General features: G+C 49.2%; 4 protein-coding genes and 1 long non-coding RNA gene across 8 annotated transcripts; 1 reads left to right on the top strand and 4 right to left on the bottom strand.

The window, feature by feature from the left end:
- Window positions 1-25,244: 25,244 nt before the first annotated feature.
- On the bottom strand, window positions 25,245-29,743 carry LOC120702456. 2 transcript variants are annotated; one of them, XR_005686414.1, is made up of 3 exons: window positions 26,328-29,743; window positions 25,647-26,229; window positions 25,245-25,552 (listed from the first exon to the last, which is right to left on the bottom strand). It is a non-coding gene; the product is annotated as an uncharacterized LOC120702456 (long non-coding RNA). The 2 variants fall into 2 exon arrangements; XR_005686413.1 differs by having other exon boundaries at window positions 25,647-29,743.
- A 12,805-nt stretch (window positions 29,744-42,548) lies between these two features.
- LOC120702455 (dehydration-responsive element-binding protein 1C-like) lies at window positions 42,549-43,807 on the top strand. Its single transcript, XM_039986262.1, has one exon. The coding sequence runs from the start codon at window positions 42,778-42,780 to the stop codon at window positions 43,450-43,452; it is 675 nt and encodes a 224-aa protein (XP_039842196.1). The 5' UTR covers window positions 42,549-42,777; the 3' UTR covers window positions 43,453-43,807.
- Window positions 43,808-45,246: 1,439 nt separating this feature from the next.
- On the bottom strand, window positions 45,247-60,327 carry LOC120702453. 2 transcript variants are annotated; one of them, XM_039986257.1, is made up of 17 exons: window positions 60,176-60,327; window positions 59,986-60,088; window positions 59,735-59,909; window positions 59,544-59,649; window positions 59,386-59,465; window positions 57,992-58,024; window positions 57,164-57,296; window positions 55,979-56,090; window positions 55,692-55,775; window positions 55,481-55,545; window positions 54,824-54,880; window positions 54,213-54,284; window positions 53,629-53,874; window positions 46,848-46,960; window positions 46,640-46,732; window positions 46,166-46,355; window positions 45,247-45,676 (listed from the first exon to the last, which is right to left on the bottom strand). In XM_039986257.1, exons 1-16 carry the CDS (start codon window positions 60,230-60,232, stop codon window positions 46,211-46,213), a joined length of 1,674 nt encoding a protein of 557 aa, XP_039842191.1. In that variant the 5' UTR covers window positions 60,233-60,327; the 3' UTR covers window positions 45,247-45,676; window positions 46,166-46,210. The 2 variants fall into 2 exon arrangements, with proteins under 2 accessions (XP_039842191.1, XP_039842192.1); XM_039986258.1 differs by having other exon boundaries at window positions 55,692-55,772.
- Window positions 60,328-60,677: 350 nt separating this feature from the next.
- Window positions 60,678-63,885, bottom strand: LOC120702454 (calcium-dependent protein kinase 17-like). 2 transcript variants are annotated; one of them, XM_039986259.1, is made up of 4 exons: window positions 63,704-63,885; window positions 62,564-63,308; window positions 62,177-62,473; window positions 60,687-61,487 (listed from the first exon to the last, which is right to left on the bottom strand). In XM_039986259.1, exons 2-4 carry the CDS (start codon window positions 63,138-63,140, stop codon window positions 60,844-60,846), a joined length of 1,518 nt encoding a protein of 505 aa, XP_039842193.1. In that variant the 5' UTR covers window positions 63,141-63,308; window positions 63,704-63,885; the 3' UTR covers window positions 60,687-60,843. The 2 variants fall into 2 exon arrangements, with proteins under 2 accessions (XP_039842194.1, XP_039842193.1); XM_039986260.1 differs by lacking the exon at window positions 63,704-63,885 and having other exon boundaries at window positions 60,678-61,487; window positions 62,564-63,583.
- A 964-nt stretch (window positions 63,886-64,849) lies between these two features.
- Window positions 64,850-65,429, bottom strand: LOC120704785 (scarecrow-like protein 3). Its single transcript, XM_039989317.1, has 2 exons — window positions 65,053-65,429; window positions 64,850-65,021 (listed from the first exon to the last, which is right to left on the bottom strand). The coding sequence occupies exons 1-2, from the start codon at window positions 65,427-65,429 to the stop codon at window positions 64,850-64,852; spliced, it is 549 nt and encodes a 182-aa protein (XP_039845251.1).
- Window positions 65,430-70,430: the final 5,001 nt, after the last annotated feature.

The following is a 70,430-nucleotide window of genomic DNA, read 5'->3' as shown; positions in this document are numbered from 1 at the left end:
CACAGAATGGTTTGTCATGGTGTTACAAAGGTGTCTCCATATCATTTGGTATACGGACATGAAGTTGTTCTCCCATGGGAGTTGAAACTTGATTCACGACGTGTCACGTTTCAGAATCAATTGACGGCCGATGAATATTCTGCTCTGATGAAAGATGAATTAGAGGATTTGGCTGGCCATCGGCTGAAGGCTCTCATAAATGTTCAGGCAAATAAAGCCAGAGTTAGCCGATGGTATGATAAAAAAAAAGTAAAAGCCAAAACCTTTGAGCAAGGGGAATTGATTTAGAAGTTGATACTGCCGATAGGAACAAAGAGTTCAAAATTCGGCAAATGGTCGCCAACGTGGGAAGGACCATTCAGGGTAAACAGATGCGTTCCTGGCAATACTTATATTTTAGAGACACTCGAAGGGGAAGAGTATTCTAGAGCTATTAACAGAAAATATTTGAAGAAGTATTACCCTAGCGTTTGGGTGGATGGATAGCCAATTAATTGAGTTATCGGTTGAATTGTTATGGCCGACACGATATGTGTTGCCCTTAGTACAAAAAATCTACATAATCCATATTGTTCAAATTCGGGTCAGAGTTGGTTTTTTGCCACGTCAATTGAGAAATTGCAATGGAAATTGGCAAGAAAAAGGAAATACTTCATTAATAATACTGTTTACAAAAGGGGCCGATCTGAGGATCTGGCCGATACAGCAAAAGGTTGTTTCTAGGAAGATGCTACTCCTAGAAATCTAATCATCGGCAAAGACGTGCCGATGACCGCCTCTATGCTGATATCTTCGGAGATGGCGGCGGCTGCCATCTCCATGTCGTCGGCGAGCTCCCCGAAGGCCCACCAGTCTTCGCTGCCTAACGGGAAGTGGACCGGTTCGATCTGCAGGAGATCATGACCGGTCTCGAACTGGGCCGTGGCGAGGGCTACGGCGTTGCCACGGCGAACCCCATGTCCGGCGACCTCCCGGATGCGGTTGGAGATGTCCTGCAGACGGGTGGCGACGGTGTCGCCGCGCGCGTTCACCGACTCGGTAGCGGTGGCTGCTGAGGCGTGGAGGGTTTGGACCTGCGACTCCAGGACTGAAACAAGATGTCAGAAAAAGAGTCAGAAAAATAAGAGAGAGCAATGCTTCGGAAGGGGCAACTTACAAGCGACCCTGGAGTCGGCGGCGGTGAGCTGGGCCTGGAGGATTGCCCGATCGGATTGCGCCGCCTCCAATTCGGCGGCAAAGAACTGAGACCAGATAGTCTCCTGGGAATAATTCTACCGAGCTTCATCCTTCTCGCGAAGGAGCTGGCGAATGTACTCCTTGGTGCTCTCGGAAACACCAGGAAAAGGGGGTCCCTCCGAGTTGGAGGAACCAGAGGAGGCATCGTCACTTTACAAAAAAGAGGCAAAGAAATTAGAGATCGAAGTTGAACAAAAGCATGGCAATCCGAAAACGGAAGAAAGAGGGGCTTACTCCACGCAGCGACGGATCGCCGGCGGGGCATTGGAGGGACCCTCATCGGGACGCTTGGAGCCTGCCATTGCTACAAGAAGACCTAGGGTTTTTTGTGAAGAAAGAAGAGAGGAGGCTCTGTAGCTAATGGAGACTTGTTGCCGATACAAGGACGGAAGGTGATATTTATGGCCCAGTCTGGGTAAGTGAAAAGACGAAAGGTGAATCGGCGCGTTGGGTTTGTGCGGATGGAAGGTGAAAGGCCAGGGGCAAAAAAGAGTTTTACCCGATCGTATGGGTAAGCCGTATGCACGGGGTACGAGGAATGGCTTTAAATGCTGGTTGGAGTAGTTTCGGAATAAAATAAATTATTCCGAAACTGGGGGTATGTGTTGACACCGTTTTTTGACACGTGTCAAAGAATGTGATTTTTGTGAAGCAAGGTGGCCGATTTGGAAGAAACCAAAAGATGCACAGTATTGAAATCGGTCGATTGAGTTCGTTTGATGGGTCAGAAGAATATGCTTTGAAGATGCTGATCCGCTAGCTTTGGTATCCGGCCGATGGAGAGTTGCCGATGAAGTCAAGGAAGGAGAAGAGGATCCGGACTCTACGAAAATCTTGATGATTCGTTTGTAATATTTTAAGTAGTTTATCTTTTAGATAGTCTTTTATTTAGGGTCAAGTAATATTTGCCATAATCGGTTAGGACTTGATAGCGCTAGGCTATATATATCAGTTGTAAAGGACCGGAAAAACTTGATACACATCCAATACAACAAACTTTACAATTCCTTTGCATTTTTTCGGCGACTTCGCCCTTTCTCTTCTTTTTTCGACGAGTTCTTTCAAGTTGATCAAGGACGCCTCACATTCGAGCGACTTGATTTGCTGGTGAGTTTTCGTTTTACCGAGTATATTTGAGCTTTAGCTACCGGGCGCATCGCTGTGGCTTCGTTCAAATCTATTAAAAAGTTATCGAGTTTATCTAATCTTTGACTTCTGGGCGCATCGCTGTCGTCTCGTATAGATTTATTCACCAATTATCGATATCGGCTAGATTTGTAGGTTTTTCTATGTTTTTTGGCCATTATCACATCTAAAAACATACTAGATCGGTTTTTGTTTTTGGAGTAACACTTTTGTTATCTCAAGAGCCGGTTTAGATCTGTTTTTAGCTTCACATCATCTGAGTTACACATTCGTAGTTTAGATCTTGTCATACATACACGATCGGCTGTTCAAAGCCGGTTTTATCGTTTAGTGTATCGACTGATCCTGCCGATACGTTCGTTTACTACGCGCTTGTATTTAATATTTTTTTATCGTTTATAGTATCGACAAAGCTTGCCGATACGCCCATCTGAGAGATATTCGGAATCCCAGCCGATACGCTCTCGAATTTGACTTTATTTTCTCCCTTGTCAATTTCAGGTCAAATTGACTGGCACACTTGGTTAACTTTCCGTGACTCAGCAAACACTTGACCTCGGATTCCAGTGTGTTGATTTTTGCGTCAACAGAAGATTCATACCATTTGGCAGGGTACATCATATATTCAGGCAAGAAACTACAGTCATCTAAATATGCTTTTCTCTGCACAACACAACGTGCTGGATCAATAGCAAAGAGCATAAAAGCTTGGCATTAACCAGTCATCTAAATATGCTCTGAAGAAAGGAGGTGCAGTCCAAGTAAGGTGCAGACCAGCCGGTACTACATTGTGTTCTCTTATTCAGACATTAATTGCAGATGGAAATGGATCCACAGAGAATGGAAAATTCCAGTTTGCAAGTGCATGTGCCACTACTAATTACTGAATACGCTGAAATGCACAAAGAAGCGCCCTGTGTCAGATAGCATGCTAGTTAATAGCTCATACTCATTGCTTGCTACATGAAAAACCAATTATAGAGCAGAGACAAATGAAGCCAATGACACTGATAGAAGAACTGATGTTTATGTCTTAATTGAGAAATTGGAGTACACGAGATATCTCATTTGCTCTTCGGAATCGGAATCATCTCAAACTTTTGCCTTGGGAGCTAGCTCATAGCAGAACGTAGTTATGGGATGGAAATGAATGTAGGATGACTACCCAGACCAGATTCAGTGCTTGAAATAGTAGCAAAGGATGGATAAGTATGTTGATTATCCAGAAGTTCATTGTTCTCCGGACCCTCTGCATTATGATAGCCTGTAAAAGAAAAGGAAAGAGCAAGACATCAGGCCCAACTCAATAGTGCGACAAACATATATGTTCAATATGAGAAATAGGAATTGTGCTGCAGCACAGCCTGGGCAAAAGATGATGCTCCATGTCAATTTCAGGATCATAATGAAACAGATGAACAGAAAAAGCGCAGGGAAGAGCTCTAATCATGGCCTACCACTCTATATTAACAACGAAGTGTGTGTACCTGAACTCCAGTGAAGTTAATCGTGACACTTATCATTGGCTAGCTCATCATCAGGACACTCGGTCATAGCAGACGAGATGTGAGATGTGAGATGTGCGTGGCACACCCAGGGCCGTACCGGCGAATTCGAGGGCCCTGCGCGAAACAAGGGACTGGGCCCTAGTGGCCTAGTGCAGGATCGTGAATACCAAGCGATAGCAGCCGGCAAGCGCGATGTGCTGTGTGAAAGTACAAATATTAGAAGTCACACGTGTGACTGGCAGTTAAATCATCACAAAAGGTCTAATAACTATTTTTTTTGTTCCAAAATAATTTCTTTTATTGTTGGAACAATTGTTATTGTTTGAGCAACAAATTTTTTTTCCAAAAAAAGTTTGTTCTAGCAACAAAGCATTGAGGGCCTGGTTTATTAGGCTGATTTTAGGTTGAAAATATGAAATCCTGGAGAGATTGTGGTGCTGTGATAGGTCCACTCGAGATCACACACGTGACCCCGAGTAGCACCCATGTAAAAGGAAGTGATAAGTAATACGCCTACAATGATTTATATTTTAGAAGCAATTTGGGCCATATTTTGCCATAAATTGGATCAACAATCAACTAAATTAAAGTATTTATATGACTATATCTAATTTATATCTAATATTTTGGGGCCCTTCAAATTCGGGGGCCTGTGCGGTCGCACGGTCCGCACGTGACTAGATACGGGCCTGGGCACACCATAAATCCCAGCGCCTCCACCACCGCGCCGCGCGTCCGATGGCTTGCTCCACCACCGCACCAGATGATGAGGGTCCCGGCTCCGGCACCAGAGGAGCCGCAGCTGTCGCCCGCGGGGGACGCAGCAACCATGGCTGCCCTCGCACGGCGAGCGCTCTGGAACGGCGCCGACGGCCCCGAATGCCGCGGCGGCGGGAGTGGAAGCTTTGGATATTCATGGTCCCGGCCGTGGGAGCTCGATTCACGTCGGCGGCGGCGGTTCTTGCGGCGATGTCTGCGGTGGCGCGCGCGGCCATGGTGCGGCAGTACGGGCACGGCCCGTCCCCTCTGTATCTTTTTTTTAGGCCTGCTTCAAATCGCGACCGACAGTTGTGGATCGGACGGCCCCAAGCACCCCAGGGGTGGATGGTAAATGAAACACCGTCCACCCGGTCGTAAACCAAATACCGTCCACCCCTGATGCCGCAGCGTCCAGCGGCCATGGACGCCGACCGGGGCGCTGGGCCTGGGAGAGGGCGAGGAACGCGACGACGAGCACTCGCCTGGCGCGCAAAGACGAGAGCGCTTACCGCCGCCGCCGCCGGCTTCAGCTCCGAGCACCGCAACCTCTGTCTGCTCCGCGCCGCGCGGCCGCACGGGCAGTGCCGCTCGACGCTCGTCCGTGCGCCACGCACACGCCGCGGCGCTCATGGAACTGGCGGACATAGGCCAGCCGTCGGCCTGCGTTGCTCGGAGGAGGGGCGGTCCTGGTGCGTCCGTATACGCGGCGTCGGCGTCTCGGCGGCAGCAGCCACCAGGCTCTTAACCTCTTGATTTGATTTGGTCGTAGACCTGCTCTGTTTTCTCTGCCCAAGCTCTGAATTTTTTTCCATTCAAGAAATGCAGAGGGAGAAGGCCATTCTTTTTATCACGTGATACGCACTTAGTATGGGGCTAGGAATCTAGTATCGATGGTATTTCAATGTCACTTTTCAGATAAACTTGAAAAACTGCTCAGGATGACAAGCAGAGAACAACAGATCAAGGTGGTTGTTGTTACATTATGATGTGAGAGCTGAAGTCTAAATTGCACTTTTTTTCCGTTGTGTTGTTACTAGAAAATCTCTATGGAACACAAGAGTCGGTTTTTCAAAACCATGTGCATTTCAAGCTCAAAATTGTAGTGGCTTGTTATCCAAGAAGGATTAATTGTTGCTACAAATATCATTTCGCAACTAGCCATAATATATTAAGAAGCTTTGCTGAAAATAATCATGGCATGTTTTCTAAAATGAAATACAACTTATGGAATCCTGACAGAACTATTTTGATGAAAGAGGAGGGTCAAGCCCATACAGGATTCACAGAGAGTTCGCTGAGAAACGAAAAGCCAAAATGGCCGATGCTAGAGAATTTTGTGAGGCTACTGGTTGTCATGACCTCAATGCATGGAAGCACCGAATACTTCAATCAACTCTGTTTGGATCAACACAATGGCCAATAGATTGTACTTAGGATGACTTACTAGCTTAGCATCTATTTTCAGTTTCCACTAAAATCTCAACTCATACGGCCTAAGATTGTCTGAAGAGCAAATGAAAACCGCCTCAATGCAAATGAAAAGGAAATGACTGGAATGCCTAGAGCAGCATTTGTTAGTAAAATCTTATCTATTCCAAGTTTCTGAAAATGGTGAGGCACCCTATGCGCTACAGCAACAAAGCGTAACTCTGTCGTTGTGGGCTGTGGTGACCAAGATGTGCTTGTCCCTTAAGTGACACACTTAAGAACCTTGGTGCCATCTACCATCGACATTATTTTCCAATCATAGTGATGCAATTTTGTGGTTACTTACAATGTATTGAAAAATAATACAATATAAATGAAGATTACTTGAATCACTGAGTTGTTTATGCCTTATTTTTATCAGGTAGTAATAAAATTCGTTATTTTTATCTTTGTTCAAACTAGTAATTTTTAATGTATAAATTAGTTTTCTGTTTGAGAGAAAAAATCATACAGCTAGGTCTATTATTAACTAGAGAACTCTTCGGTTCTCTTTTCAAACAACCTAGGCTCTAAGAAAATATAGAGTTTACATTATATTTTTATTCTGGAAAAAAAACAGCTAATGTCCGGCAAGAAGGGTCGGTGACAAAATAAAAGGGGGGGGGGGCTGAACCTTAATTCTTTTTTTTCATTCACAAAAGTCAAAGTTCCGGTAAAACCCAAATGACTATGTGCGTGACTAATCATAGCTAGAAATAAAAAATGGAAACAACCTTGTAAGAGAATTATTCAAAAAAACGCCCCTAAATCATGTTTTGCTTACTTGATGATATGTTGGTGAAGCCGATCATGGGAGAACTGAAGCTTGTGGAACTGGATGCGACTAAAGGGCTGGGTGCAGATGTCACCGACCCCCTCATCCAACTGATGAACTTGAAATGTCAATCTAGCCCCTCTTTGCAAATTGTCAGATGAAAAATCATGAAATGGAAGTTTGTGTCAATGTGCTGGATCCGGTCGTGATGCACTGGGTTCTTAGAACTAACTATTCACGACCGAAGCAAGCACATAGAAACTAAATTTCATTTCATACGGGACCGAGCTATGTACGCACACAAAAAATGAGGAACATGCTGGAAGTTTTATGGTACGAAGTGGTGACATTCTGTTGCATTGGATTGAATTTAAAGGATTCGATGGACCCAACATTCCCTGAATAGCCTCTAGACTCACACCGTGAACAAGCAGTCCACACATGGCGCAACTATGATCCGTTCCTGTGTAACTACAGCAAGGCAATGGCGAGCTGAACATGCGCACAACCAATAAAGCACTTGACCAAACATAGTAGGAGATGATCCATGGAGGCAGGGGCAAAGCCAGACGAAGAAGGCACCGGGGTCAGATGCATCAAACGCCGGGGTCGGCCATGTAGAGGAACACTAAACAGTGATTTTCCATTGACTTTAGCAAATTTTATCAGGGTCCGGCGACCCCGATGGCTCCATTGAGCACCGCCCCTGCATGGAGGACAGGCACTCTGACTCACACCGCCATGTGATAGGGGTTCCATCAGCTGGTGACCCCGAGAAATAGGCAATCTCGACCTCGTGCGGAACGCATTTTGCACGAGGGCACCGCTCGAGGCCTGCAGCGGTGCGTTTTGCATGTGGTGGGCGGAATCCCCTGTGGAGACGAAACGACGAGATGGAACGGCACGATCTCGAGTGCGACGGCGTTGGAGGGGGCGGATTGTGAAACACGCAGGGAATGGTGGGGAGATGTGGGCATGAAAATGAAAATTTTCCCCACCTCTGTCCGGTGCCCTCTGATCAAGATCATGTGGCCTCTGTTGCGGTTTCTATAGTTTTCATAGGGGGCTTGGTTTTCATAGAATATGGTGCCTTCTTTGGTACCTTAAATGTGGTGTAATTCTCACAAAGGACAATCTTGCAAAACGAAACTGGCAAAGCAACCAATAGTGTTATCTCTGTCATGAAAAAAAATGATACAACATCTATTCTTTGACTGTCAATTTACACAGATGGCTTGGGCTATGGTGTATGCAGCATGGGGCCTCTTCAAACCTCGCAATATTTCAAATATGTTTGAAAGTTGGCTCAATGGAATACCCAAAAACTACAAATCTCTTGTCCTTGTAAGAGTGCCAGCCTTGTGTTGGTCTATTTGGCTCTGCAGAAATATTGTCGTATTTAAAAATAAACATTCTTCTTTTTTGCAGCTAATATACTCGAGTATACACTGGCTTCGTACTTGGCTATCCTTCAACAACCTACTTTCCCGAATGTGCTTGTTGCGGCATCTCGGTTCTTGGAGTGGGTGGTCAAAGATTTTTTTTATCTCGATACATGGATTGCGGTCTAATCTTAGGATTGACAGTCATTAGTATGTTCTGTTGTGTGCCGTTTTGGCATAGGTCGGGAAAGTTTGAAGTCGTTGTATCATCTCAATGTAACTTCTTGAAATCAATAGAATTTCTCTTTTTCAAAAAAAAGGTTGATAACCAACAGACGGAGCTCACAGTTAATAAAAATAAATACAAATCTTGAAGCATGCTAAAGTTAACTTACACTGAACCTGGCCTAGCATCTGCTCTGTTTGGTGGACCGAATAATCATATCATCACGGTACACAAACAATTGTCAGCTATATGCAGGGTCCTAATGCTAAGCAATAGCAGCAGGTATGTTCAGTTACCTCTAAAATCTCAAACTCACAGCCTAATTGTTATGTTAATAGCGATAGATGGTTGCTCAAATTGGTTGACTGGTTGCAGATTTGTGCAATCTTATTTCCTGTTAGAGGTGAGCAATAGGGACATATAACGAGGCCTTGACCAAAGTTTCCTATAAATCAATAGCATGGTAGGTTGCAGTTGTGAGAGACAATTCATTTTCTAAAAAAAAAAAATACAAAACCACCTTTGAAACCATCCAAAGAGTTAAACTTGTCCGGTTTTTATAGTTGGATGGCTCTCGTTACCCGGTTTTGTAATTGAAGGTGGAAAATCGGACTTCTACGATAATTCGAGAGTGTAAACTAGACTTTTCCTCATATGAAAAGGCAAACGATCTAGACTTTTCCCCATATGAAAAGGCAAATGATCTAGCACAATTTGCAAAGACACATTGAGTGGTTGTCCATTATGCCCAGTCCATGTACAGAGTGCATTTTTTAAGGAAACAAGTGGGGCACGCCCCTACTGTGATTTTCTTACTGCCTCTGTTTTTATTTACATGCTATATTAGGTTTGTCCTAAGTCAAATTTGGCAAACTTTGACCAAAGCTATAGAAATAAATAAAAACATTTACAATACCAAATTTATTTCATTGAATTCACCATGAAGGTATTTGTTGATAGTGCATATGTTGGATAGTATACTTATTGCTATATTTTTTCAATAGACTTGGTCAAAGTTAGTCAAATTTTATTTAGGACAAACATAATACAACATGTAAATAAAAACAGAGAGTAAAATAAAAAGGGAAGAACCAGAATTTAGTTACAAGAGGGAAAAAGAAAAGGAGGAAGGAGAAGTCGAGGAATCCTGAAAATTATACATTCTGCAACCAAGCTTCCACAGCCGAGATTAGATTTTGTTGACACTTTGAGCTCTATGAGGAGGTAAGGAGAATTCATAGATAAATATCAATTGTTGAGCTCTATGAGGAGGTAAGGAGAATTCATAGATAAACTTCCTTTGTTGAGCTTTATGAGGAGGTAAGGAGAATTCATACATAAACTTCCTTTGTTGAGCTCTATGAGGAGGTAAGGAGAATTAATAAATAAACTTCCTATGTTGAGCTCTATGAGGAGGTAAGAAGAATTCATACATAAACTTCCTTTGTTGAGCTATATGAGGAGGTAAGAGAATTCATACATAAACTTCCTTTTGCAATCCTCCACCGTAGGATCTTCATCTTTAAATATATGGTTGTTTCCTATTGCACAGAGTGCATTGCTAGGTTGACTAATCATGTTAAACAATATTCAGTTGCAAGGCATGGAGCATGCAATTGCTGAGATGCTAACAATGGCAGTACCTATTTTCAATTTTCGAGATAGGCAAAGCTGATGTCTGAGCATAGTTTGCAAGTCAAATACACTATAGTGCTGCGAGGAAAATGGACCGTCCGCCTCCCCCACCCCCTCTCCTCCCCGACGCCGTCGCCCCCTCCACCAGCCTCCCGCCGCCGTCCATCTCGGAGCCGGCGGCCACTCCCCTCCCGCCGACGCTCACTCCGAGCCCGGCGGCCACCCCCACCACCTCTCCGGCGTGGAACACACCCTTTTGCGAGCCGACTGGGCGCAGCAAGGCCCAGCGCTGCTGGTGTCGTGACACTCCTCCTTCGGGAAAATCCGGCAGTGCTTCTCAGTTATCCTTCAAGGAGGCGCTGCTGCACGGCATTGCCGCATGCACTACCCCACCGTGCCTGACGCCATCGTCCCTGTCGGACCTTCCTCGGCGTGCAGGGCCACGGATTGTGGTGCGGCCGGAAGCCCGCCGGTCGTCAATCCCGGGGACTGATGCCGACGGATGGGTGACCGCGGTTAGCTGGAAGACGCATTTGGCTGCACGTCGCGCCGAGCGGCGACCTCCTCAGCCCGTTCCAGTCGACCTCCGAGGGAAGTGCTTCAAGTGCTTCTCTTCGCGGCACTGGGCGGCGTTCTGCAAGTCAAGCACTCGGTGCTTCCGCTGCCGTGAGACGGGCCACATGTCCTACATCTGCCCCGCTCGGCGCGCGGCTCTTCCGGCCACCGCCTCCCCCAGGCTGGTGTGGCGGCCGGTGGTGGCTTCGCCGACGGCAGCGGCAGCTACCATGGCGACCCCGGCGGACATTGCGCCGGCGGCGGCAGCTACCATGGCGACCCCTTCAGACACTGCGCCGACGGCGGCAGCTACCCAGGCTAACGGCGACGCCCCTGTGCGGCGCCGTCGGCGCGCTCGCAATCGTCCGCGCCGTGGAAGCCGCGATCAGCCGTCGTTCAATCCTGAAGCCCTGGACGATCACCCCTCCCCTGCTTTGAGCGGCAACGATCACAGGATCACCGATGTCGGCCAGCAACAGAGGCCACGTCGTGTGATTAAGCGCTCAGTTGCCATTGCTCGGTGGGAAGAAGAACTTGCCGGGCGGGCCCTCGTCCGCTCGGTGGTCGCTGACAATCCCGGCGGCCTGGTCAACTCCATCTTACCTGCTGTCGCTCAACGTTTCGAGATCGAGGAACGCTTGCTGTCCCTGTACCCCTTGGGCCCTGCTAGCTTCCTCCTGGTCTCACCTGATGAGCTATCGGCTACCACAATTCTCAACGACGGAAGGCCGCTGATCATCCCGTCTGGGCGTCTGCATGCCATGCGTTGGTCGCGGTTCCTCCTCGCTTCAGCAGGAAATCTCCCCTCTGCTACGGAGATTGAGCTCAGAGGAATCCCAGCGCATGCATGGGATCTGGACACGGCTTCACAACTACTCAGTGATTGCTGCCTTCCTTGCGGCCTTCACCATGGGATGGATGCGCAAAGAGATGTCTTTCGCCTGGTGGCCTGGTGCTCTAACCCGAGGGACATCCCTCCGGGGATTGACCTTGTGATTCCGGAGCCAACATCTGGGGGGGAGACGCACGAGCAACGTACTCTCGTCTACCCTGTCGAAATCTCTACGAAGCGGATCGGGGAGCCATCATCGGCGGACAATCGCCCGCCCCCTCCTCTGCCGGCGGACGATGATCACCAGCGCCGCAGACAGCAACGACAGCACAACTCGACTTCTTCCCCGGCGCCGGCGCCGGCGGCTGTTGGCGATCCTGCTCCTTCGGAAGGGGCCCACCGTATCCCGGTGCATTCACGGCTGGGTCCACCGGCCACCGGGTGCGAGGACTCGGTCCTAGGCGACGTCTCGTGTCCTGTGCATGAGACCGCGCCCAGTCTTCGCGGGATATTAATGTCCCCGAGCCGTTGGGTGCTGCGGACGCTGGGCACGAAGTTGCCGCGGCGGCTGGGCTGCCCATCTTTGACGATCTCGCGGCAACGGACGTCTCGGTATTTTCCCCTGTCACTGAGCGTTTCGCTTCGACTCCGGCGCCCAGTACTGCCCTGCCGGGGCCACAACCGGTGACCGCCACGTTGGATCCTGCTGCTGCGGTGCCACTGCCGGCATTGACGACACCAGCACCGGCGACCACCACTGACGCGGCTGTTGCAGAGGCACCAACCTCCCCTGGCGGAGGCAATGAAGTCCCCCACTACCATTGGCTGCACTGCTGAGGTTGCTGATGGGGTTTTGGCTGCTCCAGCGACCATCGTTTGCAGGGCTGCGCCTGAGCCATCTCTGGCCCCTGCGACAACTCGCGAATTCCAGGCGGCTCCAGCTCCTACAACCACCACGGTGACGGAGGCGGCGGTCCCTGACTCTGCTCCGGCCCCGCCTGAGATCAACACTTGCTCCGCCGGGTGTCCGGCCTCAGAGGACGCACCTCCGGCCCCTGCGACCACCGCGGGTAAGGCTGTTGAGGGGGCGTCTTCGGCCACCATTCCACCCGCGACCACTGTGAGCATGGGGTTATCCCAAAGAGTTCTTCCGGACAACCTGATCGTCTACAGCCGGACGCCACGGAAAGCTGCAGCATCGTCTACCCCGGTGGCCGAGTTTATTAGCAAGGTTTCAAAACCGGTGGAATCTCTCTTGCCTGCCCCGGTTGTCCAGAAGAGAAGACCAAAAACGGCAGGACCTGTCAGCCTACCACGTCGCAGCCGCCAATTGCTAAACTACCTCCTGAAACAGATAGAGCTTCGGCCTCTACTGTCTGCAGAAAACTTGGCCTAACTAATGAGGAAGGACGGTGTTGGAACTAATCCTCTAATCACTCACTCTCACGCCGCACGCAAGGAGGAAGATAGAAAACAAAAGACAGAAGCTTTGGCGACGAACGCCCCGGCCGCCGGACGGCCTGTATGTTGGCTTTTGTATTCAGTTCTGAGGACTCGAACACTGACACCTGAGAGTACAATGGCCTTTTGTAGACCTGGAACGCACACACGCCTGGAGCACGAACTCCATTCTCCCGGCCTTCAAGCTGTGATCCGCGCGATCCGGCATGCCGCCATGCACCAGTTCCAACTGCGTGCACGACTCACCCATGCCTCGCGCCACACGCATGCCATTTGACTCCGTCCCAGCTTCCCAACGGACTTGCCGCACAAGTCAATCGCTAGGACTCGATCAAACCCAAACAAGCTAACTGACTCAACGTGAACACGCGCACACGCGTGATTCACGCAACACACATGACACACGAGATCAGGTAGCACCTAGCACGTACACTCCCTGGACTCCACGTACTCGTCGCACACACGACGGACTTGACGCGACCTCTCAACCTAGACGAGGGACACAAACGCGAGCTCGAACACGCGCGCGACAACTCGACCTGACACACGCCATGCACGGACATGACGTGGTTTATTCCTAACAAACTCCCCCTAAACCACGACACCGCCGTGCATCCCGCCCTACAGGAGCGTCGGCTCGTCGTCGGCGTTGGCGAGCAACACCTCCTCCTTCCTTGGCTTGGGGCACTCCCTCGAGAAGTGGCCACGGACGCCACAGTTGAAGCACTTGCCCTTGCCGGACTTTGACTTGTGCCGCGCCTTCCACTCCTGCTCGGTGAGCAGGAGCCTGTCACCGCCGCCTTGACCACCGATTGGCGCCTGCACGCCGGTGATCTGCGCGCGTCGCCGCGAGCGCTCGTCGAACGCCTTCAAATGCTCGAGCACCTCCTCGAACGCCATCTTCTCGACATCGCAGAACTGCTCGATGCCAGCCACGGCCGGGTACAGCCGATCAGGGACCGTGTCCAGTAGCTTCTTCGCCATGGCGACATCGTCGAGCGTGGACCCGAGACAGGCATACTTTGCGGCCATGCCGCTAATCTTGCCGGCGTAGTCGTCCAGCGACTCCCCGTCCGCCATGCCTAGCTTGTCGAAGTCCCCCTTGAGCGTGGCGAGGCGCGGCGTCTTGACACGATCGGCGCCAACTAACCTCATCTTGAGGCTCTCCCAAACCTCCTTCGTCGTCTTCTTCGTCGACACCTGCATGAGGATGTCCTCGGGTAGCGCTTGTAGTAGCTGCGCCCGCGCCGTCTTGTTCTTGTGCGCGTCCACCACGCCATTGCCTGATGGTGACACAGCCTCCCAGAGGCCTTGCGCGTCGAGGATCGTCTCCACCTTGATCGCCCTCTCAACCTAGATGAGGGACACAAACGCGAGCTCGAACACGCGCGCCATCGACAACTCGACCTGACACACGCCATGCACGGACATGACGTGGTTTATTCCTAACAGACGGATCTCGGATGAAGCGCTTGATCAATATACAAAATTTTATAATCATCTTCTTGGTCAGGATCATCTGACCGCCCTCTCTGCTCTTTTTGGATGGGATGTCCCACCTGAGGATCAGGTTCGTGTTGTAGCCGATCCTGTAATTATTGCTTGAGAGGCATTCTTGCTATGTGGCCAGGTCTCAGTGCTACCTTAATCCAATGGATAGATCCAGTATTCTTATTTGGAATGTACGTGGTCTCAATGACAAGACTAGAAGAGATAACCTTCGGAAAGTGGTTGATGAGTCTCGGCCTGCAGTGGTCTGCCTTCAAGAAACAAAGTTATCACATATTTCGGTACAAGATGTGTCCTCCTTTCTCGGTCAGGAGTTTGTTAATTTTGTGTATCTAACAGCACAGCAAACAAGAGGTGGGTTCCTGGTGGCTTGGCGAGAAGGAACCTTCATGGTGGACCACCACCGAGTCCATCGCCACTCGGTGTCAGTTCTGCTCAGCAGCAATGATGACCCTCCCTGGTGGCTTACGGGAGTTTATGGCCCCCAAAGTGATGCTGAAAAGGTAGCCTTTTTGGATGAACTACGAGAGGTGCGAGCAAGCTGCCCTGGACCACGGATGCTGGCAGGTGATTTCAACATGATTTACTGCTCTGAGGACAAGAACAATGAGAATGTTAATCAAGCAATGATGGGGAGATTTCGTCGTTTTGTGAATGAGATGGAGTTAAAGGAGATCCCTTTGCTCGAAAGACGTTACACGTGGTCAAACGAGAGAGAGTCCCCTACTCTTGTCAAGTTAGATCGAGTACTTTGTACTAATGATTGGGATGACATTTATTCAGAGAACATTCTACAAAGCCATGCCACTGAAATGTCTATCATTGCCCGCTGATCTTGGGACTCAGGGAAGGAATCAGAGGGAAAAAGAGATTTCACTTTGAAAGCTTTTGGACAAAACTCCCAGGGTTTCATGAGACGGTGCAACAATCATGGGACCAGCCTGTTCAGAGCCGCTGCCCCCTAGAAAGAATATCCATTAAACTGAAACGTCTCACAAGAGCTCTGCAATCTTGGAGTCAGAAGCAAACTGGGCATGTAAAAACACAGCTCGCCCTTGCTCATCATGTTCTACATCACCTGGAGATAGCACAAGATCACCGTGCTCTGTCAGGACAAGAGAATTGGCTGCGATGTGAGCTCAAGCGGCACTGCTTAGTGCTTGCCTCTCTCGAGAGAACGATTGCTCGGCTTCGATCACGGGTTCGCTACCTGAAGGATGGGGATGCAAATACGTCCTTTTTCCACAAGCAAGCTAGTTTCCGTAAGCGGAAAAATTTCATCTCCAAACTAATAGATGGTAACCGGGTAGCCACTGCTCAGGAAGATAAACACCAGATCCTCTTCGAGCATTTTGATGGTCTATTGGGAACTGCAAGATCCAGAACTACTACTCTTGACCTGGCTACATTTCACAGAGCAGGAATTGACCTATCAGAACTTGAGGCGCCATTTTCAGAAGAGGAAGCCTGGGCAACTATCAGATCACTCCCGGCTGATCGAGCTCCAGGGCTGGATGGCTTTACTGGGCGTTTCTACAAGTCCTGTTGGTCAATCATCAAAGCTGATTTCATGGCTGCAATCATTACTCTACAGCAAGGCGATACAAGAATGTTAGAGCTGCTGAACTCCGCATATTTAACGTTGATCCCCAAAAAAGCTGATGCGGTTGAAGCCAAGGATTATCGCCCAATTAGTCTTGTGCACAGCTTCGCAAAGTTTGTTACCAAGATGATGGCAAATCGCTTAGCTCCTTATCTGGACAGCTTGGTCGCTACGAATCAAAGTGCATTCATAAGGGGCAGATGCATTCATGATAACTACATGTTGGTGCAGCAGACCATCAAGGTTCTACATCGACGTAAAACCTCAAGCCTGTTTTTGAAACTCGATATTTCCAAGGCCTTCGATTCAGTAGATTGGGCTTTCTTACTAGAGATCTTGTCACAATTGGGTTTTGGAGCTGCATGGCGTAATCTAGTCTCTAATCTCCTACAATCGGCCTCAACTCAAGTTCTTCTAAATGGAGAGCCGGGAGTCTTCATTACTCATCGGCGAGGGCTTCGGCAGGGAGATCCCCTCTCCCCCCATGCTGTTTATCTTGGTCATGGATGTTCTAAATAGTCTGTTTTTGAAAGCTGAAGCGGAAGGCCTGCTCCTACCCCTCCACTCTACTGGTCAATGGTTGTCCTTATACGCAGATTATGTGGCACTCTTTATTAGATCAGAGGAAGAGGATCTTCAGATTACTAAGGAACTCCTGCAAGTATTTGGTGAGGCTTCTGGACTGCAGACTAACTTACAGAAAAGCTGCGTGATTCCAATTCATTGCGATGGGGAAATTATGGAGGTCGTGAACAGCACCCTGCAGTGCACAACAACTAATTTCCCCACCACTTATTGTTAGAAATCTAGGCAATTTTCGGTATATTTTAATTCCAAAATTAAATGTATAAACTAGCAATATTTCTATGACTTTAAGGAGTAAAATAAAACATGTGAACATGTTTATACTTATCACACATATAAGCATAAACAATATAAATAACCAAAGTTTCAGGGAGTACCCTAAAGCGGGGCCGTTGCCGGAGGCATTGGCTGCGCTGTTACCAACTGGAGTAGACATCTACTCGGTTGGCCTCAGTCGAAGTAGTTGAACTAAATCGGTGCAGGAAGAAGTTCGCAGTGCAGTCCCACGAACGGTCACCAAGATGTAGTCGACGTAGTCGTTCGGCCACCAGAATGTAGTCGACGTAGTCGTTCGGCTCGTCCACCAGGAAGTAGTCGTACAATCGGGCAAAGCCTTAGTATTTTTGAGCAGTCACGCTAAAGCGTTACCCAAAAACCTGATTGCCCGCCTATCCCGTGCAGGATCTCAAGGCGAGCAAGGTTTCGGAGGCCTGCTCACGCTAATTCTGTGCGCGCAGAAATTAGCGTTGGGGAACTCAGTTGTTGCAACTGGAGAGGGAGAAGTGAGGAGCCGAGTTGCCTCAGTGCTCTGGTGCAGGATGGATGAGGGGAATGGCACTCCTTATATAGTGACTCAGGTGCTCAGGATCGTTGAACCTGGACACCATCAGAGTCATTTAGGTGATGCGGTTATGGCCATTAATTACAGATTTAATTGCACGTTTAATCGCACGATTAATTGCTGTCAACGGCAAAATAGCCATCACATCGCACCGCGCCACGCCGCGCCGCACCGCACCGCCCGTCCGGCCGGCCGGCCGCGCCGCGCCGCGCCGCACCTCGCCTCGCCTCGCCTCGCCTCGGCCTCGGCCTCGGCCTCGGCCACGGCCACGGCCACGGCCACGGCCCGGCCCGGCCCGGCCCGGCTCGGCGAGGCGAGCGAGCGCGCGCGCGTGTGGTTCACCGTCCTCCTCTTACCGGCTTCACAAGTGGTGTACAAGAAGTCCACCTTTTAAGTCGGTTGAGATCCTCCTCAATTCCCGGTACGGAATTAAACATTGATTCCCTAGCATTAATAGTGGGCTTTAAATTCTTTTAATGCTTTAGAATAAATGGGCCAAGCCCATTACTCCAACAATCCCCACCAAGAAATTTAAGCCACACTAGAAATACCCTCATTCTCTCATTGATATACCAGTATTCGACAGAGACTGTTAAGTTGAACTTCCATCTAGGACAAAGGCTACACTTATTCACAACTGTGCAATGGACTATGCCTTGAATTGCCAGTTTTGTGCAAACAAGTTTGACCAGAGCCCTACACTGGTACTAGGCTGCAAAAGCATCCCCGCGGTTTGGAGCTTATAAGTCATACTCCAGGCCCTTCATGAGTTTCTAGAGAATACCCAATTCTCATAGACCATGACCAGTGGTCAAACTCATATAGGTGTGTTCCTTTTAGATGTTCTGTAGGACAACATCTTTGTTTCAATAAAACAACTCATTTGTTTAAAAGAAACCACCTGGCACACATTAAGGTATAGACCAACCTGCCATACAGATTAGAAGAGAAATGCACCTTATACACGGAATGAGCCCATTTCACAAAGGTTCTCTTCTCACAGTCAGACTTTAGTTTGTTTCACCATCCTAATTCACGGGATCTCCGATCACATAGGACAGGTTTCCACTATAGAATGACTCACGTGGGTCTCAAGCCCAATTCCATAGATGCATTGTCTATCACATTTCGTGAAAGACCCTTTGTAAACTGATCTGCCAGATTTTTAGCCGTCTGAACATAGTCCAGGGCTATAACTCCGGAGTTTCTCAATTTTCTGACAGATTTCAACCGCCTTTTCACATGTCTAGATGACTTCATGTTATCCTTTGAACTATTCACCTTGACAATTACTGTTTGATTGTCACAGTTCATTAGGATTGCCGGTAACGGTTTTTCAACTATCGGCAAGTCCATAAGGAGCTCACGAAGCCACTCAGCCTCAACAGTGGCGGTATCTAATGCTGTGAGTTCTGCTTCCATAGTTGACCTCGTTAAGATGGTCTGCTTGCAAGACTTCCAGGAAACAGCTCCACCACCAAGTGTAAACACATATCCACTTGTGGCCTTTATCTCATCAGCATCAGAAATCCAATTTGAATCACTATACCCTTCTAGTACCCTTGGGTACCCGGTGTAGTGAATTCCATAGTTCATTGTCCCCTTCAGATAGCGCATTACTCTTTCAAGACCCTTCCAATGATCATCTCCCGGGTTTGAAACAAACCGGCTCAGTTTGCTTACAGCAAACGAGATGTCAGGTCTTGTAGCGCTCGCTAAATACATTAATGAACCAATGATCTGAGAATATCTCAGTTGATCACGCATTATCCTTTTGTTCTTTCTAAGAATTAAACTGGCATCATATGGTGTTGAGACAGGTTTATAGTCACTATAACCAAAGCGACTTAACACCTTCTCCACATAGTGAGACTGTGTAAGAATCACCCCACCATTGATCTCTTTTACCAGCTTTATATTAAGGATAACATCAGCTTCTCCCAGATCCTTCATCTCAAAATTTTGAGATAAAAACTCTTTGACTTCCTTAATCACATTAAGGCTAGTGCCAAAGATCAGTATGTCATCCACATACAAGCACAAAATCACTCCTTCAGCCCCACCATAGCGATAGTACACACATCTGTCAGCTTCGTTCACAACAAAGCCGGCAGAGGTCAAAGTTCTATCAAACTTTTCATGCCACTGCTTAGGCGCTTGCTTGAGACCATATAAAGATTTTAACAACTTACAAACCATTCCTTCTTGACCCTTTGATACAAACCCATCCGGCTGATCCATATAGATCTCCTCTTCTAACTCTCCATTGAGGAAAGCCGTCTTAACGTCCATCTGATGAACGAGAAGACCATAAGAGGCTGCCAAGGAAAGTAACACTCGAATTGTGGTCAATCGGGCAACTGGTGAATAAGTGTCAAAGAAATCTTCTCCTTCTTTTTGTGTATAACCCTTGGCCACAAGCCTAACCTTGTACTTTTCAATAGTACCATCTGGCCTAAGCTTTTTCTTGAACACCCACTTGCATCCAACCGGTTTACATCCATAAGGACGTTCAACGACCTCCCAGGTTCCATTAGACATAATAGAATCCATCTCACTCCTTACTGCTTCCTTCCAATAGTCAGCATCAGGAGATGAATATGCCTCTTCAATGGTTCTGGGTGTATCATCTATGAGGTATACAATGAAATCATCACCAAAAGACTTTACAGTCCTTTGTTTCTTGCTCTTTCTCGGAGCATCATTGTTATCCTCCTCAGGATTTTCTACAAGTGTATGTTCATTGTGTTCTATCGGCTCAGCAGAGCCATCATCCTTGATGAACTCTTGCCTAGATGAACTTGTTTCATCTCTCATGGGAAAAATGTTTTCAAAAAATATAGCATCTCTGGACTCCATTATAGTACCAACATGCATGTCAGGTACTCCAGATTTCACTATTAAAAATCTATATCCAACGCTGTGAATAGCATAACCTAGAAAGATACAATCCACAGTTTTAGGTCCAAGCTTACGTTTCTTGGTTATTGGCACACTCACTTTTGCCAAACAACCCCATGTACGTAAGTATGACAGTGTTGGCCTTTTCTTCTCCCATTCCTCGAAAGGAGTTATCTCTTTATTCTTTGTAGGAACACGGTTTAGGACATGACATGCAGTCAATATAGCCTCACCCCACCATTCCTTGGAAAGTCCCGCTGTATCTAACATGGCGTTAACCAAATCCGTTAGAGTGCGGTTCTTTCTTTCGGCAACCCCATTTGACTGAGGTGAATAGGGAGGCGTCCTCTCATGAATAATACCATGTTCCTCGCAGAATAAAGTAAATAAATTTGAGAAATACTCGCCACCACGATCTGACCTAACTCTTTTGATCTTTCTCTCAAGTTGGTTTTCTACTTCAGCTTTATAGATTTTAAAGTAGTGTAAAGCTTCATCTTTTGACTTCAACAAATAGATGTAACAAAATCTAGTACTATCATCAATCAAAGTCATGAAATATTTGTTACCACCTTTTGTCAACACTCCATTCATTTCGCACAAATCGGAATGAATTAATTCTAAGGGTGCCAAGCTCCTTGCCTCCGCGGTCTTATGAGGCTTACGAGTTTGTTTTGATTCAACACATACATGACACTTAGAATTTTTGACAAAAGTGAACTTTGGAATTAAGCTCAAATTAGCTAAGCGCATCATACAACCAAAATTAACGTGACAAAGCCTCGAATGCCAAACATTTGTTTCATCAACGTTAATAACATTGTATGCAATTTTATTACAAACATCTGACAAAGAAAGACGGAACAAACCTCCGCTTTCATAACCTTTTCCAACAAAAGTACCAAAATTAGACAAGATACATTTATTGGACTCAAAGACTAATTTGAAACCATCTCTACACAGTAGAGAGCCGCTGACTAAATTCTTCTTGATGGTGGGGACATGCTGCACGTTCTTCAGCTGCACGGTCTTCCCCGAAGTAAACTTCAGATTTACCGTACCAACACCAAGAACACGCGCATGTGATCCGTTCCCCATCAGCAAGGAGGAAGTCCCGCCGGTCTGGTAAGAAGAGAACAAAGAAGCATCAGCACAAACATGAATATTAGCACCAGTGTCAACCCACCACTCGGGTGAACCAAAGACTGAAAGAACAGTAGGTAATAAATTACCGTACCCCGAAGTTCCTCCAGGCTCGCTAATAACCATGTTGGCGGAGTCGTTGCCTTTGCGGTTCGGACACTTTGCAGCAAAGTGATCCGTACTAGCACACACATAGCAAGCTCCCGTCTTCTTCTTCTTCTTAAAAGTGGTTGTCTTCTTAGTCTTTGGTTGGTTCTGCGGTGGCTTTTTCTTATTCTTATGGGAGTTGTTCTTCTGAACAAGATTGGCACTTGAAGCACCAACAACTCCTTTCCCACGTATGTCCTTTGCTCTCGCCTTCTCCTCAACATCAAGAGTCCCTATGAGTCCATCTATTGTGAACTCCTGTCTCTTATGTTTTAGAGAAGTAGCAAAGTCCCTCCAAGAAGGTGGCAGCTTAGAGATTATACCTCCAGCCACAAACTTATTGGGTAACACACATGGGGACTCTTTGCTGCAATTTTTGAGATCTTTTGCCAGAGTATGTATTTCATGAGCCTGTTCCACTACAGAATGGTCTTCGACCATCCTGTACTCAAGGAACTGCTCCATGATATACAACTCACTCCCGGCGTCAGATACTCCATATTGAGCCTCAAGAGCATCCCACAAAGCTTTGCCAGTTGGCAGCCGGATATAAGAATCCACCAGGTTATCACCGAGAACACTAATGATCAAGCCTCGAAAGAGGATATCAGCCTCATCGAACGCACTCCCTTCCTCTGGAGAGAATTGTTCAGGCTTACCCTCTTTCACATGGATCACTCTCGATAGTGTTAACCACAGTATAAGCCGCTCTTGCCAACGTTTGTAATTTGAACCATCAAAAGGTGATGGTTTGATTGATGCAGCAAAGCTAGATACCGAAAGCCTATTAACACAATCAGGTTTTTGGATTGTTAGAAATCTAGGCAATTTTCGGTATATTTTAATTCCAAAATTAAATGTATAAACTAGCAATATTTCTATGACTTTAAGGAGTAAAATAAAACATGTGAACATGTTTATACTTATCACACATATAAGCATAAACAATATAAATAACCAAAGTTTCAGGGAGTACCCTAAAGCGGGGCCGTTGCCGGAGGCATTGGCTGCGCTGTTACCAACTGGAGTAGACATCTACTCGGTTGGCCTCAGTCGAAGTAGTCGAACTAAATTGGTGCAGGAAGAAGTTCGCAGTGCAGTCCCACGAACGGTCACCAAGATGTAGTCGACGTAGTCGTTCGGCCACCAGAATGTAGTCGACGTAGTCGTTCGGCTCGTCCACCAGGAAGTAGTCGTACAATCGGGCAAAGCCTTAGTATTTTTGAGCAGTCACGCTAAAGCGTTACCCAAAAACCTCTCACGCTAATTCTGTGCGCGCAGAAATTAGCGTTGGGGAACTCAGTTGTTGCAACTGGAGAGGGAGAAGAGAGGAGCCGAGTTGCCTCAGTGCTCTGGTGCAGGATGGATGAGGGGAATGGCACTCCTTATATAGTGACTCAGGTGCTCAGGATCGTTGAACCTGGACACCATCAGAGTCATTTAGGTGATGCGGTTATGGCCATTAATTACAGATTTAATTGCACGTTTAATCGCACGATTAATTGCTGTCAACGGCAAAATAGCCATCACATCGCACCGCGCCGCGCCGCGCCGCGCCGCGCCGCGCCGCACCGCACCGCCCGTCCGGCCACGGCCACGGCCACGGCCACGGCCACGGCCACGGCGAGGCGAGCGAGCGAGCGCGCGCGCGTGTGGTTCACCGTCCTCCTCTTACCGGCTTCACAAGTGGTGTACAAGAAGTCCACCTTTTAAGTCGGTTGAGATCCTCCTCAATTCCCGGTACGGAATTAAACATTGATTCCCTAGCATTAATAGTGGGCTTTAAATTCTTTTAATGCTTTAGAATAAATGGGCCCAGCCCATTACTCCAACACTTATTTGGGATTACCAATCTCGGACAGAAAGCTGCGACGCAGTGACTTGATGATTTGGATTGAGAAGATTGCCAACAGACTTCCTGGTTGGAAGGCTTCTCTGATGAGCTTGGCAGGCCGGGCTGTTTTAGTGAGATTTATTCTAACTGTCATTCCTATTTATCTGCTGGTCGCTATCAAAGTCCCTAAATGGTTCATCCGAGCAGTAGACAAAATTAGGAGGAGTTTCTTGTGGAAGGGAAGGAAGGAGATCAATGGAGGCAGCTGCTTAGTGGCATGGGAAAAGGTCATGAGACCTATCGATCTTGGGGGGCTAGGAATCCATAACCTGGAAATTATGGGTTGGGCCCTGCAAATGCGATGGCTTTGGATTGAGAAAACTAAACCGGACCGTCCATGGGCTAGTCTGGAAATTCCAATATACCCCAACACTACTGCTATGTTTGCCGTGTCAGTTGTGACTACGGTTGGCAATGGTAGGAACACTTTGTTTTGGATTGATCATTGGTTACACGGCTGCAGTATTGAGAATCTGGCACCTAATGTCTTCAAGACCGTACCACCAAGATTAAGAAAATCAAGAACTGTGAGTGATGCTATGATTGAGCTTTCCTGGGTGTCAGACATAAGAGGAGCTCTCAGTTGCAGGGCCTTGCTGAATATTTAGAACTTTGGGATGCCCTCGCTAAGTTTGCTGTAAATGACACGGAAGACCTTCATCACTGGAAGTTTGAAGCCTCAGGAACATTCTCTACTAGATCTGCATATAGAGCTTTTTTTTAAGGAGCCATTGGCTTTGAACCTTGGAAGAGGCTCTGGAAATCCTGGGCACCCAGCAAGTGCAAAACCTTTGTTTGGTTGGCCATTCGCAACCGATGTTGGATTGCTGATCGTTTGCAGAAAAGAGGACTACCTCACCCTGCCCGCTGCCCGCTGTGTGACCAAGAAGAAGAGACAGTCCAACATCTACTCACTACTTGTGTGTTCGCACGGCAATTTTGGTTCAGCGTTCTCCAGCCACTGAACCTAACTCGTTTGGTGCCTAGTCGCACATCTAGCTCTCTTGCAGATTGGTGGAAGAAATCTTGGAAGAAATTACAGAAGCAACTACGGAAGGGATTTAATTCTCCTGTAATCCTTGGAGCCTGGATCATCTGGAAGCACAGGAATGCCTGCATCTTCGATGGAGTAGCACCAAACTTGCAGGGAGCTCTTCAGGCCTTTAAGGATGAGTTTCACTTATGGCAAATCTCTGGTGCCAAAGGGCTTACTACCCTGAGCCTAGAGGGAGTTGCAGTTCCTAGTTAGAGGAGGTCTAGCTGTGGTCAGGTCCCAAATTCTTCTTTGCATGTAATATTTTGTTTGTCTAAAACAGTTGCATCCCTTACTGTAGTTCAAGGTAAGGTGATGTGTTTGTAATTGGACTGTTTCCTCTCTTAATACAAAGATACGCAGCTCTCCTGCGTGTTCGAGAAAAAATTTTCAGTTTTCCTCTAAAATCTCAACCTTGCTCATAGCCTAATTGCTTTAGAATCAAACTGACTGACGGGCCGGCAGCAGGGTTGTACCATCTCGTGTCCTAGTGGAAGTAACTAGTGGAGATGATATATAAAGAGCCAACACCGAATTTTCTTTTAAACCGATATCATAGCTGCCAGAATTCCCTGAGGGATATAATTCATGACCAACGCAGTTCAGTTGCATGACCATCAAGTAAGAAACGGATGATATTTTTAACAGAGTATACTAGGAAGAGTGTAAAGAGATTGCTTGAACCAAGTACCCATATTTTCTCTTAAACTAGCAGTACAACAAGTATGATGCTGCTGTCGTCAACCAGCATGACCTTAAGTAACAACATCATGAAGAGGATGATACAATCACACCCTTGTGAGAATTTAACACATACTACTACTACTACTACTACTACTACAAATGCAATCCGTACGCATATAACGGCTGCAGTCTTGATCCAAAAAGTGCTGATGGGGGGAAACATCGTGTCCCTGTAAGTTAAGCTGAAGTTAACAAAAGGTAATTGAATGATAGAATTAGTGAAGAGAGCAAAAAAGGAGTATATATAGAGAGAGAGCTTTGAACCTGCACTTCGCCAGTGACAATTATCCCAAGCTTTCCTGAAACATTGGAAAACAGAGTTATGGGAAAATACGTCTAGATCATTTTACCTTCCAGAAGGGATCAGGGATTAGGGGTCTTGAGTAGCTCTGTGGAAACGTAACGTGCCAACTTAATCTCTATAGTTTTTACATCTGACACGGTTGTTTGGTTCATGACAAAGCAATTTTCACCCTTCTGCTGCACCTTGTTCCGCACCTGTTCTTGGTTGGAAATGGACTGAGTTTCAAGTAGGTCGGAGCTCAGCTCCTTCAACTGGCAATCACGACAGGACCTTGAAACGGTAGGCCCGCAACGACCAAGAACGTGGCCAATCTTGGTCATGTACATACCGTCTTTATCATCGTTGTCCTGAGTGAATGTATTGAGGTGATCAAACATGGCAGTTTCTGAAGCTAAACATCTGAAACCACACGTCTTGCACTTATTCAGAGGATGATGCAGTGTGGGCGCTGCACCTCCAGGACGATGTTGGCCGGCATTGGACCATGGCAGACTTTACTTGTGTAGAGGAGTTTTCTCCTAGACAACCACCTGTCCACCTGAGCTGAACAAAAAAAAAAAAGGCATGGCCAAGCGCTTGGGAAATTATAGCTAGAACAAAAAAAAAACCTCACTGAACAATTATTCAACAAAAAATCCTACCTCAAGCTATGCTTACTTCACGTTGGTGAACCCGATCTTTCGAGAAGCATGTGAAAACTTGATGCCTTCAAATACACAGCTTGGTGTGTTCTGATGGACTTGACATATCAATCTACCCTCTCTTTACAAACTCCATATGAAATGGAATTTTTTGTCAATGTGCTGGCTCCGTCGTGGTGCACTGGGTTCTTCATTATCATCAACAGTGCATCACGACAGAAGCAAGCACATAGACAGAAACTTCCATTTAATCCTCCGGGGGTGTGCAGGAGACGCGCTAACGAGATTGATGCCAAGTTTATTGGAACAACTGAGCAGCTTATTAGCTAGGGGTAAAAATCGAGCCGTGGATTGGACACGCACTGATGCACACTCGAACATGAGGACTAGAAGTTTTTTTATTATTGCAGACCGATATCTTTTCAGGATGCATTCGAATGAATTTAAAGGACACTCTTATGCACAGAAATTGCCCAGAATAGCCTGCTAGACTCACGGCATGAACGAGCAATCCACAGTTGGCGCCATTGAGACCCGCTCTAATGCGACTATAAAGTCTGTGTCGAGCTGAACGTGCGTGCAACCAGAAGACATAGTCATGCGCTTAGCTAAATATAGCTACAAGCACAAGAAGAAGACGATACACACAAGAATTATTCAGTATAGCCAAAGATAGGGATGTTCCTGGCCATGGCCGAGCAGTCACTCTGACTTTCACATCGTCAAACAACTGTCATTTTGAGCCACACAATGCAACCATGCCACGTCGATGGCACGCACCCGAGTGGCATTGCAGCTGCCTGGTCGGAGCGGCGACCAAGTTCCCCTCCGTTGACCCTATACTACGAAGAGGATTGCTTGATTGGAAAAGCCTATTACTAAAGTACATAATCAATCTCCGGCTATTCAGCATCCCAATGCTAAGCAGTGGCATCTGTTAGAATACCTTCAGGAAGAATGAACAAGAGGGTGAGACAGTAGTCTTGTTGTGTGTATATAAGCATAGTGGGCCTCTTGGGCCTTAACACCCCCCTTCAAACTCAAGGCGGAGGTGGAGGATCGGAAGCATTGAGTTTGAGCAAATGAAGTCGATGTTGCTCTCGAGTTTGTGTTTTAGTGAAAAAATCTGCTACTTGCAGCTCTGATGGCACATACTGAAGAGCAATTTTCTGTTGATGACAATGAGAGCGAGTAAAAGATGCATCAACACCAATATACTTTGTGAGTTCATGCTTCACCGGATCATTAGCAATCTGTATGACTCCGGTATTATCACAAAGGAGAGGTGTGGGGGTATCACAAGAAATACCAAAATCAGCTAACAACCAACGAAGCCATACAATCTCTGAAGTGGTAGTGGCAAGTGCTCGAAGTTCTGCCTCTGTACTTGATCGAGATACAGCTGACTGCTTCTTGGACTTCCAAACAAGAGGAGAAGAACCAAGAAGGATACAATAACCAGTGACTGAACGATGGTCTGTGGGCTCACTCGCTCAAGTGGAGTTCGAGTAAGCATGAAGACGGAGTGGACTATCATAAGCATAAAGCAAACACTGAGATGTTGTCCCCCTTAAGTAACGTAGCACATGAAGCAAGTGTCCAAAGTGAACCGAAGTAGGAGCACTCACAAACTGACTCTAGATATGCACAACATGAGCAATGTCAGGTCGAGTAACAGTTAGATAAACAAGACTCCCAACAATATGCCTATATCGAGAGGGATCCTCCAAGGGGGCACCATCAGTAGGACGAAGCTGCAAGTGAAGATCCATAGGTGTTGTAGCAATCCGACTATCGGAAATGCCAGAGCGAGCAAGAAGATCTTGTATATATTTGGACTGAGAAAGATAATAGCCCTTGGCAGAACGCAAAACCTCAATCCCTAAGAAATAACTGAGAGGACCTAAATCAGACATCTGAAATTGCTCCCCAAGTTGCTTCTTCACATGAGAAATGTGCTCCATATCATCTCCCATAATCAACATATAGAAGAAGTAAAGTGCGTCCATGTGGAGAACGATGAATAAATAAGGCTAGATCATGCTCACTTGGTGAAAAGCCAGCAGTCCGTATCACAGAAACAAAGCGCTCAAACCAAGCACGAGGAGCCTGTTTGAGACCATATAATGCACGACGAAGACGACAAACATATCCTGAAGGTGCATGAACACCTAGTGGGGGTTGCATATACACTTCCTCATGTAAATCACCATGGAGAAAAGCATTCTTAACATCCATATGAGAGATAGTCCAAGAACAAGAAGCAGCCACTGCAATTAGAGTGCGAACAGTGGTCATGTGAGCAACTGGAGCAAATGTCTCATCATAATCAACACCTTGAGTTTGCTGAAAACCCCTGGCAACCAAGCGAGCTTTATATCTCTCAATAGAACCATCTGATTTGGTTTTAATTTTGAATACCCATTTGCATGTGATAGGTACTGCATGAGATGGCAATGGAACAAGATCCCAAGTACATGTGCGCTCAAGTGCAGCAAGTTCCTCAGTCATAGCAGCTTGCCACTCTAGAATATTGGCGGCTTCATGATAACTGGATGGCTCACCAATAACAGCACCAACACGTGGGAACCCCAACTTGTCAGGTGGCTCAATTGTGGTACGATCACGTAGATTGTAGTGCTGACCAACCTGTGGCTCATCAGAAGCATCATGTGACTCAGAAAGAGTATTAGAATCATTAAAAATATCGGGAGTGATCGAGGAAGGAGGAGTAGATGGAGGTTCAGTAGGAGCTTTGGGACGACGGGTGTAAACTTTGGTGATAGGTGGTTTAGAGGGTGGAGGAGGTGGCGGTGGTGGTGATGGAGGATCAACAGGAATAGGTGTGATGGAAGGAGCCGGATCGGGAATAAGGGTATCAGGTGGTGGTGGCGGTAGTAGTGTGGCAGTATCGCTTGATGAAATAGGAGGAAGAAAGAGAAACGATGTGGACTCTGTGGGAGAATCTGAGGGCTGAGTAGAAGGGTTATAAAAGAATGGACAATTCTCAACAAATGTCACATCACGAGAGATACGCTTGCGACGTGAGGAAGGATCATAACAATGGTAACCCTTATGCTCAGGATTGTAACCAAGAAAAACACATTCAACAGACTGTGCAGTCAACTTAGTTCTCTCACGAGGTGCAAGCAAGACATAGCACGTGCACCCAAAAACTCGGAGGTGATCATAGTTAGGAGGTATCCCACAAAGAATCTCACCAGGACATTTTCCAGCAAGTTTAGAAGAAGGTTGTCGATTGATTAGATATACAACTGTAGAAATGGCTTCTCCCCAAAAATGAGAGGGCACAAAAGATGCAATGAGAAGTGTCCGAGCAGTCTTAATGAGATGACGATGTTTGCGTTCAGCGACACCATTCTGAGCATGAGCACCTGAACATGAGAGCTGAGGAAGAGTGCCCTCAGGTGAGAAACTGACAAAAAACTGAAGATAAATATTCTCCTCTAGAATCGGAACGAAAGATTTTAATAGCTGTAGAAAATTGGGTGTGGACCATGCGAGCAAAAGATTGATAAATAGAACACAACTGGGAGCGATGCTTCATGAAATAGATCCAAGTATATCGAGAATAGTCATCAATAAAAATGACATAGTAACTATGACCACCCTTGGATGCAAAAGGCGAAGGGCCCCAAACATCCGAGTGAATAAGATCAAAAGGTCTAGCAGAATGAGAAGTACTACTAGAATATGGGAGTTGTACCTGTTTGCCAAGTTTACAACCCTTACAGTGGAAGCTAGAGTCAATAGGAATGTGTCCAAGATGTCCCTCATGAATCAAGGTGGACAATCGAGACCCACAAAGATGGCCAAGATGATGATGCCACTTCGCAAAAGATGAAGCTGATGATGACACTGCTGATGATACACGAGCAGTGGAAGAAGGAAGACGTAGGGTATCCATAACATAGAGATTAGAAGAATCTCTACGACGATGACCAGTCTCAATCACTTTCCCATTTCGACGGTCCTGAATGAAACAAGATGACTCATCAAATCCAACAAAGCAGTTCATATCAGCTATCTGACCCACTGATAGAAGATTTATAGATAATTGAGGTACACACGAGACATCAGGTATATAAAAATGTGGAGAGTGAAGGGATCCTTGATGAGTAATGTGACAAGATGTACTATCAGCCGTGTGCATAGAAGTACCATCAGTGATAGGCTTACAGGCAACCAACTTAGACTTGTCAGACGTCTCATGAAAAGAAGCCCCTGAATCTAAAACCCAATACGGAGTAGTGACATGTGAGGCAGCAGCTATAGACACAGATCCACTAGTACAGATCTCGCCATCAAGCTCAATATCACTGGCTATAGCATTGGATTGCATCATATTGAAGAATGCTAATACTTACTCAAAACAGAGAATAAAGCTGTGCTGCACAACTGACCAGCCACAAAGGACCTCTGGAGCAGCAGAGATACAGAATACCAGTAGTAGAAAAGAGTGCGATGGGCAACCTGCTTCAATCACGGACAAAACAAGGCAGAAATATCCCTGCAGCAGCAGATCAGAGTAGAGCACCCCCCCCCCCCCCCCCCCCCCCTTTCCGTTCTGCAGAACACCAGCAGAGCAGAGAACCCCCGGTCCTTGTGTAGAACAAGGGCGAGCGCAGAGCAGAGGTGCAACACCAGCAGACAGGCGGCGCGAAGAGGGGCGGGCACAGACGGCGCGCGGACGGGCGGCCGCAACAGGCAGCAGGGAACGAGGCCCAGATGGGCAGCAACGACGGCGTCCACGACGGGCTGACGGGAGAACAGCCGAGGCAGCGTCCGGCCAAACGGATCTGCGACGACCGGAGGTCGGGGATGGCTCTCCGCGAAGAAAATTTTTATTTCCAGAGGTACTTTTAGTTTCCACGCAATATTTGTAATGGGTAAACTACCTGTCTGCATTAAGTTCTTATACATTGATTTCACAGTGAATTCGGAGTTTTTGGTTAGAGTCCATTTGAAAGAATCATTGGCATTGGACAGAACTATATTCAATACTTTCAAGACTAGCTCATGCCACATCCCCAACCTGTCCCCTACCAATCCTCTCCTAAATGAATATTTAGGGGAATAGTGCCAAGAACACTAGCAACTGTTTGGTGTTTCCTTCTTACAATATTGTAAAGAGAGGGATATTGCTGCATCAAAGGCTTGTTACCCAACCACAAATCCTCCCAAAACATCGTTTGTTCACCATTGTTAATCTGAAATTTTCCTCTCTGAAAGAACTGCTCTTTAATCTCCACTTAGATATTTCTTCTTAAGAAGTTGTTGCCAAGTGCCCTCCTCTGTTAACAGGTTAAACAACCATTTGCTCAATAGGCAGGTGTTCTGGGCCTCTAGGTTTGTAATTCCTAGCCCTCCTACACTCTTAGGTGTACTCCTGGAGCAGACTAGCATGACCATCTAGGTAGAAAAATGTGACATGCAACAGAAAGCATAAGGTTCTTACTCTTGGAGCTGCAACTAAGTGGAGCACAACAGTCTGCTCATTTTCAGCTCCAGTGAATAAATTTAGGTGTCTGAAACCATCGCAGTTTGTGAAGTGGATCAACTGAAGCTGCACCAGCACCTGCACACGAACTGTACCTGTTCTAGGGGATGAGGCAGTATGAGCGCGTCGCCTCGAGCTGGTCGCCAACTCGCCACCCCCGCGGCCGGCCGGCTGGCGGCGACACTAGAGGTGGATCAACGGAGAAGTCGAGGGAAGGTTATGAACTCATGATTTGTGGATCGGGCAGATGGGAGCGCGTCGCCAGGCCGGAACGCGGCGGCGGAGCGGCGGACGCAGGGTGTGGGCACGCGGCAGGCTGTAGGCAGAGCCCAAGATTCAGTAGCCTGTGCTCCTCCGCGAGGTCCTGCGGCGGCGGCCGATGGCTCCCCCGTCGGCGACGTCAGCGGAGGCCATCCCCTTGGAGGCTTGGACGGCGCCGCCGGCGGCGCCGGCGCGGCCGCGGCAGCCATCCCCCTCGGCGACATCAGCGCGCGGCGGTCCCGGGCCATGGCGCGCAACGACCAGCCTCCCAATCGGGTTCGGGTCTCCTGCCTTCAATCTTAACCGCAAATTGCAGATCGGACGGCTACCAGGCATCTCGGGGGTGGACGGTAAATGAAATACCGTCCACCCCGTGATCCCGGCGTGGCGGCGTCCAGCGGCCATGGCAGCCGGCAGGAGAGCTGGGAGGGGACGAGGGAAGCGAGGAGAAGCAGCGCATCACCACGAAGACGAGAGCGCATCCCGACCCGCTCCTCATCGGGCAGCCAGTGCCGCTCGGCCCCGCGCTTGCGCGGTACAGTGTCGCAGCAACCACGCTTCCCCTCGCGCGGCGAGCTCTCGGGAGCAGCGCGTCGCCGGAGCCCAACATCTGACGCACGATGGTGGATGGAGAACGCGTAGGAAGTCTGGTCTCATGGAGGTTGGTGAAGCCGAGGTGGTGGCACAGGCGCGCTTGAGGAGTGGGCACGGGAGCCCTCGGCTACTCCGTCCACCACGACGCAGATCGATGCACCACGGCGCGGCGGAGCAGCACTGCTGGCGCGGCGCTTAGTGCCAAATCCGGCAGGGGAGGAAAGCGCTCTCTCCTACCAACTACGGCGCTGCTCTTCCTCCCGTCCGTCGCCCTCTCCAAGCTCCCCGGCAGGTGGCCATGGCCGCTGGACGTCGTGAACTCGTGATCAGGGGTGGACGGTATTTCGTTTACCGTCCACCCCCAGGTACCTGACGTCCGTCCGATCAACATCTTACGGTCAAAAATGATTAAATGAAGCAAGGCCACACCTGATACAGGGGCGAACGGACGGCACTGCAGCGCCATGGCCGCGCCGCGCGCCGCTGACATCGCCCGACGGGGACAGACCGCCGCCGCCGCGAATCAAGCTCTGCGCGCTGGAACTGTGCCCCGCGCAACCAGGCAGCTCCATGTTCTCTTCCTCCAGCTCGGTCTTCGCAGCGCTCTGGCCCTCCTCCCCTCGCCGCCCGCGTCCTCCTGCAGTCCTGCTCGCCATGCATGCCTGCACCGGGCCGCGTTCATCGCTCGCAGCCAGCGTCCGGTGGCACCCTCCGTCGTAATTCTCTTCTGTTGTTCCACCAGTAACCACCACGGGCAGAGATTCAGTGAAACACGGAGCGCATGATCATCGAGTAAGAAGAGCATGCCATTTTCATGAAAGAAAAAGCAAGAATAAGGTGCAGCGATTCAGTGAACTGAGGACCCCAATTTCAGTTGAAGGCGCAGCGAATGTGATGCTAATGCTATTGCTCAAAGGTCAGTCTGTGAATAATGAACCAACTAGTTGCTTGACTAACTGCAGCATGGATGAAATGATACTGTTTTTCAGTGCTTTGAGCACAGTAATGGTGAATCGGATTGATGCTTTGTTTCACTGCTTTTTTAATTTAGGACTGCATAGGTCCTTTTGTTGGAACTTGGAAGGAATGACTGGTAGCAGATCAATCAGGACATCAGGTTGTGTGCAGGTGAAGATCGATTGAAAGGGAAAGAGCCCTTCGGGCCATGAGGAAAATTTTCTATTGTCTATGGATGTGAGAACCGTCCAATTTGATACTATTTTAAACGAACCGCCGGTCGTTATCATCCAGATGAGAGTTAACGCGTGCTTGCCGGAGAGCATACCACGTGTTGTCCCACATCTAGAGACGGGGAGAGGGAAAGGGAGACTGACAGGTGGGCCCGGCGTGAGATTTTTATTTTCTTTCTTTTTTTTTCCTTGGGCTGTGACAATGGACCTCGCCATACCTTAATTTTTTTTCAGTCCTCCTCCACTGACGGAGCGCATGATGATCGAGTAAGAAGAGCATGCCGTTTTCATGAAAGAAAAGCAAGAAAAAGGTGGAGCGATTCAGTGAATTGAGGACAGAAATTTCAGTTTGTTAGTAGCCCAGGTACTGAAGCACCTGCTGGGCCCCGTCGCAGCACCCGTCCGAGAAAGCCCAACCCGTCCGTCGCTGGATGAATGTCTGAGCCAGTCGGCCCATGTAATGAACTATATAAACTGGAGAGCAGAGGGGAGAGAATTAACTTGTAATACACCAACTTATTTCCCAAGTTAATCTGTCCTCTGTTCTTCTACCTTTGCCTTCTTCCGATCCCATCTCCAATTCTCCAATTCCTTCTACCCCCGCTACCAGCTTCCCTCACACAGTTGAAGGCGCAGCGAATGTGATGCTAATGGTATTCTCATAGCTCAGTCTCTGAATAATGAACCAACTAGTTGCTTGACTAACTGCAGCATGGATGAAATGATACTGTTTTTCAGTGCTTGAGCACAGTAGCTTGTAGCAGAAATATGCAGAGTTGCAGACTCGATGCACAGTAGCAAGGTAGCTTGCTCATGTGCAGAAATAGCACAGCCCTGCTAGTCGTACCCACATTTGAAATTTGACATTCAGAATGTTTTATTTTATTTTAATTCTGGTCAGGGATTTTTTTAATGCAGCCACTTTTAATTCCCTTTTTAAATGTTTGGTCGTCTTTTGAAATTAGACTTTTTTCAGGAATCATATTTTCTGATAAGCAAAAGGGCATATAATCCATCGCATTTTCAGTAATCAAAAGAAAAAAGGTTGTGCTGAACTGCTGATCACTGATCATTCGTTCAACAAGAAGAAAGGAGGTCCCATACACTTGGCAGGGGACATCATATATTCAGGTTCAGACAAGAAACTAAGAAAGTATAATATGTCAGGAAGTTTGAAGATCATTTTCTGAATGTCAAGAACAGAGTAGGCATGCCGAACCATGGGCTTTGGTGTGCTTGGGAAAATAATAAGATCTGGGCACAGGTGACCGCGCCGCGCGGCGCCGTGCCACGGTCGTTGTCTCCCACAACGGGCAACGAATCCAGTTAGCCTCGACGAGATCAAAATGAGCTCCATGTCCGACCGCTTCTGTCAGCAGCTTGGAGGACGTACGGCGACGACGGCGCAGTGGCGCAGCCACGCCCCGTGCTGCCTGTGCTGCCGCACGGGTTCTAATTAAGCCTAAATCACAGTGGTACATCAGACTGAAAAATAGCTAAAATGTTAAAAATAGTAAGAAGTTAGCTATTCAGCCCGGAGTTTGATTTGTTTCCGGCTCCACCCCTGGACGGTGGACAAGACAGGATCACCCAATAGGCAATAGCGAAGGCCGGCTGGGCAAGTGGGCGCAGTGAGCATCGCAGCATCGCTGGCGCGCCGCGTTGTGTTTGCCCTTGAGCTGTGCACGGCCAACATGGCATCCTGGCTCAAGCACAGATCTGATCCGGAGCCTGTGCTCCTTCATGCAGGGCCCATGGTGGAGGCAGATGGCTTCTCCGTCGGCGATATCAGCGCCGCCCATCAGCGCGCGGCGGTTCAGGGTCATGGCGCGGCACGTCCGGGTCTTCCCTCTTTCAATCTCTGTCGCAAGATACAGAACGGAAGGCTCCCAGGTATACTGGGGTGGACGGTAAATGAAATGCCCCACGAACGGCGTGCCCGCTGGTGTCGCGTGCGCTCCGCAGTACGCTCGCCGGTGACGCGATGCGGGGGGGGGGGGGGGCGGTGCCGGAAAGGGCGGAAATGATTCAGCTATAGGGATCTTCTCGTCACCGTGTCCATGGCTTCGCGTTCGCTAGTCGCCACCGCCCATGCGCAATCAGACGCGTCAGCGGTGGCAGATGCATTCTCCGTCGGTGACTGTCTGGCGGCGTGGAGTCCATCCCCTCAGCGACATCAGTGCGCAGCACATCCGGCCTCTCAGCTGCAGCCAGGTTTCCGCTCTTTCAATCTCGACCGCAAAATACAGATTGGAGGGCTCCCAACTACCCTGGGGTATAGACGGTAAATGGATTACCAGTCACCCCGTCGGCAAACTAAATACCTGTCCACCCCTTGCCGCGGTGCCCGCAGAGCCGGGACATGGCGGCGGAAGTGGGCTGGTGGCCCGACAGGGGGCTATTAGCAGTCACACATGTGACTAACAGTTAAGGTGTCACACAATTATACTTTTGAAAATCGTATATCCATATCAAAATCTGATTTAGGACTGACATAATTCGATATGTAAATAAAAACAGAGGGAGTAAAATAAAAGGAAAAGAACCAGAGTTTAGGTACAAGCGGGAAAAGAGGAGGAGGAAGGAGAGGTGGAGGAATCCTGAAAATTATACATTTTGTAACCTAGCTTCCATAGTTGGGATAAGATTATGTTGACTTTGTTGAGCTCTATGAGGAGGTAAGGAGAATTCATAGAAAAACTTCCTATGTTGAGCTCTATGAGGAGATAAGGAGAATTCATAGACAAACTTCTTTTGTTGAGCTCTATGAGGAGGTAAGGAGAATTCATACATAAACTTCCTTTGTTGAGCTCTATGAGGAGGTAAGGAGAATTCATACATAAACTTCCTTTTGCAATCCTGCACCGTAGGATCTTCATCTTTAAATATATGGTTGTTTCATGCTGTACACAGTGCATTGCTAGGTTGACTAATCATGTTAATCAATCTTCTGTTGCAAGGCATGGAGCATACTGTTGCAGAGATGCTAACTGTGGTAGCATCCATTTTCAGTTTTCCTCTAAAATCTCAACCTTGCTCGTAGCCTAATTCAAACTGATTGACGATCTGGCAGCAGGGTTGTGCCATCTCGTTTCCTAGTGGAAGTAACCAGTGGAGATGATATATAAAGAGCCAACACCGAATTTTCTTTTAAGCCAATATCAGCTGGCAGAATTCTCGAGGCATATAATTCATGACCAACGTAGTTCAATAGCATGACCATCAAGTAAGAAACGGATGACATTTTTAACAGCGCATACTAGGAATATTATGAAGAAATTGCTTAAACCAAGGACCAAAGTTTTCTTTTAAACTAGCAGTACATCAAGTAAGTATGATGCTGCTATCCTCAACCAGCATGACCTGAAGTAACAACATCATGAAGAGGATGATACAATCACACCATTGTGAGAGTTCTAACTGTAACACCCTAAGTGTTTAAATGCTGAGCAAAAACTTAAACATAGCATCATGCATCAATATAATCAAGAAACAAGTGAAACAAATACATTTTGTTATACGCATACAAACATGTGTATGTATGTGTGCCTATGTGTGCAGATGTGCTTAGCATAGGGTGTCTCGGCAATTTTGTTCATACTCTTGTGGCGTGCCCGGTAAAACATACTAAAATATCCCTCTTGTAATTCTCTACAAATTTGCTACAGAAGTCGTGTTCAAATTCGAAAAATTTCACATGAGATGACAAATAATTCAAATTCTAGCTTTTGTAAATTTTAAGCTATCTTTTAAACTAAATCTCAAATGAACTTTACCTAAAATGAAAGTTATAGGTTTTGAAAAGCTCTTCCATTTTATTTTCGTCAAATTTCAAGTTCAGTATAATTTTTTTTGAGAAAAAAGGCAGAGGCCGCCGGCCAGGTGGCCGGCGATGTCTGACGGCCGAGCCGCGCAAGGTCCCCTCCCCAACATGCCATCGACCGGCTGCGGCCGCACGATCCCTCCCTCTATCCCGAATCGCCCTCGGCCAGCTCGAGCTCGCCAGGGGGCATGCAAACCCGAGCTCCTGCTCTGGCACCCGCCGTCGCCGGCCCCTTGCCGCGCCCTTGTCTCGGCCGATTTCCCTTCGCCGCTAAGCTTCCCCGGCCCCTCCACTCCCTCTCCCCGCTCTCTTGCTCGCCTATAAGCCTTGCAGCCTTCCTGTCTCGTGCCCGAGCGGCCCACGGCGGCTACCATCGCCGCAGCAACTTGCCTCCACGCCGAGCTCCCTCCTCCACCCCAGTCAGTGTTGGGAACCGAACACCATCGGCCCCTTGTTGCCTCCCAGCCCAGCCAAGGCCACCCACCTCGTCGGGGTTCGACAGAACATCGCCGTGCCTCCGCCGGAGCTCCTGCTCCCGCCGCAGTGGTGCGTAGGGGAGCTGGGAGGCACCGAACCAAGAAAGGATGCAGTAGATTGACGGGCGCACGTCGCACGGCCGGAATGCGGCGGCGGAGCGGCGTGCACAGGGTGTGTGCACATGGCAGCAGGAGGCAGGCAGAGCACAGGGATGGTGGGTAGCCCAAGATTCAGTAGCCTGTGATCCTCCGACGAGGTCCTGCGACGGCGGAAAATGGCTTGTCCGTCGGGGACATCAGCGGAGGCGCGGAGACCATCCCCTTGGACGGCGCCGCCCGCGCCGGCGCGGCAGCCATCCCCTCGGCGATATCAGCGCACGGCGGTTCAATCCATGGGCCATGGCGCACAAGGACCAGCCTCCCAATATCGGGTCTCCCCTGCCTTCAATCTCAAACGCAAGTTGACGGCTACCAGGCATCTCGGGGTGGACGGTAAATGAAACAGCGTCCACCCCGTGTTCCCGGCGTGGCGGCGTCCAGCGCCCAGCGGCCATGGCCACCGGCAGGAGAGCTGGGAGGGGGCGAGGGAAGCAGCGACCGACCACGAAGACGAGAGTGCATCCCGGCCCACTTCTCACCGGGCAGGCAGTGCCGTTCGGCCCCGCGCTCCACGGGTGTCGCGGGCTCGCAGCAACCAGTGCACCTTGAGCACGACGGAGCAGCACTGCTGGGGCAGCGACGGCGCCTAGTGCCAATTCCGGCAGGGGAGGAGCACGCTCTCGCCGTACAAGGACGGCGCTTCTCTTCCTCCCGACCGTCGCGCCCTCCGAGCTCCCCGGCGGGTGGCCATGGCGGCTGAACGTCGTGATCAGGACGGCGGCTCGGAGTCCATCCCCCTAGGCGACATCAGCGCGCGGCACGTCCGGCCTCCGCCCTCCAGCCGCAGCCAAGTTTCCGCGCATCAAATCTCCACCGCCAAATACGGATCGGACGGCTCCAGGTACCCGGGGTGGACGGTAAATGAAATACCGTCCACCCCCGGTCGGCAAGCCGAATACCGTCCACCCCTTGCTGCAGTGGCCGCGTCCACCGCCGCCCGCCGCGGAGCCGGGAGACGGCGGCGGAAGTGGGCGGGTGGCGCAGCAACCACGGCTGACCCTCGCACGGCCGCGGCACCTGCAGAAACCGCAGCCTGGTTTCCGGTGGGAGCTCAGTGTGTCTGCCGTCCATCACCAGCAGTGTTGGAATCGGAGGCGACAAGCGACGAAAGAACACGACCAATCAATCAAGCACACGGGACACACGATTTACGTGGAAAACCCTCTCAATGCGTGAGGGAAAAACCACGGGCGCCAGCCAGCAAACACTTTACTATTTTGAGAGTCTGTTACAACGCCGTATGGCGGCTTACAAGAGATGAATGGAGTAAACCCTAATCAAAGATATATGGCGTCGTGGAGCCTGGCCGCGAGACGGCGGCGGAAGTCGACGGCGTGCGCGCCGGTGGCGCAGCGACCATGGGTGACCCTCGCGCGGCCGCCGTGCGCGCGCTGGGAGCCGCGCGGCGCGGAACGCAGCGCGACGCGCGATGCAGCAATAATGCAACGGCCTTTGTGTGCGCGCGTGGCCTCGGTAGCGCCGTGTTGGAAGCTTTCTGTTTTGGCTATGGTGCTGCTGGTTGTTTGGAATAAACCTGACTGATCGTGTGTGTGCGTTGGTGTGTCTGGTAGATGCGTGCATGTGTTGCATGCTTGCATGTAGATTAGCTTGTGCTAATCCATGCGTAGATAGTTAGCGCGTGGGTCGGTCAAGCGGGCTAGCTGTGTGGTGTGTTCGTGCGTCAAGTTCAAGTCATGCAAGAGCGCTGCACGTAGGACAAGGCGAGTTAGTTGGCGGCGGCTGGGAAGGAGCACGTCAAGGCGCTGGAGACCGATTCTCACGGACGGGAGTTTGTTGCTCAGAACGTGAAGAAGGCTGGGTCGCCAGGGAGTGCGCGTACGTGCGCGCCGAGTTCGCCGGAGGGCGTTGCGTCGCCGGGAGGCCTTTTAAATGGCCATGTAATCTCTGTGTAAGAGTCGAGCCGAGTGGAATAAGAGAATCTAACATATAGGCCGTTCGGCGGCCGGGGCGTTCGTCGCCAAATACGTGTGTTCCTCGTGTTCTTGTGATCGTTCGTCGATCCTCGGTTCCAACACGGGTGATGTTGGAGGAGCGGGAAGATGGTGGATTCTCGGGGCCGCAGAGTGGAGTGGAGTGGAGTGGAGTGGCGTCGCGGGCGTCGCCACGTGGTGGAGACGACAGGAAACAGCAGCTATCGGGAGATTCATGGTGGGCGACGGCACGCGGCGGGGAAAGGAAAGGCTTGGAAGCAGAAGGCGGAAGAGACGGTGGGCTTGGTGGGCTCTTGAGAAGCGCCAAGCGAGCGGGCCGTGGTGGTAGCAGGCCGTAGTTTATTTGGATGCTCGTTGTGCCTGCGCTGAGAGCCGCCTGCGAGCGAGCGAGTGGATGAGGGAGACGACCGGCCACGCTCGGCAAACACCCAACCAACATGGATGGGGATGGGAATGGGAATGGGATGCTGATGGTGGATCGTCATCGTCGTCTACCTGAGTACCTCTCCGTCCGCCCTGCGGGCCAATCCTGTATCCACGCGTGCCTCCCCGCGGTCCCCGTCACGACTAGGACGCTGCGGCCACGTCACGTTGGCGTCCCACCTGGACCGGCCCGTGCCACTCCCAGGTACGAGGCAAAGGGGCGGGAGCTCGGGGCGGCAGCACTTGGCAGCCCACCGGGCCCGGCCGGTGGCCAACGGTGACCGACGGCTGCGCTGCGTGCATCTTCGGCCGCAGCCTTGTTCTTGCTGGGCCCAACTCCAACTCCACCCGATGATGGCAGGCAGAATCCAAAGCGGATGCGCCGATGACGAGATGAATGGGTCCGGACCGGACGGCGACAGCTGACGATTGACAGAGGAGAGAGTAGTGGTCGTAGCAGCGGGCGGGCGGGCGGCTCCCATCCCGTGCGCGCGCGCGCGGCTGCTGCAGTGCAGGGGCGCGCCGGCCCACGCACGCCGCAGACGCGTTTCCGCGGGCGGCCAGCCCTTGTCTCCGAGCTGGCATGGGCGCATGGCAGGCAATGGCAGCGGCAACCAACCCGCGACCGCGAGCGCGGCCCGACCGACGGAACAGAACCCACTGCCGCCGCCTCCCTCCCTCCATCACGTGCCCCATGCTTATGCTAGAGCACGCCCGCCCGCCGGCCGCCGCAGTTTCAATCATCACGTCGCACCGGACGCTGATGACTTCCTTCTTCCGTTTCCCCCGCCAGACAAACCAGAGTACTACTCGCGGATCTCGATACCAAATGAGACTATATATATATATATATATATATATATATATATATATATATATATATATATATATATAGTCTCCATTGTCTTGCTCTCTTTGAGTTTTTATTTTTATTTTTTTATATGACAGCTCTCTTGGACAACCTCACTCACACATAATATACACTACTAATAAATACTTCCTTCATTCATAAAAGAACGCAATTACATGATCCGGTGCTGGTCAAACTAGTTCAAATTTATACAAAATAGTATTAGTGGTTATGTCTCCAAATAAACTTATTACCAAAATATATTCTCTAAGTAATCTGATGGTACTTATTTTATACCATGAATGTTATTTCATTTTAGCATAGTACTTACTAGTAAGGACAAAACAAAGAAAATGAAGAAAAAAAAGAAACAGCAGCCACTTATTATTGTACAAAACGCGAACCGGAAAATAGATGATATTTTTCCCTCTCATCATTTATACTCCTTATCCAATGCAATTTAACTGAGTCAAGCCTCCAGCTACCGTTTTCTATGCTGCAAATTGTGCTTAAAAGGTACCCTAAAAACCAGTACTAATTCATCACTTGCACGTTGGAACATATACCGCTTAGACACACATATGACGTAAGGAAAGCGCCGTTATCTGGGTCACTGCTGCAGTTGCCCTGCTCGTTTTCGTTTCACACAGGCAGCATACTCCTGATTCTGAAGGTGTCAGTGAGTCAGTCAAAGTCAAGACGGTAGCAGAAGTAGTCAGTCGTTGAGCTCAGCCGCCCAAAACCAAAAGCCAGCTCCTGTCGCCATCTCCACGTGGCCAGCTGCTCCCCCACTCCCCACCGCAGCTGCATCCTTCCTTCCTTCCACCTCCGTCGCTGCCATGGCGGGCTCCACCCCGATCCCCAGCTGCACTCCTCCTTTACTTACCCCACCTGGCTAAAGAATCTCCCTTCCGATCCGACGACATGCCCACGCCAACGCGGCTTCCCCGCCGTCTCCGCCACCGCCCCCCACGCCCACCTCCACTCCCCGACCAAGTCCAGACGCCGCGCCCGCCCGCAACCAGCCGTCCTCCAGCTCACCTCCATCTCCCGCCACGCGCCCGCTTTAAACTTCTCCCGCTCCTATATAAACCGCGCCACGTTCCCACTCCTCCATCGCCGAGCAAGCAACAGCCACGAACCGAGACCCCATCGCCCGCCACCGAGATCAATTCGAGCTAGACAAGATCACAGGATCGACATGGAGTACGACGAGCAGGAGTCGCCGGAGGCCGCCGCCGGGGAGGAGTACGCCACGGTCATGTCCGCGCCGCCCAAGCGCCCCGCGGGGCGGACCAAGTTCCGGGAGACCCGCCACCCGGTGTACCGCGGCGTGCGGCGGCGCGGCCCCGCGGGGCGCTGGGTCTGCGAGGTCCGGGAGCCCAACAAGAAGTCCCGCATCTGGCTCGGCACCTTCGCCACCGCCGAGGCCGCCGCGCGCGCGCACGACGTCGCCGCGCTCGCGCTCCGGGGCCGCGCGGCCTGCCTCAACTTCGCCGACTCGGCGCGCCTGCTCCGCGTCGACCCGGCCACGCTCGCCACCCCCGAGGACATCCGCCGCGCCGCCATCGAGCTCGCCGAGGGCTCCGCGCAGCAGGACGCCGCGGCGGCGGTCGCCTCCTCGTCGTCCGGGGCCGACGCGGCGGCACCGATGGCGATGGCGATGCACCACCAGCAGGACGCCGCGCCGTACGACTACGCGGCAATGTACGGCAACATGGACTTCGACCAGCCGTACTACTACGACGGGATGGGCGGCGCCGCCGCCATCGGGGGCAACGACTGGCAGGCCGGCTGGCATGTGGACGCGGACGACGACGGTGCAGCCGCCGCGGGCTGCGGCAGCGACATGACGCTGTGGAGCTACTACGACTGAGTGGCATTGGATGGAGCAGCTTCAAGCCGGATAAATTCAGCTGCTACTCTAAAGTCTCAAGCATAGGAGATTGGAAGAGGAGAAGCTGAGTTGATAGGTTTTTTTTTCCGGAGGGATGTTGGATTTAAATTCAAAGTTTGTAAGCGAGAGGAGCGGCAAAGGGCATGCAAAAAATGCACTTTTGCCGTTCTTCTTTTGCGGGAAGGAATAAAGAAAACCAACTCTGCCTAGAGTTAGTATTTTTTGTTTTCAAAGGAAGGAGAAAACAAATAGACTTATTAGTGCTTAACTCAAATTTTCAGCTAGTAGAGTTTATTTTTTTGAAAGAAAAGAGAAAACAAATAGATCTAGCTCATGTTTCTTCGTCTTCTTATTTATTTATTTGATGAAGGAGAGGAAACATATAGATTTAGTTATGCTTCTTTTCCTACGTATTATTTTTTTTCCATTTTCGCCTTTGTATTCTCAAATAGCAGTAGCAGTGTAAACTTCATGGGAGCTGTGAAAAGGAATTAACTACATATGTGAATGCAATTCAGCAATTTTTTTTTACGGAATTTGCCTTGCTTACCTCAAATTTTATGTTTGGACCTGAATCGATCATCCAGTCTTCTTATCACCTGACGGGAACAGTACTTTTCAAAGGGGCTATTATTGCAACGGTATGCCACCCTCTCCTCTCTCCTTTTTCCCATTTTGTTAATTTTTGGGGTGTAAAATTGAAATAATTTATTTTAAAAAATATGTGGTATATTTTGGATAAAGTTGTGGCCTTGTGGGCACTAATTCATCTCACCCCTATATATATAATTTCCTTTTAGAAGCGAAACCGGCTGATTTTTTTTTCTTTTTCTTGTTTCAGCACACCGGAGATGGATAGATGGTGAGAGCCAGATCTAGCTCATGTTTCCTCCAGGACTTGAGCTTCACCCATGCGGCTGGCTGACGAGGTCAGTTCATTGGCTGATGAAATGTGCTACTAGTATACCAGTAGAACTATCATCATATAGATAGATGAGCTGTTGAGCAGCAAGGGTAGTGACGTCGCGCGCCCGTGGCTCGTTGAATCCGTCGAGGGCAAGGGGACAAGATCTTATCGAAGGGCGGCGGGGATCCACGGCGGCGGCCACCCCGGAGCCGGCACAAGTTCCGGTGCGCTCCTCGCACGTGCGAGTTCTTGCGAGCTTTCAGCTTAAGATACTTGATCGGGAATCGAGCGGGTGATTAGCGCGTGCCTAATGAGCGACGGTTGGTGTCAGGCGATGCCTAATTCCGGATTAAAATAGCGGCACGGCACCGGCCCCGGCGACGCGTTTGCGCGGGCGGCGCAGCTCCGGACAAGCTGCCCATCATCCGCCCGGGACAAAACTGCCCGGCTGCTTTCTGCTCGCCCGCAGCTGCAGCCCGGTCAGGATCCATTGAATCTGCACCGAATCAGGGCTGCGCATGTGGCTCTCCAGTCTCCATACAAGCCAAGCTCACCGTCGCAGCCAAGTGGGCGCCCACCCATCCCGGTCCACTTCGCCACTCGCTGACTTTGCATCTGCACATCTGAATGCAAGCAAAATGCAAGTTTCTCAGGTCAACTTTTATACAGCTACAAGCCAACCAGAGCAGAGCCTTCCGAAGCAGAGGAATGATCTTCTGAGCCACTTGCGAGACCAAAAACCAGCTACTACTATCTATATAATAAGCAGGGCTACGAGCACCTCGGTTTCATCACGGGTATGGAGTAGAGCAGCGGAAGTCCTCACAAGAAACGAAAATGAAAAGGACTCTGGAAAGCCATGCTCCTGCCCCTTCTGCACCATGAGTGGGTGGGATCAAACTGAAGGACTGACACCAATTGTGCATCCTCCTCTAAAATGAAGTGTACTTAGTACAGTACAAACGAAGATGGTAATATGGTACTCCGTAAGTGTTAATATGCTACCCTGATACGATAAAGAATAAACCAACTCCAACGCAATGCAAGCATCGTCCTCAGTAGAGGTAAATAAATAATAAAACCCCTATGAATTATGATGTGTTGCCGGAAAAGATATATGGTGGAGGCCTGGAGCTAACGCAAATTTGCCGCCTGATAGCTCTCTCCCGCGCTCAGAGAAGGTCGTCAGACCCCATCAAACTATTACTACAGCCAGGTGCTTCTTTTGGCCATACTCCATCAAGTGCGGATACCAGCATCAGCTTGACAACTCTGCAATTCTAAACTGCTGCAAAACTGTAAAAATCAGAAGCGTCAACAAGTTAGAAAGTATTATTGCAACCATTCATCACTGCAATTGTTGTAAGTTTGATTCACAATCATTAAAAGGATTACTGTACATTCTTTTCATGCGATTTCAGGAATAATTTTGAAGCAAATCAGGCATGAGAACTTCGCAGAGAGTAACACTTGGCAGCTTGTTTTACTATGAATTACAGAAGTTCAAAACAGCCTATTTTTTCCCCTTGGAAGATAGAGATCACCTTGGTAAGACCTATCAACTGAAATGGACAATCCTAGAAAATATGAAAGCATACGCTAGTTACCAACAGCAGCAACAATGAAGCCTTTTAATCCCAAGCAAAGTTGGGGAGCATAGGAAGTATGCTTTGTTATTCTAGGTCGAAAATGACTTTTTACTGCAAAATATGCAGCGAAAAATGATAAAAACAAATTACACTTGTATATTGACTCATGCCTCTGTACTGAAATATTTACACTTACCGGGGCATTATCTTCAACAACTCTAAATTTGTACAGATAGGTTTCTTAGGTCTGCTCATTTGCAGAAAGCTCCAGAAGATACTCTGCCTCCCTCAGGAACAACCTTGTTAACTGCTTTTGCCCTCTTCGGTACACTATACATGAACGATTATTTATTTTCAACTTCCTTTTGCTATTCTCATCCTTTCCACTGAGAAAGTTCCAAGAAAACAACGTCAATAGTTAACAGATTAGGATAAGAGCTTGCATAGAGTTATGATGAAACAAGATGTAGACGACTTCATATCTTTGATATTTGGGGCTATTCACTATTGACCACTTCATACAAAAAACCATGTTCTATCCCAATAGTCATTTTCAATAGTAGCCGGTAGTACATTGCAGGAAATAAGTATATTAAAATACATGCATGTGAATTAAGATACTGAATTTAAAATAACTATCTATTGAGCAAAACCAAAAATTCATCTGCACCTCGCGTAGTCTTCTGAATGAATGGAATCGAACTCCTCAAGCAGTTGCGTGTCAGATGCTTCTGTACCAGAGCCCTCTTCAAGTTCAGCCATTCTTGCAACATGAATGGAGTGATATATGGGTTATTACTTATTCGTGGTGCCATACTAGACACAGCTATATGATCCAAAATACACCAATGGGAAAATAAAAAAGATGAGTTCATTACTTAACCCTAAGAAGATCCACAAGCAAACCCAGTGCCCCTTGATCACCACACACCTCCCAAACAGCACTTTGGATCTCTGCATCAGATGGTTCTCTATCTTCACTAGATCCAACCTTACAAGAGCAAATTCAGCGAAGGCCTAGAATCAATTTGCCAGCATAATACACGATTTGTTGTTTTTTCAAGGCTAGATGCAATGCAATCAGAATAAATTCTTTGAGCTGTTCAATTTTAAACCTACACGCAGGTTGAATAGGCCATGTAGAATTATGTGAATGCTAAGGTTAGACTAGGAAATGAAAATATTGCTGCAAAACTTGAGATCACAACTGCTTCATCAAGATTTTCTGGAACACAATTCATCAAGATTATTTACTGCATGCATAATGAATAAAGCTCCTATTCATGAATGTGGACTTCATGACACAAAATAAGGATCATGGACGTGCTGCCAAAAATTAGTTCCTCCAAACAAACGACATGAAAGGATCATCCATGGTGCGGCCAAAAACAGTAGATATATGCAACAAACTATGGAGTTATGTGCAGCATCAGTGCTAGTTAGTTTTTCAGATTTTTGGAACCTAAGGATTCCAAGTTTACGAGCCATAGGATGATGCCTGCTAACAAGACATGCCCAAATAATACATAGGTTCTGCCATTTTGGCACAACAGATAGCTATGAAAAGGTACCTATATGCACAGATAATACGGGCCTATACAGTATACAGTTATCAACAGGTCAATCAGAAGGTTGATTAGTGAAGGAAAAGTAAGCACTCATATTTGCATCAGCAGCAATTTACAGTATACAGTTATTTTTTAAGAGAAAATATAGTACACAGCAATCGACAGATCAATCAGTAGGTTTCTAACAATGTTATAGAATTCATAAATAGTAAAGGAAAAGGAAGCACTGAGCATTGCATCTGCAGCAAACGTAGCATGATGCCTCAAGAATAAAGTCTGAATCTAAATACCAACGTGATTGTTGGTGTATACTGAGCCCATGTGTATAGAGACCCATCTAGAGGCCCATGTATAGGAATTATATATACCCACCCTTTTAGGGTTGGAGGAATACATCCATTATTCCCTCCTACATGGTATCATTAACCTAGGGTTAGCCCCTCTCCTCTCCTCTCCTCTCTCCCAGCCGCCGGCAGCCATGGCCGGCCACCGGGGCCCCCTCCTCTCTCCTCCTTCCCTCCCCTCACCTCCTCCTCTGCTGCCGCGGCCGGGCCGGCTGCCGGCTCCCCTGCAGCCGCCGCCGCCTGGTTGGACCCTGGCGCCCTGGTCGTGCAGCCCGCTGCCGCCGCCGATGCGGGCACGGGGGCCGCGGCTGCAGCCGCCGCCCTGTAGCTGCCCGCGCTTGGGCCGCGCGCGCCGCCGCCCGTGCAGCCCGCCCTGCAGGGACCGCTGCAGCCGCGCGCGCCTGGGCCGCCGCTTGTCGCGGATCCGCCTGTGCAGAGCCCCCTGGCCGCCGCCGCCACCGATCTGGTTGCCCTGCAGGCCGCGGGCGTCGATCCGACTGCCCTGCAGGCCGCGATGCAGGCCGCGGGCACCGATCCAGCTGCCGCGGCCGCCGCCGCCGCTGCAGCGCACCGCGCTGCTGTCGCAGCGGGCAAGCAGCCTGCAGCCCGCTGCCGTCGCCGCCGCCGCCGATCCCGCATGGCCTGGCCTCGGGATGTCGCCGGCGGATGCGCCGCTCTCCGCTGCTGCCCTCCACGGGCAGCAGGCCGACGCCACTCTCGCCGCGGCCCTCCTCGCCGCCAAGTCGGAGGCTTCGGCGGCCTAGGAGCGGGTCCGCGTGGCTGCTCTCGCTTGGGAGCGCGAGCGCGCCGCGGCCGACGCCTCCGCTCTCCGGGTCGCCGAGGCAGAGCGCTTCCTCCGCGTCTCCTCCGGCCAGCTGCTCGTCGACCCCGAGCCCGACGCCTCTTCCTCCCACCAGGCCCCGCCCGCTGGATCTGGAGCCCGGTACGACCCGACCGACCTCATGGTCGCCCAGCTCTACCTCCAGGCCGCCGGCGTCCAGAACATCAGGGCCCTGGTCACCGTCCTCCTCGACTCGACGTCCTTCTCCTACGGACGCTGGCGGGACCAGGTCCTGCTCGCCCTCCGCCGCTACGCCCTCGACGACCACGTCCTCCTCGACACGCCGATCGAGGCGCAGGACGTGGCGTGGCTGCGCCTCGACAGCGTCGCCATGTCCTGGATCTTCAGGACCATCTCCCTAGATCTTCAGGACCTCGTCAGGACCCACGGCGGCACCGCACGACAGGCCTGAGTGGCGCTCGAGGGGCAGTTCCTCGGCAACGCCGAATACCGCGCCCTCCAGCTCGACGCCACCTTCCGCACCTTCGTGCAGGGGGACCTCTCCGTTGGTGAGTACTGCCGACGGATGAAGGGCATGGCCGATGCTCTTCACAACCTCGGGGATCCGGTGTCCGATCGGGTCTTGGTGCTCAATGTCCTGCGGGGTCTGAGCAGCACCTATGACCACCTGAAGAGCTGGATCGCCCGCCAGAGGCCATTCCCCTCCTTCCTGCAGGTCCGGGATGACCTCACCCTCGAGGAGATCACCAGGGGTCTCGCGCCCGGATCGCCCTCGTCCACCTCCACCGCGCTCGTCGCTGCTCCACCGGCTTCGTCCGCCGCTCCTGCCACCTCTCTTCTTGGTGCTGCTCCCGCCGGGCAGACCGGAGGTGGGGGGGGCGTGGACGTTGTTGGCGAGGGGGACGTGGTGGTGGTGGCCCTGCTCCTGGGGGTACCGGTACCGGTGGGGGCCGTCGGGGCGTGCCGACTCCTCCGGCTCCGGCTCCGGCTCCTGCCCCTGCCCCTGGAGGGACGCCCTGGCCATCCTTCAGCAACCCATGGTCAGGGCGCATCTCGATGTGGCCGTTCCAGGGTCCGGGAGGGGGGCCTCGTCCTCAGCTCCCACTGGCGGCCATGTTCACCGGTGCTGCTCCCCTTTCCGCGCCGTCCTGGACCCCGCCCACTCAGCCCAGCTAGCAGCCGACTTGGCCAGGGGGGTGGGACCAGGCCGCTCTGGCGCAGTCCTCCAGTACCATGGGACTGACGCCGCCGGTCAACGCCGAGTGGATCGCCGACTCGGGTGCCTCGTTCCACACCACTCCTGATGCCGGTATCCTCTCTTCTGTCCGACCCCCACACCCCTCTTGTCCTTCCTCTATCATGGTTGGTGATGGGTCTTGCCTTCCTGTCACCGCCGTGGGTTCTGCTCCTCGTCTTCCTAATGTTCTTGTTGCTCCTCAAATGATTCAAAACCTTCTTTCCATTCGCCAGTTTACTGCTGACAACTCATATTCTATCGAATTTGACTCATCTGGTCTTACTGTGAAGGATTCGGCTTCCCGGCGTCCGCTCCTCCGATGTGATAGCCCGGGCCCCTTTACACTCTTCGGCTTCCTGTTTCCGCTGTCTCGCCTTCGATTTCTTCGTCTACTGCTTTTGCCGTGACACCTTCTTCCACCACCTGGCACCGCCGGCTTGGTCACCCCGGCCGCGATGTTTTGGCTCAGCTCAGCCGTAGTACCGATGTTCCATGTACTAGGGCTCTTGCTGAGCACCTCTGTCACGTGTGCTAGTTAGGTCGTCATGTTAGGCTTCCGTTTTCTTCTTCTTCTTCGCATGTTGTGCATGCTTTTGATCTGATTCACTGTGACCTGTGGACATCTCCTGTACTCAGCATGTCTGGCTATAAATATTATCTGGTCATTATTGATGATTTTTCTCATTACTCTTAGACTTTCCCTTTACGCGCCAAGTCTGAGACCTTCCCCACTCTCCTCCACTTCTTTGCCTGGGTGTCCACTCAATTCGGCCTCACCGTTAAGGTCGTCCAGTGTGACAACGGGCGGGAGTTCGATAACTCCACCTCCCGTTCCTTCTTCCTCTCTCGGGGTGTTCAGCTGCGTATGTCTTGTCCGTATACCTCTCCTCAGAACGGCAAGGCTGAGCGGATGATTCGCACGATGAACGACGTCGTGCGCACCTTTCTGATCCAGGCTTCTCTGCCCCCGCGCTTCTGGGCTGAGAGCCTCCACACCGCCACCTAACTGCTGAACCGCCTTTCGTCCACTGCTTCTCCTGCCCCCACTCCACACCACGCTCTCTTCGGTACCCCTCCTCGCTACGACCACATTCGGGTCTTCGGGTGTGCGTGTTACCATAACACCTCCGCCACCGCTTCTCACAAGCTGGCGCCCCGCTCGACTCGTGTGTTCCTCGAGTACTCCCATGACCACAAGGGGTACCGATGCTTTGACCTCACCTCTCGCCGCATTCTGATCTCCCGACACGTCGTCTTTGACAAGTCGGATTTCCCCTACCCCACCTCCTCCACACCTTCTCCTGGCCCCGAGCTGGAGTCTCTGTTTCCGACTGACCCGGTGGTTCAGCACCGTTACCTGTCTGTCCTTTTCCTGCAGGTTTTCCCGGCACACCGGCACTGTTTCCGATGATCCCTGCTGCGCCGAGCGCGGCCCCGGTGCCCGAGGTCGCGCCACGCGCGGCGCCCGGACCTCCGGTCGTGCCGCGCGCGGAACCGGTGTCTCCCGCTGCTCCACGTGCGGCCCTGGTGCCTTCCCCTGCACCTGCGCGGTACGCTCAGCCAGTGCAAGTGTACCGGCGTCGCTCGGCACTGACCCCGGCGCCGCAGCGGTACGCTGAGCCGGTGCAGGTGTACCGACGTCGACATCGGCACCGCCTCCTGCTCCGGAGGCTCCTGCGACGCCAACACCGGAGCCGTCGCCGCCGCCGACTCCTCCGGCTCCCCTCTCGAGCCGAGCCGGAGGTGTACCACCCGCCAGTCATCCATCAGGATCCTCGGCATATACATCCCATGGTGACTCGGCGGATGACGTCTCAGGCCGCGACTCTCTCCGCCACCGAGGGAGAGACGCGGGTCTCTCCGGTACCCTCCTCTGTCCGCGACGTCTTGACGGATCCTCACTGGCGTCGCGCGATGGAAGAGAAGTACGCGGCTCTTCTTGCCAACCAGACGTGGGACCTCGTGCCGCGTCCGTCTGGTTGCAATGTGGTGACTGGCAAGTGGATCTGGACGCATAAGCGTCGGGCTGATGGCACACTGGAGCGCTACAAGGCTCGCTAGGTTCTCCGGGGGTTCACTCAGCGGCCTGGTGTGGACTATGAGGAGACCTTCAGCCCAGTCGTGAAGCCCGCTACGGTGTCCACGGTCCTCTCGCTTGTGCTCTCGCGCTCTTGGCATGTGCACCAGCTGGACATGAAGAATGCGTTTCTTCACGGCACTCTGTTAGAGACTGTCTATTGCTCTCAGCCAGCGGAATTTGTGGACTCGAGTCGACCGGATATGGTCTGCCGGCTCAACAAGTCTCTCTATGGACTGAAGCAGGCTCCTCGGGCTTGGTACTCTCGGTTCACCACGTTCTTACTGACATTGGGGTTCACCGAGGCCAAGTCTGACACATCTCTCTTCGTCTACCGCCGTGGGGATGAGGCTGCATATCTGCTGCTCTATGTCGATGACATTGTGCTCACAGCCTGCAGTCAGCAGTTGGTTCAGAGTGTCATCTCCTCTCTGCAGCAGGAGTTCGCTATGAAGGATCTTGGTCAGCTCCACCACTTCTTGGGCGTCCCTGTTGAGCCTCGCCCATCTGGTATTCTCCTTCACCAGCGGCAGTACGCATTTGATATCCTGGAGCGGGCTAGGATGACTGATTGGAAAGCCTGCTCCACTCCTGTCGACACTCAGGCGAAGCTGTCTGCTGATCTGGGTGATCCGGTGGCTGATCCTACTGACTACCGGAGTCTGGCCGGCGCTTTGCAGTACCTCACCTTCACCAGGCCGGATCTCACCTACGCTGTCCAGCAGGTCTGTCTCCATATGCATGATCCCCGGGAGGCACACCTTGCTGCGCTGAAGCCTCCTCCGCTACGTCCGTGGCACAATGGACCTCGGCCTGGTGCTTCACCGCTCGTCCTCTGCTGAGCCGGTGGTCTACACCGACGCTGACTGGGCTGGCTGCCCGGACACTCGTCGCTCCACCTCCGGCTACGCCGTCTTCCTGGGCGGCAACCTGGTCTCCTGGTCGTCCAAGCGGCAGCCGGTTGTCTCCCGCTGCAGTGCTGAGGCGGAGTACCAGGCTGTCGCTAACGGCGTGGCGGAGGCGTCCTGGCTACGACAGCTCTTGGCGGAGCTCCACAGCCCGCTCGCCAAAGAGCACGCTCGTCTACTGCGACAACGTCAGCGCCGTGTATCTCTCCACCAACCCCGTCCAGCATCAGCGGACGAAGCATGTGGAGATTGACCTGCACTTCGTACGCGACAGAGTCGCTATCGGCGATGTTCGGGTACTCCATGTCCCGACTACCTCCCAGTTTGCTGACATCTTCACCAAGAGACTGCCCTCCTCGACCTTCTCGGAGTTTCGCTCCAGCCTCAACGTAGCCGGTGGCTAGTTGTGGCTGCGGGGGGTATTAGCCCTTTATACTCTCTTTGTACTCTCTTCTTGTCCAGTCTTGAACACCGCTGCGTCGGTTGTTCAGACTGCGGGGGGTGTTGGCTTTCTTGTTGTCCAGTCTTGAACACCGCTGTGTCGGTAGTTCAGACTGCGGGGGGGTGTTGGTGTTTATTGAGCCCATGTGTATAGAGGCCCATGTATAGGAATTATATATACCCACCCTTCTATGGTTGGAGGAATACATCCATTATTCCCTCCTACAGTGATAATCTTAAGAGTCAACTCTTGGCTCAAAATACAGAGTGAAAAGCACTAACCTCTCCAAGTAAAGAAGCGACCTGTTCAAGCTCATGATCTTGCATGGCAATCGTACGTAGAGTACTCATAAAATCCTGAGAGAAAACAATTTTGTGGAGATATGATGGAACTTTGCGTTGACCGCTCCAACTATAACTAGAAATAGGACTAATATTTTTCTTGTTATCCTTATCTTCATTGGAACGAATACCAAAAAATCCATTATCAAGCAAACTTCTGGGTAGGAGACATCTCAATGCACCCTTCTGCAAATATGGAATGCAAACTAAGTGAAATTCATGATGGTAAGAGGGCTTCAACTGGTAAGTGCAGTCATCATGATCTTGAGGCATCCTGAAAAGGGATAATTTTTGAAATCGTGTACAAATTAACAATCAAAAGCAGAAAACATACCATGCCTCGATCTATACGAAAGGGCACAGGTTTTTTTCTTTCAGACATGCAAGGTAATTAATAAGAACAAACTACTTATTACTACTAGGCAATTCCAAATACCCTGGTGTCTATGGGTAAGCAGCACCAAAATATCATAATAGAAGCAATGCATAAATAGGGGAGAAGAAGGCTAGTCACTTGGCAGTACCAGTATCTCTAGTAGTCTCATCTTAATATCAGCAGACTGGATCTGTCTAAGAGCTTCCACAGGATAATGAACCTGCACTTACATCAAGACATCAAGTAGACCAGAGCTTGCTTTATTAGATACATCTTATGTATTTATGCCACAAGTGGGACAATACTGAGTGTGAACTATCTGATCCTGTAAACACACGAAGCCTTTCAAACAGCCTATCGAATAGTCATAAAGTTTCTAATTAATTTATACAAAGGATGAGACAAAGACCTGCCATTGTATGAAATTTCAATTCCTAGCTCTACTGACTCTGGAATGAATGAGAAAAACACTGTTAGTGCATCATTTCATCTTTTCCTTTAAACCTTCAACTGATATAGTGAGTTGGTACCACATAAAGTTAAGCCAAACTCAAACTCCCTCCCTCCCTCTCTTGAAAAGTTACCAAACATTTACTTGGTTAGTTTAATAGTCACAATGTTCACATTGCCACTACACAAATGTCCTCCCACAAAAGAGCCCTGACCTTCATTTATTAATCACAAAAGATAAATTGTAAACATGCCCTATAAAATTATAAACTTTTAGCCCATACATCATTGTGAGTGTTACCAGCTTACCATGAGATAATCATCAGGGTTGTTGTCAATCACAAATCCATAAAGGTACAGTAGTTCCTGTAAGTATACAAAATACAACTTTCATCAGTAAGGATACACTAGTTGTTGAACTGTTAAACATGAATGTGCATAAACTTTTCATTTATATAAGCATGATTAATGTGAAATCCAGAGTAGTAGTTTAGCATTTGCACTAGAAGTAAATGCATAAAAAAACTAAGGATCTGTGAATCCATGTACCAATCGAATTAAATAACCAGAGCCCAGTGATTAAAAAAAAAGTAGAGCCACAGAATCTACAAGAAGTGCATTACCAGTCATTTGAGGTTTTATCCCTTTTTGGTTAATTTGTCCAAATTGTAACTAAGGTCCAAGGATACAGCTCAAAAGAAATTTCTTGTAAGGGGTCCTTATAGTTCCATAAGAGACAATCAGAAATGTATCACGGTTGTGTGTACTAAAATTTTAAAAAAAAAGTGTGATAGAGAGCATAAATAAGAATGTGCAGGACAAATAGACCAATCCATTTTTTTTTTGACTCGGACCAATCCAATTCATACAATGGCAAGTATCATAAAATGGAGAAGTAGTAAAGAAGAACAAAGAATCGTGATAAACTAATAACACTAGATCTACACATATTTATGTGAGTAGTACCTCATTTCCTTTGTTGCCATAATTTATGTAGATCTCTGCTCCAGCCTCAACAGAACTTTTGTCAGCTTGAGAAAGAAATGAATACATACAATTAATCACAATAGGATCATTATGTTTTACAAAAAAAAAATCAGCTTAAAGGAAAGACACGTGATTCTTCATCATCATTTAGAGAATACATGAAAAGAAAAGTTTGGATCATAAAAGTTACCAAGCATAAGGTACATTGAAGCAGGAACTCCGGTAGCATTTCCCACAGAATCAACTTCCCATGTTGCCAGTGCCTTTACATCTACTGTATACAATCAAACTAGCTTAGAATTGGGGAAAACCGATGCTAGCCTGACAGATAAATATTTACTTTATTTATAGTTTATATAACTCCTTGCAAATACACCCACAGGCATTTCTTATTGAAAAACAGACATACGAATGCTCTGCCTACTAAACGATCTTTGTTAGAGTACATACTTGAAGAATTCTGTTTAGAACTCTTACTATGATTGCAGAAATCAATTCCTGGAACAAGGCCCTCAACCCAAATCGACTCCGTGTTACTTGATCTAGAATTTTCATCAGCAGTACTATCCTTAGCTGTGACGTCAGTTTCCTGACAAAAACAAGCAAAAGTTTTGGTAGAACATTGCATAACAGAGTCTCAAGAAGTTTCTTGAACTCTTGCTATATTATTAGGAAAAGGATGCAAAAACAATTGAGCATATAGGTACAAGTACAATTATGATATTCCTCCAAAATGGCTTCAGACTCAAATCATGACACAATGTTGAATTCAATTTCAAAACACTGCCCCAATCCTGAGGCACATTTGATGGTGGTCATAGTAGATTTGCCTACATATACAAGTGCCAAAGCCATTTTAGCCATAACTTCCAAAATTGATGTTATTCTTACTTCATCAATAAATTTAGTTTCAATGATATACGATCGTCTAATCAAACCTAGTCGCTATGGCACCGATAAGGTCCTAATCGGAAGATTAGTCAGGCGAAAAGTCCGACTAATCGTAGTTTTACCTAGTCACCTTAGTACCAACTAGGATGACTAATCATGATTAATCACGATTAGTCGGATGACTGTATGGTTTAAAAAATGTTGTTCCTAAATACAAGTCATTCTACAATTTCAAGGTAACTGCTTCCTTACATATAGCTTCCTGATAATTGTTCAGTGCCCCTTAACTTTTAGTATTTCGTGATTATTTCCAAGATGATTTGCTATTATGGACTAGAGGAAGATACTATCCCTACTAAATTAGTGAAAGCGTTGAATGAGAGTAACATAATCTTCTGCAGATGTGAGTCGCTTTCAAAAAAAAATGCCATGCATATAGCTGTATAATAGTAGAATGAAATCTATTTAGAAGCCAACTTCAGCAACATCGTTATTTAGTTTTTCTCTTGCACTTTCATTACATTCTACTACTTTTCCATCATTTATCTGTGAAATTTGAGTTACTTTCTTAAAAAGAATAATTAAAAACAATATATACTTGACACAGCAACAAAAAAGAATTTGATCCCTCAGATGTAATTCCAAAATAAGAGATAGCATAAGTTGCAGTCAATTTGCAGATTAATCCTGATAACAGATTGAATCGGATCAAAAGTAAAATACACATATCAAATAAATGACAAATGCTAGGTTGGAAAGATTGAAATTGACCTGGTGGGCGGGGAGACCAGAATCACAAACATCATCGTCGGTTCTGGTGTGCTGATCGCCACATAAACCAGGAAAAACATAAGAACGAGGCAACGGTATGTTCAGTGCTCGAGTCCAGAAGATTGAGTTTGCCCTGTCAATGAATCATAATGCTGACAGAATGAAAAGGAACTGGAGACAGGAAAACTGGGATGTCTATGTGGCATTTTCGGATTTTCCTTAGCTTTTGATTCTGTACATTTGTGGAAAGAACTAGTCCTTGACACCTTCACATTTTTTCTTTTTCTTTTTTGATAATCCTTCACATTTTTCAAGTACACAGATGACAGAGTCCCTAGCTCTGTGCTAAATGTCAAAACATATTAAACTTTTTCGCATGACTAATATGGTAATAACTCATTTGGCTTGGCTGACTCACTTATGAAAGTTGCTATATAGACCATCCAATTGCATGGCAGATTTCAAAATACAGCAGTATTTCCCTGCAGCACTACTAATTCTGGTGCAAATACGCTCCAATTTGCTATACTATTGTAACAGATGATACCTAACTAATCTACACTGTCATAAAACATAATATCAACAGAAGACCCTTCCGCTTTTTCTCTTGATTACTGTATTTGGGGATTTTGTCTTTGTCAGATTTATGTAGGTATGTCCAGCCATCAGAGTGAGGAGGTTCTCTAATCCCACGTATTGTTTACAACATTATTATTAATACAGGGCTGTCCACAATCCACATATTGGCATGATCAATCAAGATGGCAAAATGATACAAGTTTATATTATGTCGTTTCCACTTTTAGTGCAAACAATAATTATACATACCAAAGGAAGTCCTCAAACACCACCTCAGTTGAGCTGCAGAACAGTTTTGATGGCGTTAGTACTAAACAAACCAGAAAGTTTCAAGAAAGGAGTACGTTTTTCAGCAAACATGCTACAGCAATGCAATGAGCCTTAGTTTGGGAGAAAAGGCCAGGAAGCACCAATTTACTTGATGAGAGGGAGTAAAATAAAGACAGAATGATCTAAAACCTTTTTTTTCTTTTTGCTTCATCATAATATAATATGTCATCCCAAGCGATGAAATATTTATAGTTTTGGGGAAAGAGAGCCAAATGACACTTAATTGAGTAGAATAGTAGATGGCAGAAGGAAATTAAGTTAATATTTATTTGCTTATAATCATGGTGCAACCTTCTGTCAGTTTTCAGGTTTCTAACAACTTAATTTAAAGAGATAAAGATAATGACCAGGCACCTAATAAATAGATACCCATGCACCAAATAAACCAAACAACTGACAATATTTTAGAAAGACCTAACTCATATTTTGATGCCATGCAGAACTAGGAGAAACAGCTTGGCAGATAGGACCTAGCACCTATTCCTTGGCTGCATACAACAGGCCAGTATTTGAGCATAAGAAGCAATGCATCGTACAGAGTAAGAAGAATCACCAGCATTATTGCACCACAGTCAGAGCGAAATTCAAAAGGCATGAGGGCATACATAAGTATGTCATTAGTTGAGTGATGCTTAATCGGTGAATTGATGGGTCTTAAGTGCATTCTTAATCAATAACCATAAAATCATGAGAGTTGCAATAGCCAATAGGATCATTAACATACATACAAATAGCCTTTACAAAAGATATGTTAGTGCAATGAGGACTAGATGAGGTAGGTAATCCCAGCAATTCAGGTCGAGATGTACAAAAATTTATATGTTTCTATAAAAGTTGGGAACCCTTTTTTCGGGCAAAAAAAGGGGGGCAGCTGAAAAAGGCTATTCAGGTCAAAATAGACTCTAAAAGTCAATAAACTATAATAGTAACCATAAACCCCAGTAGAAACGAGTTTCAAACACCTTATAAACTAAAATACATGCCTCATAAACAAGGTATAAACTTTCCATAATTGCGAACTTTGTGATTCAACATTCATCCACTGTGAATATAATCACGATAAGTATTCCCATGAATCAATTCCAAACACCGTAGATGAACATGAGACTCCTGACATTACACAAAAGCGAGCAATGCTCCCAGAAAACACTAGTCATGCAATGTTGTTGCAGGAATCTTGTCTGTAAAATAGGTAGGATACGGTACAATGCCGTGCATTGAGGACCCACAGAATATGATTTAGGGCATGCCCATATTAAGGTTTTGCTTGCTGAAGAAATATGAGAACAAAATGACGCAGACTCACTACGAACCTTGCTGAATCATCGACATGTAAAAGCTCCTCAACGAGACCTTTAACCTTCTCATCAAATAAGGACTGCATTGACTTCCTCTGAAATAATAATTTTCTCTTAATAACCACCCAATATCCCCAAGTAAATTCTAGAAGCACCGGTGGGCACAGACGAACCTGAATCACCGTAGCCCGGTACAGAGTCGTCCCTTCCAGTTCGGCAAGCTCCTCCTCGCTGAACCAAAGGGAGCTCCCGAAGGTGGTTGGAAGCATATCCAAATACCTACAGACGCAGTGACCCAGCACTTGAACCACGGCTCAGACAACTCAGATGCGAAGGCGCGGGGGGATGCTAATTGCGGCCTTACGGCTTCCAGAGCGAGCCAGGGCGCCGCCGCTCGGCCATGAGGAAGAGCATGACGAGGAGGCGGTCGTCGACGCCTCCCTCCTCGTAGAGCGCGCGGCACCGCGGGCCGACGAGCTGGTCCTGCAGCACCCGCATCGGCGTGATGGCGAGGTCGAGCGGCACCACCAAAACCACCCCTGCACCGGCGCAGCCGCGCGCACGTCAGCGGTCGGATGAGGGCCGGGAGGGGAGAGGAGGGGAAGGGTGTGCTACCATCTCTGGCGCCCGGCTCCGGGGCGGCCGTGGAGAAGACGCCGAAGCCCTTGCCGGCGCCGCACGCGCGGATCGTGCAGCCGCGGAGGTCGGCGCCGTTGGCCTGCGGATGCGAGGGGTCGGGGTTTAGGACTTTAGGGCTTTGGGAGCAGAGGAGCTGGAGGAGAGAGGGGAAGGGAGAGGGGGCCACCTGCAGCCATTGGAGGAAGGATTCGAGCTTGGCCTCGTCGGCGGCTGCTGCTGCCATGGCGGTTTGCGGTGTTCGATGAATTGCGCGAGGAAAGCGGGAGGAGCGTCGCCGCGCGCCCGAAAACGAACCCGTTTTATCGTTTTCCCGTGTACTAGTACGAGTTTCAAATGGACGGGCAACAGATATTTAATCACTTAAAATCCTGTTTTGCATATCTTTTCAAATCAGCTTTTCTCTCGCAGCAAATAAGCACCAATTACCGGCCAAAGCCAGCCGGACATGGCCAAAGCCAGCCGGACATGTTAGTAAATATGTTCTTGTTCGTAAATATACTATATATAAACTGCTTGAATCTTATGAATCTGAGGAATTCTTGTTCGCATGGTGCCTAGCATATCGACAAAATACGCTCCGTTGTCACTGGCTCGTGTGTACAAATCATGGATTTAGTGTTCGACGAAAAGCGCCCACCACCAACACATCTCACTCAGCATGCAGGAACTGAGGAACATCACTAGTTAATCTACTGCTTTACTATAATAACATCATATATATCGGGTCCAGGTTACATTCTCTACCTTCGACTGACACTTTAATCTCAACACTCAGCTTTGCATAGCGTTACAGGTAAAGGCGGCCGACAAACTATCGAGCGAACGAAATGCTAGCTAGCACACGAGCGAAGCCCGGAGCGAGTGCGTCGTCGACAGGTTCGTGCACGACGCCCACCGTATGACGGACTCCGCCACCGCCACGTCCAGGGGCTCCCGCTCGCCGGCGCCGATCGTGTGGTTCCGCCTGCTGTTGACGCCAGCGACCCGCGACTGGTTCGTCACGGGCCTCGCTGCCCCCATGACCTCTGACATCCTCCGTGAAGTGGAAGGAGCAGCAGCAGCAGTGGCAACTGACACCCCCTGTGATGCCGACGGCTCGGGCTCGCCGCACTCTTGCCCGCAGAAGAATGAGAAGCTCGGCATGGAAGCCACTGGCAGCGTGGGGGACGCCACGCCGCCACCGAGCTCGCTTGCCTCGCCGAACGAGAAGCCAGACATCGAGCAAGATGGGGCCATGTCGGTGACAAATGCCGAGAAGGACGACCTGCAGGCGAAGGAGGGCGACCACGCCTCGTCCTCCTCCAACATGCCCTGGCAGGTGATGGGGCCGCCGGTGTTGAAGCTCACGTCCCTGCTCCGTGTCGCCAGCGGCGTGGAGAAGGAGCACGAGCCGAGGTCCTCCCTCCGGAGGCCGATCCCGTGGCAATGGCTGCAGGAATCTTGTGATTGGTCAGCGTGCTCTTGCATCCACGAATGCTCTGCGTAAGAAGATTTGTTAAGATAAAAGTCCACATGGTGATTGGTGAACAGCTACTACAAAATGGGGGGAGAAGCCATCATTGACAACAGGCTGATCTGTACAGTAAGGTCCGGAAATGATGCTATGACAACCAAACAAACCAGATTCCATGAAGAGTGGAAGAATGAATCAGCAAGCTTAAAAAGTAACATGAGCAAAGAGAAAGGGGAATTTAAAATCTCTGTACGGTAGTAGTGGATCTACCAGAACATGGCCCTACCAAAGAACGGTGATGACTGCAATGGCACTCGTCCTGTTCCCAGCCTTGCAAGATTAAATTAGGAAAACCAGCAGCTTGAGCTGGCGCTAGCACACTGCTTAGCGGAGAAGCTACAATGCTTTACTCAATTTGTAGCGTAAACAAGGCAAATTTGTTGAGGGGTTAAACAAGGCTAGACATGTTTTTGTTTATCTCAATGGTCGACAGTTCAATTGACTGAATATATATATAGTCAGTAATCATGAGTTGAGCTAAAGATATCGATGCATGAAAAGGGCAAGTATTTAAAATTGGCGGTTACGGAAACGGATCAATTCATGTCTGAATTTATAGTCAGGAATAATGAATCAAGCTAAAGATATCCATGCATGAAAAGGGCGAGTATTTACAATTGGCGGTTACGAAAAACGGATGAATTCATGTCTCACCTAGAACCTGCTTGGCAGTTAGTCGTTGCCTAGGATCGCGCCGCAGCATCCCAGTGACCAGCTCCTTGGCTGAATCAGAAACCCTATCCCATGGATCAGAAGGGAACCGCAGCTCCGTCGACCTTATACACTCGAAGATCTTCGACTTGGTTTTCCCCCAAAACGGCGGGATGCCGCTCAGGAGGATGTAGAGTATAACCCCGGCGCTCCACACGTCGGCAGCTTCATTGTATCCACCGGAAAGCACCTCCGGCGCAATGTAAAACGGGCTTCCTACCATGCCACTCAAGCTTCGACCTGACAAAAACCCAGATTCTGATTTTAGCTCCCAAAGACTAGCATTGATAAAGTGCGCCTTGTGTAGAATTGATCGGATACCAACTGTACCAGGCAGGATGTAGGTGGCGAGGCCAAAGTCCGCGAGTTTGATCGGCGAGGACGGCGACTTGCTGACCAGGAGGATGTTCTCCGGCTTGAGGTCCCGGTGCACGATCCCCTTGCTATGGCAATGGGCGACGACCTCCATGAGGTACCGGAAGAGCACGGCAGCCTCGTGCTCCGAGAAGCAGCCGCGCTCCTCGAGGCGGTGGAAGAGCTCCCCGCCGGCGCAGAGCTCCATGACGAGGTGCACGGAGTCCTCGTCCTCGTACACCGCCTTGAGGTCAACGACGTTGGGGTGGCCCGAGAGGCGCGCCATGACCTCGATCTCGAGCTTGACGCCCCTCACGTCGTCGGGGGACACGAGGCGGTCCTTGGCGATGGACTTGCAGGCGAGAGCCTCGCCGGTGACCAGGTCGGAGCAGGAGCGGATGACGCCGAACTGGCCCCACCCAAGCTGCGGCCCGAGCGCGTAGCGGTCCTCGAGGCACGAGACGTGCGCCGCCTCAAGGAAGGCCCCGCGCAGGCCCGGCGCCTTGTACGAGTTGTACTTGGCTTCGGCGGAGGCGCCGCCGCCGGCGGCCATCGCGTTGAGGTCCCACACGCTGGAATCCGGAGAGCCTCCGCCCCCAAACCACCTCCGCCGCCCCGGCGAGGCGAATCCCCGGTGCCCCAAGCGAGGCTCTCCCGTGCTCCCGAATCTGGGCGCCTCAGTGCCCTCCCTCCGCGGGCATTCCGCGCTCGGCAGCCGAATCTGCGGCGAGGAAAGCGAGAAAGGCAAGCAAGAAACCAAAAACGCAAAGCTTTATCAGCTCTCGGAGCCCCCAAAATCGCGGCTTTGTCCCGCAAAAGAAAAATGTTTCCAAACAAAAAAAAACCGAGAAACCCCGCGGGCTCGGGACCCGGACACCGACTCGGAATTCAAAATTCCCAGCACGGGGGCGACCGCGAAACACGCGCGGCCGGCGCGGCGGCGACAGAGCCCGCGGCCAGCCGCCCGAGGAAGCTCCGGCGGAGCCGGTTGGGCGAGAGGCCGCGCAGATCGAGCCGCGTCTCGCCTGAGAGGCCGAGACGGGCTGGCAAAACTGCCGGAGAAACCACCGTATCCGGCCTCGAAGATATATAGATACGCTAGAGGAAGAGACTCACCCGTGTCGCTGCGGCGGCGGCGGCGGCCGAGCGGAGTCGCCGGCGGGCGGGGTCAGCTCCGCCCGGCTCGCGGCATTCGGCCACGCCGCGGGAGGGGAGAGGGAGAGGGAGAGCTTGAGGACGAGGAGAGAGAGAGAGAGAGAGAGACAGGGGAGGGGGGGTCACGGTGTTGGTCTGTCTGCCTGTTCCGTTGGTGGGGAGGCGCCCCAACTTTTTGATAGGGGGCTACTAGCTAATTAGCAGCCGGTCTGCCTGCTAGAGTAATTAGCAGCAGCGTAATTAGGCCGCTAATCATGTGGGTAAGTTTTGTTTATTCGCGCCCTTCTTTCCATTTATATTTATTAGAGGTAAGCTTGGAGGGTTGCTCTTGTCTAATTTTCTAGTACAACCCATTACCAGTGTTCAATTTAAAAAATAATATAAATGTTAATGTGCTTGTAGATAGAATGTGTCGGATTTGAGGGGTTGTTTAGGGTTTAGGAGGGGTTGAATCGTTCTAATGTGGTTGGTCGGGTTCGATTTCAAATTATGTGCAGTGTTTCTTCTCCAGAAGATGAAACTGTACGTCTTGGGGATTTGGTGCCCTGCGTGGCTACCTGTCACCGTGTGATGCAGACCGGCCGTACCGTTAGTTAAAAACAGCACATGCACGCCTGTGCCTCCGATCCTGCTCGGGTAAAAAAAAACAGAAATTTATATATAGCACACTCTGAAACAAACAGTGATTTTGTGTGGAGCACACCGTGAAAGTTGAAATTGTCTCCGACACATTGTAAAATTGCAAGTTTGTCTCCAACACACCACGCCAAGTATATTAATCATTTTTAGCAGAGTGAAGGTGTAAAAAGACCATTTTGCCCTCGCCCCACCTGTCATCTTCTTCTTCCCACTCCGGCAGGCCACCGCCGGCGCTCTCCCGCGTCCGCTCTAGCACGTCGACCGCCGCCACTCCCCTGCGCCCTCCGTTTGCTACCTCGCAGGGGGGGCGCCCGGACCTGTGGCGTCGTAGCCTTGGACGTGGTGCTCTGCTCGGGATCGACTCCGCCACTGCCGCGGCCAACGCCTCCGCCGCGCTGTGTGCTGGAGCCTCGGCCGCAGGGACCGGGACCACGGACGACGAGTCGAGGCTCAGCTGCAGCTGCGTGTTCAGCTCTTGTCCAGCAGCTCGCCCAAGCTGTCTGGGCTGGACAGCGCGATGATCTGGACCGGGGTCAGGCAGCTGCTGCCCGGGACGTGTGCGTGCCTCCTACCCGCGTCGTCAGCCTCCAGGAGCAGGTGCAACTGCGCCACCACGCTAATGGCGAGCGCCTCGCCGGACCTGACACGGAGGAGTTGCCGGAGCGCTGAACTGGAACTGGATGTCGAATGCATCGGCGTCCTTGGCGAGCACGCCGGCCATGTTGGCGAGGAACTCCTTGCGGTTGTGCACGGCGGTGATCCGCAGGTGCAGCGAGCGCGGAAGGCGTGGAAGAGCGCGATCCACCAAACTGGGTTGGAGGCCGGGCTGGAGAGGTCGACGACTTGCACGAACATCCCCCTTCATGGCCTCCAAGATGGCTTGGTGGTGCACCTCCCCCTTCATGGCCTCCAAGATGGCTTGGTTGGTGGTCAGGTACGCCAGCTTCATGAATGGGATTGGAGCATGTCGTCCAGGTGACCATGCGGAGTTTGCCGTGGACAGCGGCGCGCGCGAGAGGCCCGGCACGAGGTTGAGCAGCTTCCGCATCGCCGTGTGCTGGAGCCTCGGGGCCTCGTGTAGGGTCGAGATGGCGGACTAGAGAGGGGTGGATAGTTTTTTCTAAAACTAATTGTGCCGGCTAACCGAAACTTATGCGGAATTGAAACTATTCGCTTAGCCAAGACTTCACGCCTCTAACTATGACTCGCACCTCAAAAAGATCCTACACAAAGTAAATGGAGTGCCAAACTAGTAAGAGCTCTCCTAACAATTCTAATGCCAAGCCACACAAGTCTAAGCACTAGTACTTCACAAACCGGGGGAGCTCCTACATAATTCTAATGAGCAAAAGTACAAAGCCAAACCTAAGCTCACTAGATGCTCAAGGATAAGGATACACAATCCAAACCCAAGAGCTCAACTTGCTTAGCTACACAATCTAAGCAAGAGCAACTAATTAAGCTACACAAGCTAACTAGTTACACTAGGATCTCTACTTCTAGCTACACAAGCAAGAAGATGATTAGCAAGCTACACAAACTAACTAATCACTAGAGAGCAACTACACAAGCACAAGGTATATATATGAATGTAAATACAAGGCTTGTGATTTGGAGAATGCAAACCACCGAGAAGAGATGAACACGTTGACACGGTGATTTTTATCCCGAGGTTCACTTGGTTGCCACCAAGCTAATCCCCGTTGAGAAAAGCTCCAAGGTTGCCGCCAATCACTCTCAAGTCACACTCTCCCACGTGGAGTGCTCACACCGAGCTCTAGCACATGATCCGGCTGGACCACTTGTTGCTCTTCACGTCTCGCTCAACTAGAGCCTAGAGGTGCTCTTCGCGGCTCCCGCGGGGTGAGCACAATACCCCTCACAATCTCTTCTCCGGAGCACCGCACAATCTTCTTGCGGGCTTCAACGGAGCATCTTGCCACCAAGCCGTCTAGGAGGTGGCAACCTCCAAGAGTAACAAGCACACCGGCTTGCAACACAATCACTTAGTGCCACTCGATGCAATCTCTCAAAGCAATCGCACTAGAATCACCCTCTCCCTTGATCGGATGATTACTATCAAGTTAGAGTGAGTAGAGGGCTCTCAAGCACTCTCACACAAGGACACCAAGTCCCCAAAGTGCTCAGCAACCTCAAATGGCTGGTCACACCTTCTATTTATAGAGGGAGGCCCCAAACTAGCCGTTACACTCAAATCCCGTGAAAACAGAGGTTTCGCGGACGGTCCGCCCCACAGGGGCCGGACGGTCAGCCATTCAAAACCAACGGCTAGAAACGCAATGATTATGTGTCAGAGTCGACCGTTAGAGCTCTTCACGGACTGTCCGCTCCATAGGGGCGGACCGTTCGCCTTTCAAACACTCTGAACACTCAGAGAGATAGCGTCTCTGGGCAAACTGAAAGTTGAGGGGCGGACCGTCCGCCCTTTACTTCGTGCAAACCACCAGAACCTACAAGATTTCTGTCCCAAAAACTTCAGTAGGAGGCGGACCGTCCGCCCCCAAGAGCTAGACCGTCCGCAGTACAATTTGGACACCCAAGACAGAACTACCAAGATTCTGCGCTCGTTTCAGGTTTTAAAGGCGGACCGTCCGCCCCCAAGGACCGGACTGTCCGCGGTTCACTTTGGACCACCATCCAGAGCCAAGAACGGTTCTGTTCAAACTCAAACGAGACAACAGCGGACCGTCCGCTCCCCTAGAGCGGACCGTCCGCAGGTCCATTTCCAGCAGAAATGTACCTCGGAAAAACGACCATAACTTTTAGCTCCGATGTCCAAATCAGATGATCTTGGACTCTATAGAAAGCTTATTCAGAGGACTACACAACACAACTGAATATTTGATCCAAAACACAATGGATCAAAGCAGTATTCCACTCCAAGAGCCAACCTAGTTTCCGGAGAATACCGAAAAACCTTTCTTACTTCCCCAAGTTGATCAACATCAACTCCAACACCTTCTCCTTTGCAAAAGTGCCAACACCACCAAGTGTACACCACCATGTGCATGTGTGTTAGCATTTTCACAATCATTTTCAAAGGATTTTCACTTGATCTCACCACGCCACTCGATCCTAGCAACATCGCAATGTTAGATCGCTCAAGTGGCACTAGATGACCGATATGCAAACAAGTTTGTCCCTCTTGATAGTACGGCCATCTATCCTAAATCCGGTCATGCACTTCTCTACACAACCTTTGACCGGTGAAATGAAATGCCCTACAAGTCATACCTTTGCCTTGTGCATTCCATTTCATCTTTGATGCCACACAAGCACCAAACTCCATCAAGCCTTTTGATCATCATCATGAGTCAACACTTGGCTTGATCTTCCTTGAATCATATGATCCACTCCATATCATCACATGACCTCTTTGATCTATCGATCTTGACCTTGCCCGCTCTTCACCATTGCCTCGGTCCATCGGTGCCAAGTCTAGCTCAAGCTTCACCGCCACGCGGTCCCTCGCTTCAAAGCCTTGACTTGCCCTTCACCATTGAAACCGATCCATCAAGCCAAGCCTTGTCTTGATCTTCTCCACTTTGGTCACATGACTCCATGTCATGTCTCATATGCAATGAGTTCTTTCATCACACTATATGAGCATAGCATCAACCTTTAGTCATTTCTCCTCCGTGGCACATGTTGCTCATACTAGTGTCTTTGTGTGGACTAATCACCGGTGTATCTCAACATAAACACTTATTAGTCCACCTAAGTTGTCACTCAATTACCAAAACCAAATAAGGGACTTTCAATCTCCCCCTTTTTGGTAATTGATGACAACTCTACAAAGATATGGAAATTAAGCATATTCCAAGCTAGCACTTCACACACGTGTAAAAGCTAACTTGGTTTGGATTTTATGTTTCTTATCCACCATTAAGACCACTTGTGAAAGATTGGATAAGCACCATAAAAATCCGACTTGGTAGTGATAACTCCCCCTACATGTGTGCCCAAGAAATTTGGTATTAAACTCACACACATGCATAAATATGAAATTTGTGGGATTGTTATCACTACTAAATGATGCTAAAGTATATAGCATAAACCTTTGAAGCGTGATACCAATTTGAGTTGCATCCTTGAAGTTCATTCCTTAGCATCAATGAGTAACTAGACATGCATCAAAAACTCAAGATACCTCATGAGATCAACATTATTAGCAAGACTCTTGATTCACTTATAAAAATAACATGTCTATCTACAATCTATGTATGCTAGTTATCAAATCATCAATCAAATTCTATGACACACAAGCATTGCATATATAAATTTTAAAACTTATGCAAATGCAAGCAAGCACATGAATATGCACATATCAAATGCAAACAACTAAGTTCATGAGCTTGCTCCCTCTACTTGTGTGCTCCTCTTGTCCAAAAATATCGATCCTCCTCAATATTGCTCATCTTGATCCATGTCCATGATCGCACTCTCATCTCATCTCCCCCTTTGTCATCCAAGGATAATTCATATCTTTGTTCATTCCTCTCCCCCTTTGTCATCAATGACCATAAAAAGGGCCGAAACCAAATGAAATTTGCCATGTGAAGATCAATGGCTACCACTTGAAATTGTACCTCTTGTACTTGTAGGGTTACCACTTTACTACCCCTTGTTGGCAATCATATGAAGCGGTTGTGGTTTGATACAAAGAGTTGGACTTGGGTAAATGGTTGAGTCTTGAATCTTCATTTTTGATGGACACTTTCAATTTGATTGGAATTGACACCACTTGTAACAACAACATGTGGAAGCATGAAGACCACCTTGAAATGCCACATGTAGGATCCTTGACCTTGATACCTTGTAGTGGGGCTCCTCCACCTATGTCAAAATGTTTGTCAATCCACTTGAACCTTGAGCTCTTTTTGGTGAGGGTAGCTTTCTTGATTTGAATTAATCACTTAAAGTTGAGGATCACTTGTGGAACCACCATTGTTGCACTAGATCCACTTGAATGAATATACCACTTGTATGATCATGTGTACCAAGTGTAGAATATAATACCACTTGTAGGAATGATGATAGACCACTTGATGAATTTGACAAATATAACCAATTCTTGAATTAGATTATTTTCATGAGTTTCTTTCTCTTTTGACTTGATCTAGATTACTTGCCCAAATGATCTAACTCGGTTTGAACCAATGACAAGCTTCTTCACGCATCATTCTAAAGGTTATCTTGACAATGTTGAGTTAAACACTTGAAAGCTCATTTTCTAGATCAACTATTTGAGTTTACTAGCTCATGAACATGTCATATGTTACCAATATATCATATCAAGCATAGAAGCAATAGTGGCATCATAAAACATTTAAAATCATTTTATTTTTCATGAATGATCACTATATATGACTATATGCACTAATCATGTCCTTAGCATAGTATGAATGCATATGTCAAATAATTTCATCTTGCTATGTTGGAGTAGAGGATAGTCATTAGATTCCAATTTAGCTCTACAATAGAAATATGAAGTCCAATTAAATAGCTTGGTGAGAACCAATAAATACCAATATGAATTCCATACTTCACCCATATGAAATGAGAACCACTTATGATCAAGTGCACTTTTCTTGTTGTGGTTGGCTTCCTTCATCTTTGATCTTTGCTTTCTTGAGAGAATATCATTTGAATATCACTTAAATTATCATGAATATCTCTCTATTTGGATGTTGCTTTCTTTTCTTGATCAACCCGTTGGATGGCTTCAACTAAGCATTTCCTTGATGTCCTTTAGATAACCAATTCCTTGGAACACATGCATAAAAGCCTTCGGCTTCCTGGGCCTGCTTGAAATCCGCTGTGGCGGACTGTCCGCGATCCCCTAGTGGACCGTCCGCAAGTGCCCTACTAGCACCTTTTGTTCCACTTACTGCACATCGGAGTAACCGATGCTTATCGGATTGACCGACGCCAGGCGCGGACCGTCCGCGTGCTAGGCGGACCGTCTGCCAGTGCCATGTCGCAGTTAAATCAATGTGCCGATGCCCTTATTCCGGTGTAACTGATC

Source organism: Panicum virgatum, chromosome 4K (assembly GCF_016808335.1).
Source record: "Panicum virgatum strain AP13 chromosome 4K, P.virgatum_v5, whole genome shotgun sequence".
Lineage (NCBI taxonomy): Eukaryota > Viridiplantae > Streptophyta > Magnoliopsida > Poales > Poaceae > Panicum > Panicum virgatum.
This window is presented reverse-complemented; position numbering and strand designations above follow the sequence as displayed.

What these genes read in the sequence shown, in the direction of transcription:
- LOC120702455 (XM_039986262.1), top strand. Translation starts at nt 42,778, where the DNA reads ATGGAGTACGACGAGCAGGAGTCGCCGGAGGCCGCCGCCGGGGAGGAG.
- LOC120702453 (XM_039986257.1), bottom strand. Translation starts at nt 60,232, where the DNA reads ATGGCAGCAGCAGCCGCCGACGAGGCCAAGCTCGAATCCTTCCTCCAA. An exon ending in GTGTTTGAGGACTTCCTTTG is followed by an intron (nt 57,297 to 57,991) that starts GTATGTATAATT and finishes ATTCATTGACAG; the next exon opens with GGCAAACTCAATCTTCTGGA. An exon ending in GTGGATCTTCTTAGGGTTAA is followed by an intron (nt 46,733 to 46,847) that starts GTAATGAACTCA and finishes TCATGTTGCAAG; the next exon opens with AATGGCTGAACTTGAAGAGG.
- LOC120702454 (XM_039986259.1), bottom strand. Translation starts at nt 63,140, where the DNA reads ATGGCCGCCGGCGGCGGCGCCTCCGCCGAAGCCAAGTACAACTCGTAC. An exon ending in CGCCACCTACATCCTGCCTG is followed by an intron (nt 62,474 to 62,563) that starts GTACAGTTGGTA and finishes GGTTTTTGTCAG; the next exon opens with GTCGAAGCTTGAGTGGCATG. An exon ending in AACTGCCAAGCAGGTTCTAG is followed by an intron (nt 61,488 to 62,176) that starts GTGAGACATGAA and finishes CTTCTTACGCAG; the next exon opens with AGCATTCGTGGATGCAAGAG.
- LOC120704785 (XM_039989317.1), bottom strand. Translation starts at nt 65,429, where the DNA reads ATGCGGAAGCTGCTCAACCTCGTGCCGGGCCTCTCGCGCGCGCCGCTG. An exon ending in GCATTCGACATCCAGTTCCA is followed by an intron (nt 65,022 to 65,052) that starts GTTCAGCGCTCC and finishes CCTCCGTGTCAG; the next exon opens with GTCCGGCGAGGCGCTCGCCA.